Source organism: Paramisgurnus dabryanus, chromosome 20, assembly GCF_030506205.2.
Source record: "Paramisgurnus dabryanus chromosome 20, PD_genome_1.1, whole genome shotgun sequence".
Taxonomy (NCBI): Eukaryota; Metazoa; Chordata; class Actinopteri; order Cypriniformes; family Cobitidae; genus Paramisgurnus; species Paramisgurnus dabryanus.
In genome coordinates, this window is record NC_133356.1 from 15,470,303 (window position 1) to 15,542,391 (window position 72,089).

General features: G+C 37.0%; 1 protein-coding gene across 1 annotated transcript; it reads right to left on the reverse strand.

The window, feature by feature from the left end:
* Window positions 1-8,217: 8,217 nt before the first annotated feature.
* On the reverse strand, window positions 8,218-23,813 carry slc2a15a (solute carrier family 2 member 15a). The gene is made up of 12 exons (XM_065297535.1): window positions 23,655-23,813; window positions 21,590-21,688; window positions 19,370-19,530; window positions 18,267-18,391; window positions 18,032-18,177; window positions 17,775-17,907; window positions 16,507-16,694; window positions 13,770-13,880; window positions 11,889-11,990; window positions 11,694-11,769; window positions 9,511-9,638; window positions 8,218-9,211 (listed from the first exon to the last, which is right to left on the reverse strand). Exons 1-12 carry the CDS (start codon window positions 23,697-23,699, stop codon window positions 8,957-8,959), a joined length of 1,569 nt encoding a protein of 522 aa, XP_065153607.1. The 5' UTR covers window positions 23,700-23,813; the 3' UTR covers window positions 8,218-8,956.
* Between the last annotated feature and the right edge of the window lie 48,276 nt (window positions 23,814-72,089).

Genomic DNA, 72,089 nt, shown 5'->3' on the forward strand with positions numbered 1-72,089 from the left:
TACGTGCAGTTTAATTTAGTCGATAATTTTTTAACTTGCATTACTTTTTTTTAAAAAGTAACTCAAATATTAATGTGTACATTTAAAAAGTAATGCGTTACTTTAATTGTTATTTCAGAAAAGTAATATTATTACGTAATGCACGTTACTTGTAATGCTTTACCCCCAACACTGTTCTTAAATATATACATGCATGTGTGTGTATTTATACATACTTATTATACATAATACACCCACATATATTAAGTAAATAAAAACTTTTATTCTTCGGATGATTAGACGCATCCCTACTAATGATAGACAGACAGATGACCAGCATTTGCTCTCATTTACATTTATGCATTTGGCAGTCACTTTGAACCAGTGCATTTTAAGGAAGTATACATTTTTATCTGGGTTCAAACCCATGACCTTATACTGCTAATCAGGCACGTGCACAGATAGGGCTCAACCTGTGCAGAACACATGCCCTTTTTGTCCTTACACTCCGAAGTGCCCTTTTTTGGAGGTGTTTAATTATTTTTTTTATATATATAAATTAATGCTATTGTTAAACATTTACGTGTGTCTGTGTGTTTTACAAATATATTTATCAAATAAAATTATTAAAAAAATAAATATTTTTGGATCCGCTCAAACTGTCTGTCAAACCTCTTAACTCCGCCCCCTTAGTGCAGCGAGCTGAAGTTCCACAGCAGTCAGAGGCAGCTGAACGTCTTGCAACGGTAAATAAATATCTTGTTGTTTGAGTACAATGCTGTCTCATTACGAAAGAAACACTAGTATGTATATAACGGCGCATGTTTTATACATTTGAGCAGAGCCGAATTATCCATAGACGGGATTAGTCGAGTGGGCAATCAGGGGGCACTAAGGGCTCCAAACTGCGACCAAATTGAGTTTTTGACAGAGCACGAGCAGTTTTTAAACAAGTGTTCACCCATGTGAAGGGCACCCGTGACAACAATACGGAATGCACGGTCGGTTTTTACCGCTTTTTTTGCATGACGCGTCTCAATCGTTAAACTAAAGTCAACACATCTCACGCGAGAAGACGCGCACGCGCGGGTAAATGTCTAGCCTACATTAACACCAAAAACATATCAGATTAGAAAGGTCTTAGACATCAGATGCCCAGTTGGGAAAACTGGATAGAGACGAAAAACATGTAAAGGATACAAGTATGTACATTATATTGCCCTGTCACTCATTATAGTATGCAATCTGGATATAACTTATTGTATATGCATGTATCTTATGCATTGAATTAGTCAAGGGAGTTGTATGATTGTTGTATGATTATTTGGTTCATAACTTTTTATTCTGAAATCAACTGCATAGAGTTAAGTCTACTTAGTATTTAGTATATTTATTAGTAATGCAGTTATTTGCACCTTCAAAAGACCAAGGTTCCTGGTCAGCACAGTTTTTGCCAGGTAGGCAGATACATGTTGAATATGCTAATGGTATGGCTATAGTATAGTATAATCTCCTATTTTGATCTTTAATCTCCTATTTCCCACTCTTCTCAATCACATACATAAACATGTTAACCAAATAATAAAAATTAGCTTATAAAACCAAACAGAATACCTTTTTTTCTTCAAACATATTTTTATGTACAGCTAACTTTATGTAGGTAAGCAGAGAAAAAAATTAAAATTAATATATTCTACAATTAAATAAGAGCGAGTACACAAGAGGACTTCACAAACACATGACTACAAATAGGCCTAATACAGACAAACACCCAGGATGTAAATTGTTAAAGCCAACTTACAAGGGCAGATATCCTTTGCACTGTATAATGCCAAGCTATCATAAAATGTCATTTTTCATTCATTAATAGTGATTTTTTTCAATCATTAATAGCGAATAAATATAAAGCTATTAAGATGATTATTAAGTGATATTTATTTGGAGGGGGTGCCCTTTTTCAGTTTCAGCACATGCCCCTCAAAAGGTCTGTGCACGGCCCTGCTGCTAATGCAATGCTCTACCACTGAGTTATACAGGAGAACTATAGCTAATAAAGGAAATTTTGCATTTAATTGCATTATACTGGTCATCAGTCACTGAAAAAATGATACTACTAGAAACAATTCACAATCTTTTATTATATTAACAAAACAATATGTTCAATATAATTAAGTGACTTAAAGGAACAGTTTATTCTAAAATTATACTTGTCATCATTTAGTTACTATGTAACTAAGTACTTTAATAAATTGGACTAATTGAGTTGCTTATATGTATTCACTTTCATTGAAGGAATAAAAAACAGCAATAAAAATTCTTCTCTTTACTTCTCGAGTGACAGCAGTAGTGAGTAGCAATCTTGTTCTTCTCATCACGGTGAGTAAATAATGACACAAGTTTCATTTCTGGGTGAACTGCCCCTTTAAAGTAAAACAATGGTGGAAATATAGGTTTACTCCCTTTCATGTCAGTAAGATCTGAAGGTTCTGTCAAAATGACAAACCGGCTCCCCTCTGGCTGCACAGCTCAGACGAAAACTACAAGCTTGGCACAATAAAAGCTCTTATATCATTCAATGAATCCTCAGGACACAGAGGGGCCATGGACGATCCTCTGGAGAACGAACTGATGGACGGAGCTTTGATAGGCCAGACTGCAATTTTCCGATGCTTGTGCTCTGTACCTCCTTCAGGCTTTGTGAGGATCACATATTGTCACCAGCACGGACGTGACCTACTTACACCCGTTTAAATCAACAATAATCACACACTACTAAAGGAAACCGTTCTTCTGAGGTCGATCTGCTTACTGCTCTGACGTGTCAGGTCATGTGATGACAAATTGGCAAGGTGACACAAGAAGATCGTAAGCGTTTTAATAAAGAGCATAAAACTATTTAAGCACCGTCGTATCATTTACTATCTAATCTGCAAGTCCTTCAGGAACATAACAAGCATTCAGCAGTAATGAAATCAGTGGGCACACAGACATCCGTGAAGAATGACGTACTCGGAGCACACCACTGACACACAGTCAATCCTTATTTACTTAATTGCATGGCAAGCGGTTCACACGAAGCTATTTGTCTCTCTGTCTGTCCCACTGTTTGTCAGGACGTTTCATCATTGGCAGGGTTTGCGTCTTTGCTCCCATCTGTGCCCGTCTGGATGTGGGAGCTGGCAGTAAGACAGCGCTCCCCATCACCGCCAGCGCAGTCTGCATCCCCGTCTTGCAGCCATAAATCCTGAAATAACGGAATGCAGGAACATTCGCTCCAGACTGTGCCGCCCCGAGTAAGAGAGAACGTGCACTAAGCTTTCGAAAATAAAGGTTCTTTGCAGCGATAATAGAACCATTTTTGGTTCTACAAATAACCATTTCTACCTCTTCCCCTATTTATAATTTGAAGAACCATTTTACACCAAAAAGAACCAATATAAAGGGTTTTTTTATGTTTAAGTGTGATTTTGTGAGGAGGTAGGAGGCAGATGGATGAAAAAAAAGAGTAAAAGAGCGAGAAAGAGATAAAGAAAGAGAGAATGCCTTTGGCTTCTCAGATCCAATTAGTCGGCCTTGTGTAGTCGCATCTCTCTCTCCCTCTCCTCGCCATCTTAATTGGAAGCCGGAGAGACCAGTCGAAATCGCATTAACAGAGGTCCTGACAGAGAGAACCATCAATCTTTTTTTATTACGGTGTAATGGGGGTTCTTGGGAGCCGCAATTCGATTTGTCACTGGCCTCGTTCGCTGATAACAGGCATTTGTCATCACTTTCCCTCGCCTTAATGTTATCATCTCGGGCTTGACAGCTGCCTCCATCCAGGGAGTCCCAGCGACACAGCACATCCGTCAACATAATATTTCCACGGCCAAGGGGACTGCTACAGCAATAAGCCACATTAAAGCACTTATGAGGAGAAAATCTGTTGTCATTAATTAAAATGTTGGAGAGAGCAGCAGGTCTTCTTTGTGAGGGTACTGCGCGTGTTTGTTTCTTTATGAGGTGACAGTGGGAGTGGAAGCGCAAAAATATTCTCCAGCTTCTCGCCTTTGTCATTATGACAAAATGTCGTTCCTTGACTCAAAAGCACATCTATTCTGCAAGCACATCACGACACATTGTGATGGCAGCGTGTGTATATTTTGGAACGTGTGAATGTTTATTTCAAAGTAATAATGGATGCAATGTGATGTTTTAAATACAGATAAAGGTCATATGCTGCATCACAGAGGCTCTGTAAATACAAACAAAATACCTTCACACTCGGATATGAACTGCATGTGCACCTCGGTTCAGTTCCTCTTCAGGACACAAGGGGGCGGAGTTGAGCCTGTGGTGACAGGTGTTGGGGTGACAGTAGATTCCTCTGCTGCTAATTAGACCAGCATCCTCTCCTCCTGCTGACCTATAGGACACAGACACTCATTCCATCAGGGGAGTCAATTCGCAGTGAAATATGAGCTCCCGTATTTAGCGCTGTGCAAGGTGCGTGACAACTTAAGGGTGACTTTATTCTACAAAGCTAGATTTTGTGTGACTCATGTGGACTGAGCCATGCTCAATCTGCGCTCTCAGCCTCCAATGATATTGCGCTAAGATGCAATATAAGTGATATATGAGGCAACTTGCTTAATGCAAAATGTCAAGCAGATCTACAGCTAACGCTTTAGTCTAGGTTCTTCAAAGTCATTATATACGTAATACCAATGGTTCGTGATACAACGCAAGATATCTGGGTTTCCAAAAAAATACCAGTGCATGTAAGGTCACAAAAGAATACTCTGACCCAGTGTCCAAAATTGTGTATTGAGACACTATGTAACGAATTAAATAAAAAATATTTATTGACCTTAGTATGTGTGAGTGCAGTATGCATACATTATGGAGGAACAGGATTTGTGTGCCTTGCTACTGTTTCTTTTTATTGTTTAACAATCATGTGAGCCATTATGAATGTACATTTTTTATATGCAATAAAAAACATTATAGAGAATCTACATATGCCATGTTTGCATTGTCATGTGACCTGTGTATTCATTTACCATGTGCTTACAAAAAGCTACATTTCTTGGAACTATCATTTACATTTGAAAATAGATGTTCTGCTTTTGCAGATTTTAGTAGGCTATTTTAATTTATTAACTTTCTCACATACTCTTTTATACGTACTGGAGTTTCATACATACTATTTTTGTACACTATATAGACGCTTTCAGCAGTAACAACATAAACAAATGGCTTTTGTGGAACAAATGCAACTTCCAGTAAATTTCCACAAAGAATCAATAACAAGAGTAGAGTAGTTTATCTCTGATAAAAAGCAAAATAAACAACAAGTAGATTACCTTAGTTCAAATCATAGCTAAAGCGTATCAAAAACTTCACTAAGCTGACGTTACTGTGTACTACATAATGTATACAATCAATGTTAACTACAGATCGGCTGCCAAACCACCCTTCAGATAGCGATGAGATCCATGATCGACATCTCTCCTCAACTTTAGGAGGCCAAAACATAATTTTTTTCGAACAGAAGTTAGGTTAGTATATATATATATATATATATATATATATATATATATATATATATAGTGTTTCCCCTAGGTTAACAGCTTTGGGGGGATTAAGATAATCAATACCATTATCTTAATAACAATATAATAACTTAATAATATTTTATTAAGAGCTGGTTTCCCGGACAGGGATTAGCGTAAACCAGGACTAGGCCTTAGTTTAATAAGGAAATATAACTAGTTTTAACAAACATGCCTAACTAAACAAAAACATTACTTGTGTGCATTTTGAGGCGAAACAAAGGGCACTGATATTTTTGGAGCATACACCAACCCTATAATACAGCTAAGACCAGCATAAGCTGGTGAGCTGGTTTTAGCTGGTCTCCCGGCTTGGTTTTAGCTTGTATTGCTGGTGAAGCAAGCTGGTCTAGCTGTGTTATGGTCACTTTTTAAGCTGGTCTAGCTGTGTTTTGGTCACTTTTTAAGCTGGTCTAGCTGTGTTTTGGTCACTTTTTAAGCTGGTCTAGCTGGACTTAGCTGGTCAGGCTGGAAGACCAGCTGACCCACCAGCTTGACCAGCTTTGCCAGACTGGGAATACCATCTTAAACCAGCTACTGCCACCTTAAACCAGCTACCAACTTGCGCTGGTCTTAGCTGGATTTTTCAGTAGGGAAAGCCTTTCTGTGAATTTATCTCTTTAGTAAAAGATACATTTGGTGTATTAATTAGACAACGTTAACTTTTATATGCTTGCACACTGCATATAAAAGTAAACATGAACATCTGCAGTGCTCATATGAAAACTATTTTCAGATCAGTGACACAGACAAGAAGGAGTGAACCTCTTTACCTTTGCGTGTTGTGCGTCTCTCCTTCACCTTTGCGTGTTATGTGAACACTGTAAATCAAGAGCCCATCGACGGATTTTCTTCTTTCTCTTATTCAAACTGCAACAGATGTTTATATTTCTACCTGAGCGTATAACTGTGTTCAAGCCAAAAATATACCTCAGCCCTCAGCCGTCTGCATCCGCGCGCCTCCCGCATGACGTAATTTTCGTCATCAGGAGGTTCTGTGGCCATCCGCACAACTCGTCCGCGTGTTTATGTGAAGTAGAACATTTAATTAAATTACCAAGAGTAATTAATAACAAAAAAATTTTGTTTCTTTTTAAGAGATATGATGAGACCTTTCATGTAACTTATTGATTAATACTTTTTTGTGTGAAGCTTTTACACCTTTTTTCTTTGTTGTTACTTATCTTCCATTTGTTTAGAAGACTTTGGATGTATTGTTAATACATTTTATGTAATGTATGCAAAGTTGTATTTCATTAATGTCATTTTTGAATTTGCAATAAAAAATTATAATGCACAACCGGTCCGCGTGCAGCCTATTTGAGACCGATGCGCGTGCAACAGCGCATGCGCGAGAAAAGGCAATATAGTGGGTTTGCACCACGGTCTATGGTTTGCACACGTACCATCGTCTTTTTCTTTTATTTTCATAAGCGACAATCATGGCAGCAAACTGAATAATTTAAACTCAATAATTCAAAGTGATTTACGAATCCATTTCGTTGTATTAATCCGTTGGAAATATCCAATTTTAAAGAGTAAGTAACTCGAGTAAAAGTCTTCATCTTTAAATGTAAATATTAATTAATTACATAATGCATGAGTAACTCGGGTAAAAGTATTTCAATTTACTCTTAAAAGGCACATTTTTAAACGTTACTGCAATGTATAAGCAGTGGAGTACATAAAGCATGTTACTCCATTTCTGTTTAAGTTACTTTTTTCATTTATATTAATTCAGTAAAGCATCATTAAACTTAAGGTATTCTAATGTACTCATTTTAACATGCTATGACATGATTATCATATTCATAACATACTAGCAAGGGATATTAAATCCTAATGGCCAACTTTAATCTAAGATTTAAAACATTTTTTTTATTTCTTGGAAGGTATAAAGTCTGTTTTTTTAAAATACTTGTAGAAAATAGGAATGAAATATTGAGGGATTTTAAAGCAGTGCTGCCTCAGAAGCACAGTAATTTCTCTTAAAATAAACTGGGAGAGTACAGCTGTGTGCACAACACTCCATTGAGATCACATTTAACCAGTGACCTTGAGCTTGGTGTTTGAAGACTGACCGAACAGAAAGCCAGACACAATTCAGCTCACAATTTCTCTTCTTGGAGCGGGAGACGCAGGAGTATGATATCATTAGTCTATGTGGGTCTCTTCTGGGGAGATCTGGAGAGGCTCACACAGATGGAGAGCATTGCCCAGGGGCTTGATAGACCAGAAATCCATGTTCACACAGGCCTGAAATAAAAGTAGGAAATACAATCTTCTATATGCACTTAGCCCTTTATAGAGATGTATATCCATAATCGGAAACAAATCTGGGACGTACCTTAAATATACTAATGCAGCAAGGTCTGCCTTATGGAGGGCACTATATTAAAGATATGTCTCAGAGGTGTATCCCAATATAGACTGTCATACAGATGTTTGGTATCCATAGGGAAAGGAGAGAGACTCTTCTCTTTAATTAAACATTAAATCTGCCTCTTCAGTGAGTTAATGAAGCTCTTCTCTGACTGGCAATGGGGCTCTTTGGTGGAAACCAACAGTGTCTGTACCAAGATCCTGCTTTGTAAGCTTTATCACTCCACCCCCTGATGTTCTCCAAAAAATGGATTACCACAGACTCATTACAACACTTTTATTTGGTGTGTTATAAAGTTTTAAATACTTTTAGTACAACTGAGGTAAAATAAAGTATGTAAACGGTATATTATTATATAAGCTCTGAGTTTTGTTTGATCATATTTTCAACATTTACTATTGCAAAACTCAGATAAAATATGTAGACTAAGATTCATTACATATTTGACATCATAATCCAGCCACGAATTTAAACCTGTGGCAGTTTTATACAATATAAACCATAATAAAGCATATGTCAAGTACTTGCACTGGTAAGCACATTCAAAATAATCTTTAAAAGAATCAAAATACGGTATAAACTCTCAAAGACATCATCCTTTAAAAAGAATTATATAAGGCCTATATACAGTATATGAAATATTTGTTATAATATAATATAAACATACATGTTATTATATAAACATGATTAATAGCCTAAAAATGTAGTTTGCGATTTCACAATATTCTTGTCATAAAGTTCTCAAAAAACAAAACGTATATGACACAATGCTTTATACAATGCTCTCAATGTTCCTATCATCATACTACATCAAACTACTGACTAACCTGGACAACGACTGGAAGACAGTTTCTTTCAGTTTTTTAGGTCTAGTAAACCTACAAATAAGCCAACGATACGACCGTATCTGCTTAACCATGACATTCAAACATGACATTGATTCAGGTGTTGTGCTTACATCTCAGATTTCTTAAGGTCCGCTTTGCCTTTATTTTAGAGGTCAAGGGCAGGAGGATGAGCTGTCAAATTCAAGCGAACCATTTTCAAGTGATCCATATCCATTCATCTTTTTCAGTTTGAGTTGGTCTGGGTGACCAAGGGCCAGACTCTCCTCCACGGCCTCTTTAGTAGCAAACATTTGACTAATCTCTACAAATGTCTTATTTTTAGTCTCAGGAATAACAAAGTACACATAGACGGCCACAGTCAAACACACAGCACAAAACACCAGATAGCAGTATGACCCAGCAGACATCTGTAATACAGAAAAAGGACAGAACACAAATCAATTTTTGTTTTTGGAAAAACAGTTAAAGATTATTGGGTTTTACAACGCATGACTTGAACAAATGTTCAAAGCACACAGCAGTCAAAGTCTTTTGAGATCAAGGAACCAAAAAATATTTAGCTCTAAGAAACTCAAAACTTAATTCTAAATGTTGGCACAAAAAGCAACAGCATCTTAAACATTACAAAGGACCTCTGGGGAAAAATGTTTATGAGCGCTCTTAAAACAATTGGATCGGAAAAGACTGCGACAAATGGTTACAATACCTGCAGAAAAGGAAAGATGAAGCCGATAGTGAAGTTAGACATCCAGTTAAGAGACCCTCCAACAGTGTATGCAGCTGGACGATGAGATTGCTTAAAGAGCTCTGCTGTGATCAGGAATGGTACACCCGCTAAAATAAAAAAACATTCGTACAAACGTTATATTTCTTTATCCTGTGGACTATCGTAGCAAAGCAAGACTGTGACATGTATTTTTTCACAACAGTTTAATCCAATGCATAATTCTGAATACATAAGCACAGGCATTTTAAGCACATGCATGTATGCATTGCTGCGCTGTTGTGCAACAGTTCTTAGTGAGAGAGAGATAATAAACAAGCTTTATGAGGAGCTTGTTATCTCAATATGCAGCAGGCAGAGATTGTTTCACTGCTTAAGTTCTAATCCCTTTTGGTTACAAGTGAAAAATAAGGAGGCACAAGGTGTTATTTCAAATGTAATGAATTCAGGAACAAGCCAAGCGATGGCTTCATTATTTGTGCATGATAATTGCAGCAGGAGGCGTGCTGCAGTTAAATTGATAAGGAACTCTGCTTGTAATTCATTGTTCATGCAGGATTTTGTCTTAAAAAGCCATATTCATCATTGTTTATGAACAATGAGCCATAAAAAATCCTAATTAAAGACGTAATTACACCGATTGAGACTGGGGCCTGAGAATGAATTATAGATTTTGGAGTTGGGTTGGATAATGCATCAACTCAGTAAAGCACTTGCAGTCTCATTCATCACTGCAACAGAGCTGCTCCTCTCTGCTCTTTATTGTGTGCATAAACTATGAATCTTACGATTACAGAAAAGTAATACAACAAAGTACACACGTTAACTTTAAAACTTTGAAACTCTTTTAAACTTGTAAACCATATCTTTGCCTCCTCAACTATATTGCCAAGTTTATATAATATAGGTCAGATAAGAGGCATTTAATGTGTAGAATGCCTGTACCATTCACTGGTGCTAAATAGCAAAAAATACCGTAAGTGCTATATAGCATCTATGTAGCACCTATGTTAAACCATATGGTGCTATGTAAAACCATAGTCATGCTATTGCACCACATATGGTTCTGTTATCATAGGGAAACCACTTTAAGTGCAATACAGCATCTATGTAGAACCATAAGTTGTGCTATAGAGATGCTATATAGCACTTAAAGGGATAGTTTACCCATTTACTCAGCCTCATGTTGTTACAAACCTGTATAAATTTTGATGTTTTGATGAACACAAAGGAAGATATTTTGAGAAACGTTTGTAACCAAACCGTTCGTGGACCCCATTCACTTCTATAGTAGGAAAAAAGAATCCTATGGAAGTAAATGAGGTCCACGAACGGTTTGGTTACAAACATTTCTCAAAATATCTTCCTTTGTGTTCACCAAAACACCAAAATTTATACAGGTTTGTAACAAAATGAGAGTGAGTTAATGATGACATAATACTCATTTTTTGGTGAACTATCCCTTTAAAGTGGTTTCCCTATGATTACGAGCCAGTGAACCACTTTTAGAGCTATTAAGCCATTTAAAATGTGTGTATTGTATAAATGAATACTCATAAATCTATGTTGACTACATTGTGTGCATATAATTAAAAAAAATATTTAAAAAATATATTAATATTTAAGCCAGTACTGCTTTTATAATATTTGAAAAAAAAATGAAATATGAAAAAAAAAAAATTTGTTAAATAATGTAAAATACAGGTGTGTTTCCCAATTCTCTTAAAGAAATAATTAATGAATCACATAAATAGATACCTATTTTGCATGCTTATTTTGCATTATCATGCCTCAATCCTTCTGCAATTTTGTACAAATTTCCTCTGCACTACTCTGCAATTCTGAACAGATAAAATATACAACTGAATATCTATACATTAAACATAACCAAAATTGTAATGTATTTTTATTTATAAATACATGTAACATCCCAATACTTGATGGAACCGAGTAAACTGCAATTGCAGTTCAGAATTCTACCTCCAGGTGTCGCTATTTCACTATTTGAAGACATCATCTGGGAATTCAGGGTCAAAGAGCAGACAACTACTCATCCAATTGAAGCAGTTCTCTACTGATTGCATCTAAGCATGACTGAATGCGATGTAGCCATGAATATTAGATTATTAAACATATTAAGTGAGTAAGATGTATGAAGAGCTTACCTGGCCCTATACAGAATCCAGCGATTATTCCAACCACACACCCCACGCTTATATACTTCATAAACGACACATGTGTCTGCGTAAAAAAAGTATTAAAAACACCATCACTCATACTTACACAACTAATTTTGCCAACAGTGATTTCAACAAGCATTGTAATTACTGCAGTGTACAGGTGAGCTTCATCCCACTTACTTGAAGAATGAGAGACAGTGTTATCCCAGCACAACACATTCCCATGAAGCCAAATCCCCCAATAATCAATGGCCTTCGACCCAGACGTTCAATGGTGAAACACTGCAAGAAAAACAGAGATGTTACACAGACTGATCAGATTAATTAGTAACCGCTGAACTGAAAGGATGGCTTTTGGTGTTTTTCTGACGCAAATGGTGTGGAAGCATAAAGTGGAACCTTGTTTTTTCATTAAGTGCTGCTAAAATTGAGAGCTAAAGCTCTGTGCTGTTGACTTTAAGGCGGGTGCGGCTGACATAAGAATGAATAGCTGTAATTTTATAACCAATCTCCAGCCTTCCTCCCGTGTGCCATTCGCCTCCCAAGTGAGGACCAATTGACACTGACAGCAATGAGTTCTTCTGACTAACAGCATGCTTCTTCTTCTCCGGCTGCTGCTGGTGCATCACTAAATCCTGGCTAAGCAACGCAAGTGGGAGAGAGAGAGACGGTGTCTGGCCTTCATTACAGCTCTGAGATGTGACCCAAAGATGGAGCCGGTAAAAACAAGACACATCATTCTCTCTAATGCTCATCTTATCCAGTGTTTTTTTATGAGTGTCACTGCAGAGAAAATACATAACGCGAGCCGGGGAAGATTGAGGGGAAAGCAAAATGAAAACGATTGAGAAGTGGAAAGACGTTCTTCCTTTCCGCTGCTGTTCTCGGCTCTAGTGAACACACACCGCGTGATCTCTAATAAACAATTTCACGTCACTATAACCCCCTGTCAAATATGGTGAATTAGAATCATTTGGGACATCATGTGGGACGGGCGGGCTGCACAGGTTTTCACAAGCAGGTCTGTGTTAACATATTCTAGATTGGATGGCATGTGAAAAATTCGATCTGTCATAAAGAAACAATATTATAAACTTGTATCTATTTAATGATGGTATCTAATGTATTTATTCGATTAAATTTTAATTTAAAGACAATTTTTTGTTGTTAACAAATGTAAATTACAGGATGGTAATCTACTACTGTATTATTTACATATATACAGTACTGTGCAAAAGTCTTAAGCCACCATGCCAGCATTAAATTTGTTGTTTTTGCAATGTTATATGATCATATATAATTGTTTCTCGGTCTCTTGAATAGAATACATCCAGAAAATACAGGAAATGTGTATATAGTATTAAAAACTGTATAAAAATGTAAACTGATGTGTCAAGTTTTTAGGGTAAACTCCCCTTTCACTTGAGCCATAGCAGGAAACTGCAGCATCTCTTAAACCTAAATAAAACTCAATTTCGAATTTTAAAGAAATTAGTTTTTTTTTACTTCATTTTGCTTAAAAAAAAGATGTGTTTAGTGCCAAGAGAGGTCACACTAAATTTTTAATATTAATTAAATATTTCCTGTATTTTCTGTTTGTATCTTAATAAAATAGTTTGAAAAATAAATATGGATAGACATTAAAACTGCTAAAACAACAAGACGTTTGCACAGTATTGTTTATATTTACTTTTTATAGTTATTTATTGTTTAAAAATATTTAATGAAGATTATTTTTATATTATATTTACCATACAATTGTATTGTTTAGACATTAAAATGACAGCAGGAACTGTGTTATGGTGGCCTTGGTAATACAAGTCACATAATAAAGTAATCTGTCATTTTATCACAAGGCAAATTTATCAAAGTCTTTGATTATCAAAAATGTATTTTTAAAACAAGGCAAATTAGTCTAGCATAAATTAGAAAAGATAACCATTTTATAGATTCATCCATATTTATCACTAACAAAAATCTCCAAATTCCCCTGTAAACCCTACCTGATGTGAAACTGTGATATAAAGCATTTGATTTTGTAAAAGCATAATAAGAACTCACCCCAACAAGGCCTGCAATAATCTCTATAGCCCCAGTTCCTACAGTGGTATACTGGATCTCAGGGGCTGGAATCCCAGCATTCTCAAAGATGTCGTTGGTGTAAAACCAAATCTGGAATAAGAGGAGAGCGATACAAGGATGAGAAGGTAGAGGCACATGAAGTAATTTTGGCTTGTACAGGTGGCATATCATGACTGTGAGCAGTAACGGTGTACAACACTTCAGATTCAATTTGAGAGCTGGAGGGCTGCGTGTGAGGTTAGGCAGGGGGGTAATCAGAGACAACACAGACGGTTTGAGAGCTGCTGGGAGTGTAGAGGACACACAAGGCCTGCTGCTCATGCTGAAGTCAGCCAAGACTCACCACCTGTCAGCCCCATTTACATTGACTGCACACATACACAAACACACACAAACACACAGGGTCACCTGCCTCCTAAGAGCCCTACAGTCAATGTCATTTAATATTTAAATTTGATCTCAAAACCCCATACGGTAAACCAAGCTATAGTCCTACTTTGATTTGACATCAACTGCTTATGTGCCTTGACAGAATACAATGATGATAAGAAGAACTGATGCTGTAATGAATTCGTGAATTTTTCAAGGTGTTAAAAAGAAGATTACTGATCTTTCAACTTTGCAAACAAATAAATTCATCAACTTAACATATAAAACGAAGACTGTCAGCTTATTTTATACTAGCATCTGTAAAAAAACAGGCTTAAATTGCATATTTGCATATTGTCATTTCGTAAATCGTCTGGGTAGGACACAAAGAGGTACATCCTCATGAAGGAAATCTGCAGTGCTACGTTGAGAAGACTTTCATAGTCTAACAAAGAATACACAGAGGATAAAATTGCTGACTGCTACTGCTTTCAAGAGCAGACCAATGCTGCACCCACAATTATCATAGAAACAAATGTGATACTGCATTTTTCTTTTTTTTTTTTCATTTTGGAAAGAATTATGATATATGAGTAATTTTCATTTAACAGTGTCAGGAAATAGCCGATTTACCACCATTTAATATTTGTGACCGCGTGGACCAAAAAAATCAATCATCAGTAGCATGGGTAAATTTGTAGCAATAGACAAGAATGCATTGTATGGGTCAAAATTATAAATTTTTACGCCAAAAATCATTAGGATATTAAGGATCATGTTTCATAAAGATAGTTTGGGAATTTCCTACAGTAAATATATACACATTTTTTTATACGATTTTTTGCACCCTTAGATTCCAGATGTTCAAATAGTTGTATCTCGGCTAAATATTGTCCTATCCCAACAATCCATTATATATCAATGGAAAGTTTATTTATTTAGATGATGATGTATAAATCTCAATTTCAAATAATTGACCCATGTTACTTGTGGAGTTTTTTTGGTCCATGATCACATTTTGCCTTTGTGAGGCAGAATTAATATGCCACCAAACAACACATATCAAAATTACTATATACTTGCAAGAACATTTGTGAAAAAAAAAACATTTACATATGCAAGGTTTATACTACAGATTCTAGGTTTTTAAATGATGGTTGTAAGAAATCTATACCGCTTTTTTCGAGATGAATCAGAAATCTTATTTATAGCCCAGATATCATTGACACATACATGCCATATATTATCAGCTGACACTGCCACATACTGGAAAAACTACATGCATGCATTTACAATCCATGGAAAACAGCTAAAAGTAAAACAACAAGCTCTGACTTAAAATGAATTTATAGATTAATCAAAATTATAGCTGTCAAATCACAATAATCATCTTCATCACAATTAATAAAAAGCATCTCATTTGCTTGAGTAATTGCTTGTATTTATTGCTTTAGCAGGGCAGTGCAAATTATATTCCATAAACACATTCCTGAAAAAAGATTGTAATTTGCTAAGGTCTGTTGGGTAAAGAATGAGGTTCTGTCAGCTCTCTGCTCCTAATCATCTGAATAAATAATCTGCAGTAAAACTACTTTAGGAAAGTAACACCTTCCCAAAAAAATAATAAATAAGAGCCGTTTAGCCTTTTTCAAGTCAGGTCTACATTGACTGGTCAGCAGCTGGACTCTTGGATTCTTGATTTACTACAACTTAAATGTCACACACTTCACTGCTTGATTTTTTCATCAAGCACTCTTCTGTTAAAAAGGCCGGCATTGCATACAACATCACAGTTTGGTGGTGCTTCTACTGTACCAGTCTCATCAACTAGCAAGCTTACCTTGGTCACAAGGATGACTATTTTACATCGATCTACATGGTAAACCAAACCTCTTCTAACCAGCATAAAAACGTTAGACTGTAAGCATCACAATTTTAAAGATCTTACATTTATTTATTCATTTTATTTTAATATGTACCGCATATACTTTTTAAATTATCTTAAAAGCTTTCATAAAATGAACAGTAGCAAGACTGTCATGGTTCTTAGATTGCCCCCATATGTAAATATAACACAATTATATAATTTATTACCAATATTAGAACTAAGCATTGAGGACCACCAGGGGTCCCCGGATCCCTCTTCGAGAACCCCGGCTTTAGAAGAACATTACATTACTGATGTGCCACAAAACAATGGCACTGATATATTTTATGAAGATATTTCAGTTAAAGTTGATTTTAGTTAAGACACCTCATACATGCATTTTCATTTAAAATAAGATTTAAGCCTTGTTTGTGAAACCGGCCCAAATGTAGTCAGTTTTATATCTTAACCAGGTCTTACCGCATCAATACCAGAAAGCTGCATGCCGATGTTGATAACCACCACAGAAAGGACCTGCCAGCGAACAGTGTGGTCCAGTAGCAGCTGCCAGACAGATATAGTCTCCATTGATGACAGAGAGCGTTGCTCCTCCTGCATCTCCTCTATCTCTTCCTGGATGTTACATTTGGCCCTGTACCATTTAAGCGCTGCACCAAACAGAACACAAGCTAATGGTTTCATGCACATCTGTATCAGGGATTTTCACATGAAAAGCCCATTAGTTTAGCTATGATTACTAGTTTTCATGATTTATGTTTCCCATAAAGCTAATAATTAAATAAAACTTTGTGACTACAACGAAGGATCACTGTAAAAGAAACAGACGCTAGGGATTTCTGCATTTCTAAAATAAACTACTAAACATATCAGCTAAATTAAACACACATCCTACATTTATATCATACGCATTTGTGGCAGAAGCAAACAACATACATCTTAGTATCATTTAGGCCAGCAAGATATTAAAGGGACACTCCACTTTTTTTGAAAATATGCTAATTTTCCAGCTCCCCTAGAGTTAAACATTAGATTTTTACTGTTTTGGAATCCATTCAGCTGATCTCCGGGTCTGGCGGTACCACTTTTAGCTTAGCATAATCTATTGAATCTGATTAGACCATTAGCATCGCTAATTAAAAGGACTATTTTCGTGTGCTGCATTATATCATTGTGCCTGCTGCAGCCATAGTACTGTAGCAAAGTCCTTGATTATTACACCAGAATGGGAGTATAGTTCCTAGCCAAACTGTATCTGCCTAGAAAATCGCAACTTAAAATTTTCTGTCTTAGTACACAATGTAACTACAGAAGAGTCAAGTTTTAAATAGGAAAAATATCGAAACCTTTGGTCATATTTTAGCGTGATGCTAATGGTCTAATCAGATTCAATGAATTATGCTAAGCTATGCTAAAAGTGGTACTGCCAGACCTGGAGATCAGCTGAATGGATTCCAAAACAGTAAAAATCTAATGTTTAACTCTAGGGGAGCTGAAAATGAGCCTATTTTTTTTTTTAAAGTGGAGTGTCCCTTTAAGACATTGTTTAGGACCACACTGATTTTTTTTCTTCCTTTACACATAAACCTTTCTAAAATTAATGCTTAAAACCTTAAAAACTTCTGATGTATATCATATACTGATATAATTTGACAAATGCAGGATGGGTATGTTGTTAGGATGCGATTATTATTCTATTAAGTGCAAAGTTTTATCTTCAGAAACCTCACCAGTGATCGTGGCATGAACATTGTGCTTCTCAATCAACAGGTAACGTGGACTTTCTGGAAACCATGGCAACAGCATCAGCTGGATAAAGGTGGGGACAACCACAAGGGAGAGAAACAGGGGCCAGTGCTCCTCCTGCCAATCAAAGCAGCACAAATAAACTATTACACAGAGCTCTACCATAACTCAATACTGTACAGTACATTTATATTAACCAAATGTATGATGTTAAATAGATTATTGTATTACTCAGTTTCACCTTTCCTAAAAGTTCATGCAGGCCCAGGACTTGAGCTGAAAAAACTCCAATGCAAATGAATATGCTGGGCACGAGCCCCAGAAAGCCTCTTAGGTTTTTAGGAGCAATTTCTCCAAGGTACATGGGCACCACACTGAGAGAGATACCTGAGAGGAGACACATTAGAGATCATTTAGGTTTTAAAAAAAGCCACGTTTTGTAACTCATGTGTGTTTTCTTTTCAGCTGGGGCATACCTGAATGTATCCCCGTTACAAAACGACCAAAGATGACCATTTCAGGTGAGCCACAGATCCTGCTGAATCCCATGAGCGTTCCCGCTAGGAACACCAGTACAGTGGAGTTCACCAGTGTTCCTTTCCTGCAAAAGCAAACACCATGGAGTCCTGTTCTGGCACTGTTCATTAACCTGGGACAGTCATGCTCAATAGCCAGCCACCTGGGAGTTTAACTATCAAAACCAGATAACTGATGTTCCATGACAGTGCTGCTGGGTGAAATAGCGGCCTTCCTTGATTAGTTCTATCAAGTTGTAAACTTTCCCCCTGATTTACAGATGGCTGCATCGTGTTCTGCGTTATGATCACTTCACTGCTATAAAACATTTTGCAGGACTGAAATTGATTAGAACAATAAATAGGATCATGAATCATCGTCTTTCATTTGCATTTAAATGTCTGCAGTCAAATCTTGTGGCGCCACTCATAGACACTCACATCATATAGAAGTTCCAGAGTCCTTGAAAAGCAGAAAATAAAAGTGTAAGCTATGGCTAACAGATTGGATATGGTCAAGACTGGATTATGGATCAGGACAGAGCCCCGGGGCCTCAGATTATCAGGGGCCTCTACAGCCTCACAACCAGAGATTTCCAAAGGAAGCTTGACAGGCTTAATGCATGGACTCTCCCTACAATAGTTTACAGTGCAAGCTAGAGGCCCTGGCTACTACTTGCCAAGTGTATTTCCAAATTCCTTTTGACAATTCACCCTTGTCGCTTAAAGTAGGATATAGAAGGATATAGTATTAATGCTTCAAAGAGACATCTATCAGGAAGCTTGGTATCTAAACAATAGGATCATTTAAAAGTTATTTAAATACTAACTGTAGTTGTGCTCACTTGAGAACCTTAGGAGATACGAGAACAAAGAAGCTTAGCCTTTTCCAAAGAGCAAACAAGGCCATTTACAAGGCAACGGCAAGGTTGTTTAGTGAGGCCAAAGAGGTCACGTGGGGTGACAGATGAGAAACAATCCACCTCAGTGGCCTTGACACTCTGAGGAATTCCTGGCAGAGTGACCACACCACGGCAGATGTTATGGGTCTTCTCCTGACTTACCTTCCAAATTTGGTGACCAGCGTGCCAACCATCAAGGAACCGATGAGGCCTCCAATTGCAAACACTGAAACAGTAAGTGAATACATGAGGGTAAGGGCCTCCTCGGTCAGTCCGGTTCCATTTCGACTTATCACCGTTTGGTTATAGAAGTCTTTAATGTACTGTCAGTGACAAAGAGAGAGCGACATATTAGATATGGGCTGAATTGTGGTGAGTGCCTTAGATCATGCCTTACCAATGCCATAAGTTAAAAAAAAAACAATGGCACACACAAGTGACAAAATATTAGATCTTTATATATGTAAATGCCCTGTTAACTCTACATAAAAAGGTGGAAAAAGGGGTTTTCATATGGATGTCATCAGTTATGATTCTCCAAAGAACCCGTTTATTAAAGGTTCTTCGAAGAACAATTTCTTTACTATATTTTTAGTCTTTAGGAACTATATTTATATATATATTTACTATATTTTAAGCTGTAGTTATCCACTACAAACCTTTCTCTGTTCAAGTTCAAGTTGAGCTTTGATGTTAAAGGGACACTCCACTTTTTTAAATATGCTATTTTTCCAGCTTCACTAGAGTTTTGGAATCCATTCAGCTGATCTCCGGGTCCGCCGGTACCACTTTTAGCATAGCTTAGCATAATCCATTGAATCTGATTAGACCATTAGCATCACGCTAAAAAATAACCAAAGAGTTTTTTCGATATTTATCCTATATAAAACTTGACTCTTCTGTAGTTACATCGTGTACTAAGACCAACGGCAAATTAAAAGTTGCAATTTTCTAGGCGATATGGCTAGGGACTATACGCACATTCTGGCGTAATAATCAAGGACTTTGCTGCTGTAACATGGCTGCAGCAGGAGTAGTGATATTATGCAGTGCCCGAAAATAGACCCCTTGGTTACTTTCAATAGCAGGGGACTATTTTTAGGTGCTGAGTGTCCCTTTACAGGTTCTTTATTGAACCATACAGTACAGCCCAATAAAGTACCCTAAAGAAAGAGTGCAAGTTAAGACCCCATGTCTGGCATGTATGCCAAGTTGACAATTTTGAATGAAATGTCTATTTAATCACATTTTTTTCTAATTTAACACATAAGGAATTGTAAAAAGTGATTTATGTAGGCAGTTTGTGTAGACCTATGTAGTGATTCTTTAAAAATGATCCACTTCAATAGTCACTTTTCTTAATAAAGTTTATGATTTAAGTTTCAAAGCTTCTATTTAGTATGTCACGCTTTTATTGACTTACATGCCTCTGTCTTATGACAAGCACTCCTTACACTAATCCTATGTCACTTTAAGGTCACACCTAATTAAATTTGAGTGTATCCAGATTTTCCATTCCAAATTAATTTAAACCGAAACACTTATATAAAAAAGGAAAGTGTGTGTGACACTCTGATCAGTAAATGACACCTATATAATAATACTGAACTAAACTATTGGTGACACTTTTGATTGTGCTTCTGCTTTGAAATATATACGATTTCTAATCTATGTTTGGATTTTTGTTTTTGAATCATCTTCATTAGTACATGAAAAACAACACAAAACAAAGCCACTTAAGTAGGGTATATAACAGCCAGTCAGGAGACAGGAAAATTTAAATATTTTCATCATTAACAGGCTAATGGGGCAGGGCAAATAGGTCCCTACTTATATACATGAAGAGCTGCTAGAGGCAACCACTGCAGCACAGAATGCCTGACAAGCCAAGATGAACAAATAACATCTGAGTCATCTATAAAAAAACATGAAAGTAAGGCTTCAACTCTTTGTTTCTAAGTTTCTGGGGGGAAAAATATGCCCTGTTCATTTTGCTGTGCAAAACTTCTCTCTAGTTACAATTATGTTAATTATTTAATACCATATATTATAAAGTATATAACCATTTTTTTTAAATATGAGTTTATATTAGTATCCCAGAAATAAGAATTCCCAGTCTACAACAAGAATGTATAGAATGTACATAGCCATGTTAAGTAGGATAAATTCCCTGAAATCCTGCCTCAGTAATGCTTCTGTTCAGGTCACTGTGTTTGTTCTCTCAACCTACTGTGAGGCAATGCCATAAACTTGCACCTCTCTGCTGAAAGCCAATGCAAAGTTACATTTGAAAAACTAAATAGAATTGATTTAATTAGGTATTTTGGACAATTAAGGTAGTGTACTAAATCATTTCACTACAGTATATCAAAAAGCCCTTACCAGAGCAGGAGAGTTGACTACAGCTAGATTGTATCCATATAGCATAGAGCTACCAAAGGAGGTGAGGAAAGCCACTGCCAGCAGGGATGAGGTAAGGTGCTATTAAAGGGAAAAATTGGTGACAAAAGTGTCGTCTATTAAGCTTAGTTGTGGGATGCAGCATACAAAACAACATACATGCAGTTACAATACAGTAAATTATCTAACTTTTTTTAATTTATCACCAAATCTACTGATGTATAAACAGAGAACATTAAAAAGTCCTTCAGGACGTTTAATTAATTACTAAATGAATGTTTTTAGTGAAAGCATATATTTAGAATAAAAATATATAAAACACAGAAAAAATTAATTTAAAGCGAAACTTCAGCCAAATACCATAATTACCCCATGATGTACTCACCCTCAGGCAATTCGGGATACATATATCCATCATCTTTCAGATAAAGATATCTGGAGTTATTTTAGTAAATGTCCTTGCTTTCCAAGCTTATAACAGGAGAAAACATGCAGGGAACATCTTCTGACTTTGAGCCCAAAAAGTGCACCTATCCTTAACAGAAGTAATCCACATGGCTCTAAGCGATAAATAAAGGTATTTTGTGGGTAATCGGTGAGATAATGTAGGTATTACAGCTAGATATCGACTATTGATATTTTTTATTATACAATCACATCGATTACTCGCAGAAGATCTTTATTAAAGGGACAGTTTACCCAAAAATGAAAATTCTGTCATCATTTAATCACTCTCATGTTGTTACAAACCCCTATAAATTTCTTTGTTCTGATGAACACCATTGACTTCAATAGTAGGATAAAATAATACTATGTAAGTAAATAGGGCCCTCGAACAATTTGGTAACAAACATTTTTCAAAATATCTTCCTTTGTTTTCATCAGAACACTTATACAGGACATTTATACAGGTTTGTAACAACATGAGAGTGAGTAAATGCTGACAGAATTTTCATTTTTGGGTGATTTATCCCTTTAACCCATTAGAGCCATGAATGCACTTTTTAAAATCAAAAGTTGTTCCCTGATCCATGTTTTCTACCATTATAAAGCTTGGAAAAACATGGACATTTACTAAAATAACTCTAAATGTGCTCGTCTGAAAGATGATGGACATATGTATCTTGAGGGTGGGTACATCATGGTGTAATTTTGATATTTGACTGGAGTATCCCTTTAATCACAGGAATATCGATTGGGGTGGATTTACATTTATATGCTCTTTTTTGTTTTTGCTTGGGACTGGGATAGTAAATATTACTGTATGTGCCACACCAAGAAATACTCCAAAATGTTCAATTTTATTCTGTTCTGTTCTGTTCTATTCTATTCTATTCTATTCTATTCTATTCTATTCTATTCTATTCTATTCTATTCTATTCTTAATGTCAAGTCAGAAGAAAAGAGAATAGTTTTTTCTCATGTGAAACATCAGTAGTCATTTCATTTCAGATCATGAGTGGAAAACTTAATTTGTTCTTATTCTGATCACTTAATAGGCCTGCACGTGAGGAAAGATCTTGACAAATGTCTTGTGACATCAAATTATTTATTTTCTTTCCTACTCACAATTTAGTAAAGGACATCACTATATTAAATAATACAGATATTACTTAACTTTTCGGAACCCCTTACAAACCTTTATTCACCAAAATGTAATTGTCTTCTAATATGTAACTGTAATATAGTATTAACACATGGTTTAGATTAGTCCAGGACTTGGAATTTTGACATTTATGTAGTTTTTACAAACGTTACCTTACAAAAACAAACATTTTGAGACAAAAAAATTGACACTGATATATTTTAAGATAAGTCAGCGCAAGCAGCCAAAACATACATTTCAGTCTGGGACTAACAATAAGCCCTGTCTGGGAAACCGACCCAACACCCAAGATGCCATATTTTAACTACAAAACCCATTTTAAAGCACTGCAGAGCATATGCACAGTATATTAAGTACACAACTAGATACGCAAATAATAACAACACAGAGCTTTTACAAAACGACAGTTCAGTGAATGGTAAGTGAAAATACTACACTTACCGATGATTTTGTGACTGTCGTTGTAATTAAAACTTCTTCAGCCATTTTCTATTTATTTATACAACGGATCTTGATTTAAAGAGTACATGTAAAGTTTAGTTTGAACTTGCCGTCTTTTGTGGCCACCGGTTGAGCACCTACTTCATCTTGACACGAGGGCGTGGTCATATTGGATCGACGACAAACGGTTGATATGATTGGCAGTACGGTCCGCCTCTCATCCTCACTACAGTCCCGAGCTCGCGCTTACCGCGTTTGACTTCCGACTGTGAGGCCGCTCACGAGACAAGCCCAGGCCCAGTACCATCACATGATAACAACAACGTGATTCCTGCTGAAATCAATTTGCTAAGTGAATTTACAAAGACTGTGGGCACCAGACGGAGGGGGTCGTGGAGAAGCTTGTAGTGAGTAATTCAAAAAGACAGCACATACATGTAACACAAAAATGCGACATTAAAGGGTCACAGAAAATGCGATATTTAAGGGTATGGTGAATAAAAAAATCGCTGTTAAAAAGCATTATTAACTGGCATTAGTGTCAGTTCATCAAACTCATTCACAACATAGAGGAAACCCCAGATGTTTCCATTTTGTTTTATTTTTTTTAAGTTACCTGTGGTAGCAGAAAAATTTCAACAAATTAACGATAAATGAATTCAGATGTCAGTACTAATCTGTTGACGAGTGGGTTTCCAATGTCCCTCCTGAAAAAAAAACAGCATAGACCAGAATAATTCCCATGCTGGTTTAGCTGGGAGTCACCAGCATACTAGCACCAAAACACAACATTATGCCGGTGTTGTGTCGAAGTCTGTTCCCCCTATGTTCCCCCTATGTTCCCCTTCAGTATAGTGTTTTTTATAGCGTTTTTATCACGTTATAGGTTTTTATATATTTAAAGTTTTAATGGCTACTGAGATGTATATGTGTGCATTTCTGTAATGTATCTGTATTGTTCTTAATGGTAAGTCAATCATTTTTACAGTATGAATCATATTATATGTATAATATATATTTATTATGTATGCAAACATTACATTTTTAAACCAACCAGTAAAGGAAAAAAAGAGAAAAAGACAGGCTATATTTTAAAAGAAATACCCTAATAGAAAACTGTCAAATGAAATATTTAATAAATTGTATTATAAAATACATTATATTATTGCCTTTTAGTACAACCAATTTAAATCTTTAATCTTTCTAAATGTAACGTGATGAAAACGCTATAAAAACACTACACTAAAGGGAAACATAGGGGGAACTGAGTTCGACACAACACCTGTCTTGCTGGTATGCCGTTTTTTTCAGCAGGAGTAGCTGGTAAAAGTCTAAAGCTGGTTTTCATGTTGTTTAAATGACAGAGTATTATTTTGTGTAGTTTAAAGCTTCCTTTACCTTGTGAAGACAGGATGTTTTGTATATAAAAAAATCACCAACAGTTCGGAGTACAACCTACAGTAGCTTTTTTTAAATGTGTATGATACGAACCACTGTTTGTTTAACATCCTTCCAACATAGACGTGTTTATCTGGTTGATTTTTGAAGGGACATAGATGGACCAATGCTGCCAACATCTTTACACAACCTTTTGCATGATGTTTGCCCATTTTTAAAGGTAAGAAACATTATATTTTGCTGCTTATAATTTATACAACATGCATTTTATGTTTTAACACTCTATTTAAAACTATGTGAAATAGTTTTTTATAACGATGATATACTATATATATAGTATACTATATAATGTTCAGCCACTGTATACTATGATGTGACTTTTATGTAAAGTTTCATAATGTATATTTGAGCTGACACTGATATCATTATGACCATACAGACTACGAGTTATGTTTGCAACTAAATGAAAGTTCCAGAGAGTTTACTTTTTTGCTGTAGGGGCTCTTATGTGATTGATCTGTCATAGGACTTGGGACAACGTCATACTTTTGTGAAAATCAATTATGTTTACAAGTTACAATTGATGCTCTATCCACAGATTAAAGAAAGGACATGTGTCTAAGCAGTCCAAATCACTTTTTATGCCTTTTAAACACGTGAATTGTGAACTAATTCAAAATAAAGATGTTTTGATGTTTATAATGATGACACAGAAAAATACAAATCCAGTACAGGCAGGATTCATAAAGACTTTTTGTGTGTACAGTTTCTGTAATGTGTATTGCATGTCCCTATTTTAAAACCTGAATAATCAGAATTTATTTTTTTACAAATTAAATAATTGCTGTAGTATTATGTGTAAAGTCTTATAAAGGTTTGTGTGGTTTCACAGCTTTTCTGAAACTTTATGCAGTATGTTGGTAGAATCTCCAAGCATCTCCTATAAAGGGACCATCTGGGAATTTTCTTCCCTCATTCTAGCCACTTTTCAGTGTTGTTTAATAATTTTTTTATTATTCATTTTTGTAATGATATCATATAATAATGTAGTAGATGAAAGAAGCCTCACTGCCCATGTCACATTGCGTATTTAGCTAACACAGCACTTTAATTATTTCTCAAAGCAAATTGGAAACTGCTCAGTGCTCATTATGGACGTAAGAAAGTCTTAGGTTTTTTGATGACAGTGTATGCTTCAAGTACACATTAGCTTGGAACTCTGGAAATATGTTTTTTTATGTGTTCATGGTTCCCAGATTCCCTTCTCATTCACCTAACTCGTGCTAGCATGTGACTGTGGATTATACAGTAGATTGAGTTGGTTAAGTTGATTCTTCTAATGTTGGATTGGAGAGTGTTGTGTTGTTGATCAAGTTAAGAATGACTTAGATTGATGGCTGCCCAGAAACCTAATATCCCTTCCCTCTATGCCTGTGTTTTGTGATGAATATAATCAGGGACAGGAACTCACACGATAACAGCAGGTTAGATTTGTCCAGATCAATGGTGATTTCCTTTGACTCTTGTAGTCTTTGTTTGTTGCTCATTGATATTAAAATCACATCCAGTGTTACCAACTCACAAGACTAATGTGCAAACTCAGCTTAAAAAACAAGCCCAATATTATTATATTATATTTAGTCTGAAACATATTAAACTGAGACTACACAGGTTGTCCATGGTGCACTATACTTATTGCAGAGATGTTTAAAATATTTTTGTAATGTATGTGAGCAAAACAGTGTTGAGGGACTTTCATAAAGTTAAATTAGCCGCCTCCTGCTGGAAAACTAGTCCCTGATCGACTCTGAACAGCAACAGAATGTTTCACATATGTTTACATTGCTATAGGGTGCTGCACAGTGATGCACAGAATTGTTGGGTACAGTGGTCATACTTGTGTTTTATCGTAAATAAAACACAGCTATTGGCAAATCAATCAAGGACTGTTGCTAACTGTTTTATAATAATCATTACAGACAATAATAAAAACAAGTGTAATAGCCTAATACTATCAATAGATACTGTATGGTTATTTATAAATATCAATGTACTACTTATTTTTATTATATCCTTTAATGATAAATATGAAAATTGGTCTACATTCCAACATTTGAAGCAGTCCACCATCTCCTAGCTTGGGACAAAGTCCTTGCAGCAAAACCCTAGTCCTCTTAGGCCTTAGCAAATGCACAATATGCAGTACTTTGTTGTATTTTTGTCATAGTTTCACCATTTTGTTGGCTAAAGTGTTTGTGGAAATTGATATAATAGTATAATAGTTATATAATACATCTGCAATGCTATCATACACCCATTTCTAATGGATGTAGCCTTGGCCTGGAGAAAAGGTCGTCAGGTGGTCCCCAACCTTCACTGAGTGTTTTGACCCTTAACCACTACACCCTCCAGTCCAACCTTTATCAATAGACTCCACACAGATTGAGCGATGTCTTCTCGACGTCCACCGTCATCAGCCAACATGTCCACCCCTTGTCCTGGCAGTCTTGGACAAGTTGCTGGTATTTGGCTCTTTTCCTCTCTGCAAATTCCTCACAGCCCTCCCATGGCATCATCAACTGCACCAGGATGATCTTCCTTCCCTCTGGAAACCACATGAAAATATCGGCCTTAAAGTTGTAGACAGTACCGCCTCTGGGAAGCGGAGTTTCCTCCCAAGGTCAACCTCCATTTCATATCCCTGAGCTGACTGCAGAAGGTTCTGCTTGGCTTGACTGTGGACGTTAGGTCTTTGGCTCCCTTTCACAATGGCAGTTGTGCTCAGCAACGGTCTTACTTTGGCTGGTTGTTTCTTGCTCCTTTCTTACTCCAGGATGTCTGTGAGCACTGCCAACATCTTGTCATGGTAAATTCCCTGTGTAAATGTGGTCTTAGAACCTGACAGAATGTGTTCCGTTGTTCCTCTCCCGCCACATAACCTACACAGTAAATGGACTGCTCGGAATAGAAAGGATATACGGAAGGGCTTGAGCCGTCACAGTTCACTCAATATGATTGTTCTCTTGGGGAGGTTCCACCTTGTTCAGGCACCTTGAGTTGCAATTAGCTCTTCTCCCTTCTTCCTGGAGATCATCCATGAATGTCCTAATTGCTGGCTGTTGACATCCAGCTCTGGTCTTTGCCCCCAATGACTTTGTAATCGCTAAAGAGATGATCAGGTTCATTCCCATGATGAACAAGATGGGAAAGATGCATCCTGTCACTATCCCCTTCTCCACTGGTTGCCACTTTGTTGTAAACCTGGCAGACTGGAATTGCAACTTGATATCTCTCTGGTAACTGATGATTATACCCTGGATGTTATGTGGGATGTGGTAGTAGTCCAAAGCTACATGGATCAAGTTATTTACTTGTTATTATAGTTAATATACACCATATAGACAAAAAGTATTGGGATGCCCTTTTTTATAAAGAATAAAAGTGTTACAGTGGCCACCCCAAACTGTGTACTGTTGTTTTACAGTCAGAGGGGTCCTTGGTTCAGGCCCTGGCTGGGTCAGGAGGTATTTTGGTGTGGAGTTTACATCTTCTTCCTGTGTCAGCACAGCATGGGTTCACTCTGGGTACTATATGATTCCCTTCCACAGAGCAAAATCTATACATTGAGGGAATGGTAATTTGACAACTTTGTTTTACCTAACCTGTATTTTCAACCCGGTGATTAACCAGTTCTCATCATAAATATAGCTATACATGCTGAAATGGCATTGAAAAAACATGTTTAACTATTCCAGTTTTTTTACAATCAAAATACAATACAAATTTAACGAATTAGGTTTCCATCTTTGTTGGAACAAATTTGGAAAGGACTTTTTCCGTCTTTGCCCCTGTGTGTACAAATCATTGATAGGTGATGAGGGTTTGGCCTGCAAGTCAAAGATTATCAGGTCAGGTCTGGGTATTATGCAGACCAGTCAAGTTCTTCCATACCAGAATATAACAATCATCTATTTTTGATCCTTGCTTTGTACATAGGGGCATTGTCATGTTGGAATACAAAAGGTGCTCTGCCCAAACTGTTGCTGTAAAATTAGAATATTATTATATGCTATAGCATAAAGATTTGAGCTTACTGAAGTGAGTAAAGTAGTCAAGCCTGTTTATTAGAAGTGGGCGTCTCAAAACCTTTGTCCATGGTGTATCTATATATGTCTATTATATAGATTCTTTGCAATGACGAGAAAGGAAGAAAGGGGATGGGGTGTTTGAGGATAAATCATACTTCAACCCGTATATTATAACTGATTGGCTATTAGCTTTGAGCAGACTGTGTTTGTCCAAGCATTTTAAAACAGCATCTATATGTGATTATCCTAACAAGCAACCATATTTCTTTAAATAAGCCCAAATACCTGCAACCCTGTGATTTAGTGAAAATGTATACCTTAATTCACTGTAAGTCACTTTGGATAAAAGTGTCGAATAATGAGTTTAAATGATCAAAGTTTCATTTAAATCATTGATTTCAACAAATGTTAGACTGTAAATGGTGTGTTTGACCATTTAGACTTGGTATTTTAGAGAGTATACTTAAAATATACAAACTGCATGTATAACTCTAAATATCTAGTAGGTTCTGTCTTTGCTGTTAACTTAACAGTATGGTCCATTAACCATGCTGCTTTGGTCAACAGTAACATCCTTATGTGTATGACCTGTTAATAAAACCTCTGAAGCCCTCTTGTGGCCACCGCATTACCATTAAGCTCCCAAAAAGGAATGTTGCGTTTTGGAAGAATTGGGATAGCTGTCGAGTAATCCAATGTAATGCTTTTTTGAGTGCTTCCTGCAAGAACTGCTGTTTAGCGAATATTTAGCAAGGGGAATCGCACAAGCTCACGTGAGTGTATCAAAGCGCAGAGGATACATACCGGGGCTTTAAAAGGCTCAAAGCTCAAGCTGCCGCATCTGTGAGCCTACATACATCACTCTGTTTATCGCCGCCACTGCTAATTGAACATAGGCTCACAGAATGGTGCCCCCATGTGTTCCATAGCGCCGCACTGCCATTGGCTGTTGTCGCGGCGACGCAGCCATTAATGAGACAGGGCCAGGAAGATGGATTACCCGGTGCCATATTGCCCATCATCCCCAATCAAGAACCACCCATGGAAATTGATTGTTCTAATTTGCTCTCATTATTATTATAATACCCGGACAAAATAACACACACGGCTCGCTGTCAAAGCCGTGAAAACCAGCCATTAGTTATGGGGGAGACAGCAAATGCGTTTTATGAGTTTCGCAGTTAGTTGAGACGTTGGATGCAAACACATCTTAATCAGATTTCCCCTCCCTTCATCATGGTGATATAGCATCTCATTATCTCCACCTCAGAGTGTGGTGGAAGAGAAAGAGTACACATCCATTTATACTTTAATGTCAGTGTCACAGTTTTACTTTGTGAGTAATGCCTTGAACTTTCCGTGAACAGGAACGGTGGCAAATGCTGATTCAAATGCCAGAACAAAGGTAGCAAGCAGAAAATAGAAAAATGACAGAAGTAGAAAGCAAAACAACATTGCACGGCTCAGCCAGGTTTAACTCGTTCGCCCTGGAAAATGAGTTTTGTTGTTTAATTTGTCGACTTAGTTGTAGTCAGTAACTTCATATGCTCTCAGCTCTCATAAGGGTTCTTGTTTTTTTTAGAACACTCATCAGCTTTTTCTCGGACAGTTGAGAGCTCCTCTTCTGGTGCTTAATACCCCATCTAACCAAAAAGAACAAATGGTCAATACTTCAGGATGTGTCATGCGGGATGACTATAATTAGTCCTTCCTCCAGTTCAGCCAATGATGTACATCATAAATGCTTTGTCTCCAGAGCCAGATTAAGACTGCAGCCCAGTCTTGCTCCCAAACCTTCTCTGCTTACACTGCACTCCGTCCGTCTCATGAGTCCTTCTCATTATATATGCAAGAAGTTATAAGGCATGGAAACGATCAAAGCAGGCTACGATTATGCATCCCTAATCACAAACTAGCCCCACGAAACCACGGCGGTCTCGCCCTTTTTATTAGTCGATGGTGAGGAAACCGTAGGTAAATCAGTTGAAGATTACACCTCAGATAGTTTTATGACAGAGCCAGGAGTCCCATCAGGGAGAAATTTCTAGCATGGTCAGCAGCATATGAATGGTGGGGGACATCGTCTGGAATTAGGGCTGTAATTTAAAGCAGTCTAATTACAACAATCATTTACATCTAGGCTTTTACTTGTGTCGCAGCATAATAGGATTAGCAATGTGAGAGTTTCGTGTTTTTTTTTAAATTAGGTCAAATATGGTGTTGTTTTATGTAAAAATTTTAAGAACGTTAGATACAAATAGAGTGTAAGAGAGGAAGTAAGAGTGTAGAGTTCACCCCCCAAAAAATCTGTCATCATTTACTCTTTATCTGCGTTTTGAAACCATATGACAGACTTTCTTTCTGGGGCTCACACTTCCAGAAAAAATATGTCAAAAATAAGATGGTCAAAATATGTACCCCACCTGTCACTTTGGCGGTACCCTTTCAAAAAAGTATAACTTTGGACCAAAGGGCTTGCATTAGTACCCCAGAGGCAGGCCCGGATTAACACAGTGAAGTGCCCCAGGGTGACCAAATTTCAAGTGCCCCCCCCCCAAAAAAAAATATACATTATATTATATATATTAAATGGCTCCAGACTAACTTTTTTGTTATTAGGAGCACTGTAGCCCCTGACTGAAAATTTTAGGAGTGCTAGCAGAACATTTAGGGCACACCTTAAATCAGCCTGCAATGCATTTATTCAAATTTTTTCCAAAATAACTGCATTACTGAAAAATACTAAATAGACTTACTTACCGCTATGCAGTTGCTGCACATGTCATATGCACAATTGATGAAACTTTTAGAATAGGCAGTTATGAAACAAAGAATCATACAACCCCCATAACTAATTCTAGGCATAAGATATATACAATATATACATATACAATAAGTTATATATACAAACATAAACAATAAGTCATATCCAGATAGCATACTGTAATGAGGTGAGTGGCAGGGCAATCTACATACTTGTATCCTTTACACGTTTCACATTTTTTTATCCGTTTTTTCTTAACTTGGCACTGATGTCTGAAACCTTTATTCTCATCTGTAATGTTGTTGGTGTAAATGTAGGCTAAAAGTTCTCCCACTCTCTTTGTCTCTCATTTCTGCAATGTTTAATTTTAAATCCGGGCTGGCGCGTATCCTCGCGGTTCTGAGTGAGATGTGCTGACTTTACCCGGGCTGCGTAGACCCATCGGTACAATCAACTGAGCACATGGTGACATAAAACTATATACGCGTCATGCAAAGAGCGTTTAAAACCCGATCGCGCATCCGTAGTTTTGTCACGGGTGCCCGCGACAAAAACATTTTGGCCGCAGTCTGGAGCTTTTGGTGCCCCCCATTGCCTGGTGCCCCAGTCTATGGATAATCCGGCCCTGCTCAGAGGTACATATTTATACCAAATGTGTACATATTTATACCAAATGTATAGATATTTATACCAAACATATACATATTTGTACCTAATGGTAGAAGGACTTTTTCAAATGGTACAGTTCCAGTGACAGGTGGGGTTAATATGAAGAGTTCAGATGCAAAATCCTGTAAGTGTGTCTAATTGTTTTCTTGCAAATGAGCATTTGCTTTATCAGACCCTAAATGGAGTCAAAGGTGGCGTTTAGCGGCTTTTGCATATGATCATATTTTGACCATTTTTTCTGACAGTGCAGAAAGGCACATTTTTTTATTGAATAATATTCTAGCTAGTCTTCATTTAATAATAGTGAGTGAGAATTGGTGCTGTCAGGCTCCAAAATGACACAAAAGCACTTTAAAATCATTTTTTAGTGGTGTGCTGTCTTAAGCGTTGTGAATTGGGTAAAATAATTTTGCGATAAGACTTGTTAATCATTTATTCACAAATTGGACATTTTGCTGTGTTGCTTACATGCTTTGGTTTTGGGTGAGCTATTGCTTTAAAGAGATAGTTCACCCAAAAATGAAAATTTTTTGAAATTAATGACTCGCCCTCATGTCGTTCCAAGCTCGTAAGACCTCCGTTCATCTTCTGGAACATAGTTTAAGATGTTTTAGAATTAGTCCGAGAGCTTGTTGACCCCTCATTGAAAATCTATCTACGGTATACTGTCCATCTCCAGAAAGGTAATAATAACATCATCAAAGTAGTCCATATGACATCAGTGGGTCAGTTAAAATGTGTTGAAGCATAGAAAATACATTTTGGTCCAAAAATAATAAAAATGACGACTTTATTCAGCATTGTCTTCTATTCCGCGTCTGTTGTGAAGAGCATGCGCGAGACTTAAGTCACGTGACTGCAGTGCCGTAGATGTCGTACGATGCAGCTGAAGTGTTATCTGGTGCACCACAGCTGTTTTTTTTGTGCGCCCGGACTTCATTTACAGTCTGAGGGAGACGCACACTGTAAGTTTAAAGAAAAAAAAATCCGCAAACATGTCTAAGGATAACACGTCATCCATGTCACTGCAGTCACGTGACTTTGGTCTGGCGCATGTGCTTTACAACAGATGCGGAAGAGAAGACAATGCTAAATAAAATCTTAATATTTGTTATTTTTGGACCAAAATGTATTTCCGATGCTTCAACTAACCCACTGATGTCACATGGACTACTTTGTTGATGTTTTTTATTACCTGGGCAGAATACCATACATAGATTTTCAATGAAGGGCCAACATGCTCTCTGACTAAATCTAAAACATCTTAAACTGTGTTATGAAGATCAACGGAGGTCTTACGAATTTGGAACAACATGGATGATGAGTCATTAATGACATTATTTTCATTTTTGGGTGAACTATCTCTTTAAGAAGCCCTAACTAATTCTAACTAATAAACACCCAGATCCATCACTAAAGTACTCAAATCAAAGTTTCTTTACTTAATATCTGATGTAAGTTTGATGCTATGTTTGATCGATGCGTTCACAGGCGACCATTGTGTGTCAGCCCGTGGGGTGTGAAGTATGGTGTAGATCCATCGCATTGTCCCGTTCTCCTGCTTTTCCCGACAGGGCCCAGTGTAACCTTCAGCCCTACAGGGGAGAGGCTTGTAAATTACCACTGGAGTTTTCCCCCTTACCCCTGCTGTCATCATTTCATTAACCCCATCCTGATCTCCGACCTTGACTGCTTGCTTTCACTCACAGGGGAATGGCCTCTCTCTCTACCATGCTTTCTCTCTTACTTTCTGCCAAACTGTGTAGAGCTGCAGCCAGTACATATGTCACCCAAAAACATGAGCTTTTATCTAATGTCTCTGTGATGTACACATCATTTTTACAGGGAAATGTGTGAATGTACTGTATATCAAGCGTTTAGACGTGGCTATGCATTATGGACATTTAGTCTTATTTTTATTTATAGGCATAACATTTTTATGAAAATATATTAAAAGTAAAACTGAACAAATGTAAGGGTGAATGCATACAGTACGTAACTTACTCTTTAATGTTAGTGTAATATACTGTAGAACATTGATTATGGTTAGATTTCTTTCAGTTCCCTTTTTTTTTTAGCAATTTCTTTTGGTGGTAATACACACTGGTCTTTAGAGGTATGCATGAAGACACTGAGGTTGGTTTAAATGTATGTCAGTGTACCATGCTTGCAGGGAGTTATCCGTTTCCAGAGAGGCGTTCCAATTCATGTGGTTCCTGTTGTATGTAGTGCTCACTGCTCCCTACAGACCGAGAATGGAATTGGCAGATGCTTCTGTCCATGGCAATATTATCCTCAGTTGGGGTGTTTCCTGGGTGTTTAACCAATGACCCTGCTTAATAGCTATTATGCTGTTTGTTGAGTGACGCAACATTAAAACATATCTTTAAATAAACATGTTGAACACAACATTTAGTCATTAGAAATGTCCTGCGATTAGGAAAAGCATTTTAAGAATGAAAGAAACCAACAACACCTAAGTTGCACAGAATGTAGTTATTTAAGCTTCGAACATTTTCAAATTATAAATTTGATTTATTTTACAAACATACATATACACACAGATGCAAATATATGTTTAGGAAATATGTGTATATAAATTTTTATATTTGTATATAATTTATATTATATATAATTATATATACTTATATATAAATACATTTTTTTCTTAAAATCATACATGTTGCACACACACCTATATGATGTAAACAAAAACTTAAATTCTGCAAAGGATTAGCTGCAATAATTCATTTTGCAGCCCCCATATAAAGCATACATACATACATGCATACATATAAGTGTGAGGTGATAAACTTTGTTCTGATGCATTAATTGTTGACACATTAAAGCGTGTAGTATCAATCATTTTGCTCCATTGATTCTGCAGTCTGTGTCTTGCATTTGGTGACAACAGACACAAGTCCGCATGAATGATTTTTTGTTGTAAAGCATGGATGTGTTAAAACAATCAAATGTTAACGAAATTCAACATTCTGTATTTTTGCCTCATATTTATATTGCAAATTTCTTGTTTTGACAATAGCCTATATATTTAAATCAGACAATTTTTATACTATATATTACTAATGATAGTGATAGTTGAATATTTAGCAATAAATACATTTGATTTGTTTAGTTATAATAGATAACTTAATAATGCTTTACTGTTATGATCTTTATCTGTCATGGTCTTAATCTTTATGAATGCCATTGTAATGCTTATGTATTTTGTTGGCTTTATCCACCTTATTTTCAAACATGGAAGTAAGTGATGTGACGTATTTCCTTTCTTTGTGTGAGACGTCCGTTTTTAATAGCCAGCCTGTAGAAAACAGTGTGGTGGGAGCACGCATAAAACATTAAACGGTTATTATTATTAAAAATTATTAAAATTATTTTGTGTTGTTGCTGGGGGATGACGGGTCTTCAATGCGCAAATATAAAATCACAGAGACATACCAGTATCTTTACAATGGGAAAGTCAGTCGAGTGTTTGTACATGGAATATACAAAGACTTTGTGTTTTTAACCTTTTCAAGTGATTGTTTAAAATGTCACAACTGTCCCTATGGTGTGAGGTTTTTTTAAACGGCAATTTTTAAGCGACTTGTTTGAGGTTTTTATCGCGACACAAGCTTCACGTGGTCCGACAGTCAGCAGCATCTTTCTCATTCAACACATTGTACGTTTTTTGAACAAGCCATAATAAACATATTGGGCCATGGCAGGAAAATCTGACTTTTTACCATGTTTAAGTGCTATAATTGGGTTCCCAGTGCTTCTATCAACTTAGACAATGTGAAAAACATCAACCTAGTAACTTATGTTTGGTAAACCATTCTCTGCAAGCACGTGAAAAATTAGGTCATTGAAATTTTGCTCTCCTTATGATGTCATAAGGAGATCTTATTACAAAATACCGCCCCTTAATCTGCACTATCCAACCATGGCACAGCCATTTAGTGCAAATAGAGAGAGAAAAAATAATTCACAGCACAATTGAGTTTCAATTGCAACAAACCACCATCATTGTGATCAATGTTTGAATTTCATCAGCTCATTTGCATTTTAAAGGACACACCCAAAATGGCACCTTTTTGCTCACACCTACAAAGTGGCAATTTTAACATGCTATAATAAATTATCTATATGGTATTTTGAGCTAAAACTTCACATGTGTACTCTAGGGACACCAAAGATTTATTTGACATCTTAAAAAAGTCTTGTGACATGTCCCCTTTAAAATACTATTACATGTATTCAGTATTGTTTTCATTTATGAAAATATTATTATGCAGTAGATAAGAAATTAGCTTATGAAATTATTTGCTTATTTTAAAGCAATGTTTTAAACGCTAATAAGCTAACTAACAAATAAGCAGTTTATGTCTAATATATTCTGTACTGTAATCATATTTTTGTAATAATATATAGCTAAATAAATAAACTAGCTAAATCAGCATATTTTATCAGCATAATATTAGTTGTTTTTGAACAATTATTGTATTTATTGTTCACTGGCAGTGTCTATGAAAGGTTTTACTGGATGGATGTGTGGTTACCCAGATAACGGGTGCACGTGCGCCACATACACATTTGGCTCCTGTGCGTGTATTATGCTAAAACAAATGTTTTGTAGAGATTTACTAAGTTTGTACCAGCTATTATGGCAACCCCTAACTGCACAAATTATGCCGGTCTTCTTGGATTTCATAATAAACATTAAAAAGACAGTCAAAACGGCACACTCGTGTCCCTCGCAATACGGCTACCATTAGCTATAGTGGCTCACCAGAAGTTTTACACAAAGGAGCTCAAAGACGGCGCCGCCCACATTTGTCAAAAATAAGGTGGATACCTGCCCACATTTTGCAGGCAACAACTACTGAGCGGAATTAAAATGAGGGATTGCCATTTATAGTTTCTTTTCCATGTTAACTTCATCATAGTATGTTTATCAAAGTCAACTTCGTATAGTATGAGGTGATGCCCAAAAACTGTTGGGGAGAATTCACTGTATACCTTATGCAAGCCCTTTAGACTGAGCACATATGCTTCCTACAATCTGGAATCTTGTTTGAGGCATATACTGTTGGGTGATTAAAAAAAGTGTGTGTTAATAATGTACCCTGGTACATACAGTTGAATAAACTATAATGCACAACCCTTTGAAAACACTGGTTATCTTTTTCCTTTTATGACCAGGCAGCTGAAAAACCGAGGATGCATGCCCTTAATGCTCCTGTTTACCCCATCGTCACATCTTATCCTGTCATCACAAAGGCTGGAAGCAGGTCGGAGTGTAAGTGTGAGCGATATTGCTGATGTTGCTAACTCTCTGCCCGCAGCTGCTGCTGGATTCAAACCTCTTTCGTTCCTTTAGAATTTATGCACTCACTCAGCAATGTTATTACAAGTCAGAGTTTATTGGGAAATTGTTACATTATGTGAAGTGTCTAACAAATTGCTTATGCTCCTGTAATTGGGTTACAACAGGCGTGCTCTCCCATTGGTGAGATTAGCCAGCCTGGGCTCCCACCGATCTCACAACCCAAGCAGTAATTTTATTTGTCTTGCCTTGCTCTCCCTCTCCTAACAACATGGCATTCTCTGCCTCCTTGCCAGATGTCTGTTTGGAGGAGCAGGCTTGTTTTTTGGCCCCTGACAACGCAATTACAGCCTCGCCGATTGTCGTGTGTGCATTAAGTACCTCCCCCAGAACGAGGCCGATTAATGAAGGGGCTCCTCGGGGCCGAAGAAGAAGCCCCAGGCACCTACACGCAGAGGAGAAGAACTGATGTTTAGGGTCAGTCCACTACACATGCTCTGTGTTAATGCAGGTGTATATATTTGGAAATAGATCGGATGCACCACTTTATAAATGCAAGTTATACTATGCTGTGAGTACTGAGGCACATGCAGAGATGTGTCCTTTATAATATTGATAGGCTATGCTATACGTACGCAATAAAATGTCTTACTGTAATCTGGAGACTAACATTGTGTTCAAACCTGACAAGACACCATAAACTGACAAGCAGTAAAAGCAGTCTCTTTTATGTCCTTACCCGCTACAAATGCACAGAAGCTACATTTTCTATACTGCACTGTATAGTCATATTGGTCCAAAAACATGCTTAACATAATACATTAAACATCACATATGTTCTGATAGGCTATCAATTGTTGTGTCACATGACATTTCGTGTTCAGTTTTTGGGGACATGTCACAATAATTTTTTAAGATGTCAAATAAATCTTTCGTGTCCCCAGGGTAAGGGGTGGTATTATTATAATAAGAGCTCCTTATGACATCATAAGGAGAGCCAGATTTCAATTACCTATTTTTTCAGGTGCTTGTAGAGAATGGTTTACCAAAAGTAAAAGTTGCTGGGTTGATCTATTTCACATTTTCTAGGTTGATATAAGCACTGGGATCCCAATTATAGCACTTAAACATGGAAAAAGTCAGATTTTCATGCCATGGCCCCTTCAAGACATTTACTTATTTTTCCAGATCACAGACAAAAAATGGTAAACTGCAAAGGACATTTTTATTAGTATAAGTCCATGTTGCATTCAACTCAAACTTCATGCCGAAAGAAGAATGAAGCTTTACGGTACGTATGGTAGGCTATATACAGCGGATGAATGTGATTTATTCAAATCCTACTAAGCAGGTCACATTCTCATAAGAAGAAAAATAACAAAAAAATAAAACACCAAGAAAATCGACCCTGTCTGTAAGGTATATGAAGACTGAAAATGGCTTAATTTTTATAATGTTCCCTTGACAAGAGATTATCCAACAAAGTAATGGCAAATCAATAGGGACTTAAGTTGTCAGGAGAAACAGATAACATACTAAAAGGGATTGATTAGATGAATTTTCTCATTTTATGAGAAAGTCTATACCAAAGGTAGCTGCAAAGCTTGTTAAATAGGGGACATACTTATCCTTGCAGGAGATAACATATTAAAGAGGTGAAGGCAGATTGTTGAAGGGAAGAGACAGACTGAGGGGAAGAAACTGCTGACCTGAGCTTTTTCGTCTGATGTTAAGCTGATTTATAACAATGGATAAGCTTTGTCTAAAGGGGAAGTGAACGATGACTCCATGGAAATGATCTTAAATGAGATATCACAGGCTGTTGTCACAGTGGGAGACCTTGCAGTGAAGAAACCGAGAAAGCTCTTTTTTTATTTTGTCCATTATGGAATAACGTTAACTCCAAAAACGTGAGGCTGCTCTAGTTTACACGACTATCTAAGACCATCTTGTTTTACATTTATAGCTAATTAAGCATGAGAATTAAGCAATTGTTTTTCATTCAATTCAGGATATGGTAAACAATAAAAAGTGCTATTACTAAGGTAGGTAATAGTTTACTAAAGGTAAATTAAACCTTAAGTCATTCTCAAAATAATTTAAAATCAGATACTAATACATTATACAAATTCACATACAATGTACAGTAACACAACAAAGAGTGCTTTTAAGCATATCCTGTTATGATTAAAGTTAAACAGCTGTGTTTCCGTAGTGTTTCATGTAATTGTCTTGAGAATACGATGTCAACAACTGTCGCCAAAACACGCCACCACTGATTGTATTTAGATGCACAGATGTTTTTGGTCTTTATGTGATGGGGCTTATTTCAGTAACTGCAGATTTTCAATCGGAGGACTGTTAGTGCTATCAGGGTGCTTAAGCAAATAAAAACTCATTTCTAGAGCAAAGTTAGAAAGTAAAGACTAATGCATGTCTGCTTAATTTAAGGTTAATATTTTTTGCATGGTGCACCTTTATAAGTATCCGTTCAATCATATATAATGATTCCATATCTTCCTTTTTTTGTTTTTGCCCGGTATAGTGAATATATTGTGGAATTTTGGGTGACATCTGGTCGCTGACTGTTCAAAGTGTAACAGCTGTTGCTCCCCATGATGACGTTCATCTTCCTCACAGCCGTGTGACACTTGAAATGTTCTTGTCTCTTCTCTTGCTACTCAGAAACTCATTGAGTTGTCACTAACAAAGTCTGTTTCGAAGAAAGTGCTTTGACCTTTCCTTACGTGTGTCTGTAGGGTCAGGAACCAAGTCGAGTGGCTTTTGTTTAGACTTTGGAAAAGTTGCTTTTAGAAGTTAGTATTTGGAAACAGCACACTCTCTGTAAATATAGTCAAGTTGTGTTAATCTTTTCAATTAATTGTGTGGTGGTGTGCTAATGCCATAATTTAATTTTGTACCAAACTAATCAAAATGATTAACCAAGTAGCATTTATAAAAAAAAAACAAGTTAGGAATGTTTTCATTAAAGTGAAAAATGTATTTATCGTTGCATTTTTAGGAGTCTAAATACATGTTTGGGGCTACTGTGTCTGTGTTAATAATTGTTTAAATTGTTCTTTGTTGTTCCTTTGTTAACCTAGCTGGAAATCAAGTCTTTTTCATGAAGCGTTCCTTTAAAGGTCTTGATAAATAGTCTCCATATTGTGAAAACCCGGTGCTGATTTCTCACTATTGTGTTGCGTCCCTCCTCCACCAGATCTGTTCTCTCTTTATGAACTCTGCGATGAGACGACACACGCTGCTCACTTCATTTCAACAGGGCTCACTGTCAACCTCAACAAAAGAGTCTGACCCCCGCGCCACCTCCTTTCCAAAGATTAGGGCAATTCCCCATGCAAATGTCTTGCGCTCAGCCCAGTGCGTCTCCCAAGTGCCTTTAACAAATCCAGCTTTGACTGATTATGCCCTGACAGCTCCAATGTTGGCTCACTTACACAGATTGACATAATCATTAGGGGGTGGGCTGACCCAGACCCACAGCTCCCAGTTTTATCTGTTTGAAAGTGGCCCCTCCCATTTCTTCACCATTATTTACCGAAGCAGCTGAGACTCTCGCACAAAAAGAGGCAGAACCCCTCGGTCCTCTCCTGCCCACCCCTAGCATTCATCATCCTGAAGTTAATTGGTGTGGGCTTTAAGCAAATTTCCTACACTCAAACCATCAGCTCGCTGCCTGAAGACGCAGTGCAGAACGTGACTGCTGACCCGCCGCCATACGTTGCCTATTGATTTAACTGACGAAGCAGACCGCTCCGATAGAATTCCGGGCTGGAGAATGCATTATCTCTATGAAAGACAAGAGGGAGGGAAGGGAGGGAATGTGGCCATCAATATGCAAGATGAATGGGGGTTAAACTCAGCCTTGATTTAGGGTTTCTGCTTGAACTTTCCCAGAGCTAATCTATCCCTGCGTTCAAATCACAAACGCGTTGCTGGTGCCTGACTAAATGTCGGCTTTATCGAAATGCCAGGCGAGAAATAGATCAACGCTGAAGGAACAATCATGGTTTTAATTGATTATAATTCAGTAGATCTAATGGAATACGGAACCGATGATCGCTGTAATTTTTTGCTAAATGAAAGCGAGGACAGGCCGGGGCTTTATTTACGGTTTAAAATATACCTTGATAAAGACGTCACATATTAATGTGTCACATATTAATCTACGAACTACTCTCAGTCCATAGGAAGGAGGCATTAGTCTTACAACTGAATGTCTTCACGTCCCTGTAATGAATGCAGATCACTGACCCATAAAATGGAATAAAAAAGCAATCTTGTGCTGCGGATCCACATTATTGCTATTTTCCCCTCCTCCTCCTCTTCATCCCTGCCTTTCCTTTAGATCTGCTGAGGTCTCAGTCAGGAAGAAATGGGCGTTTGTGACAAGCCACTCGCCGTAGGGTTAATTAAACAGCTCGCTTTAGCACCGGCGCTGTCATTCGCCCAAACACAGATCCATCAGTCATGCGCACACTTCATCCCCGTGCACACGCACTATTCACGTCAAAGTGTCAGAGGTTCCAAATCCCGCGGTGACGGCCGGGAACATTAAATCTTATCTGGTTTATCAATTATTCCTGTGATTGCTTGCACGGATTACACTATCGTATTCAAGGCATTGCTGAAATTTATTACCCTTCTGCCATCCTTGCATTTTCTGTACGGGGAATGAGCCCCTTTCCAGGGTGAATGCTGCTGAGTGGAATGTCGGTGATGTATCTTTCTTATTTTATGCCCAGCTGGAGAAATGGCCTTCATTATGCCACTCATACCACTGTCCGTACAATCTTTCAGGAAATCACAGCTTGGCATTTTATTTTATTATGTTCATTAATATCGCAGGCTTTCACGTAACGTGATTCGCAAACATCTAAATGACGGAGTTTGCTCTGTATGTTCTGAGCCTTAAAGCGGTACGGCATATCATAAACTCCTTAATGCTTCCCCATCTGTGTCCGAACGAAACGAAAAACCGTACTGTTTTTAAGACAGGGAATTTTGCATCGAGAGCGATCGTTACTCCATTTCAGTCTAGCGCGCCAACACATCCTCTGGTCTGAGCCGCTCACTTTAGGACAGTAAAAACTAGATCTAACATGGTGAACAAATTGTCACCCCCAGGGATAAACACAGTCCCCCATTGGACAAATCAAGGTTTCGATGGGTTTAATGCAGTATAAGCATAACATATCAGAGCCATTACTGCTTCTTTCCCAGCATATGTGGCCTGACATTTAACAGGAAGACACGGAGCAGGAAAGCACTTTTCCAGCCCTTTAATATGGCACAGCAATATGAGCATCCAGAGTCCCGCTCTCCCTCACAGATTCATACAGGCTTAATGTACCTCTCCCAAATCCCATTAGCTGACAGGCTGTTGAAACAGCTTGAATATGTGAGGCTCATGCTTGAGGGATCGGGCCAAACTGGAAGGCCTGGCACCTATTCAACTCGACAGAAGCGGCTGCCTTCCCTCTTTAGAAAGGCACAGGCGACAAAGAGCTCATCAGCGCTCGCCACTCAAGAACCAGCAGGGAGGCAAACCGTACAGTAGTTAACTCGCTAATATGGGCAGCGTGTGAGCACTCGTTGTAAGGTTTCCAAAGCTCCGTAAATGTTTTAGCACGGCAAACTTATCGGCCGTTTAGTGGAAGACTCCCACGGTTTGTGTGACACGAAGATGTTTTGTTTATTTTTGTGCGCTCTGATTTTTATTTTTTTTTTAAATTTATAGTTACACTTTTGCCCGGGTAACTCTTTCGAGCGTGAGCTTTATGTTAACCTTCCCGGAGAGGGAAATGACATACCCTGAGGGTGTTTCTGTATTTTGCTTGGGCAGAAAAGAAAGCCAATCTTTTACGACATATTGCGGTCCTCCTCTCCTGAAAGAGCACAAGTAGGCTTATAGCCATTTCCTCAAAATAGGTCATTTCATTTAAAGGTGACAAACATATGTCATTTATGGTCACATAGGGTACCCCTCCCAGTTCTCTCCATGTGTAAAAAATGGGAACATAACATTTGGACTTGCGATCAAACCTCATATCCAATTTGTGTTCCTATCTGAGGGAGAGGGGGCTCCATTGAGACCCCGGGGCAGTGCTGCCCCTCTCAGCGCTGACATTTCATCTACTCTCTGTACCACTGAGCTATCAATTAAAACAACAAAAACACACACACACACACACCTCACAGTGCCCACTGCCTGCTGGGATAGCACTCAAAAGCACTAAGCTCAACTACCTTTGATAGTCAAAGTTGTGTAGGTCATCGCACTTTTTTATACTCATCATGTGTTGTAATAGGCATTATGTTACATATGTCAGATCATATTAGCTTAATTAATTTATTTTTGTTATATTTTTGCCTTTATTTAAACAGCAAATGACCACGAGCCGGGAATCGAACTCGGTCCCCGAAAGTGTCGGAGCGCTGCCCACTACACCATGGGCTCTGACCATAGTAGCTTAAATCTTGTTTGGAGACCATTGTAAGGGTGTACTCCGTGATTTTCTATATTGGCATGCAAATTATCTTGGTTTTAAACCAGCATCATGCAAAATCAATTTTTTGCTTACTTTTTTGCAGTCTTTAACGTTTTATCCCAGTAACCCTTTTTAAACTTTTGCTTACAGAATAAACCTAACACTTTTCACGTGATCAGATTTTATGTCTGTAGTTTTCTTCTCATGCGAGTGTATCTGATTTTAAACACATTTTTCAAAAGTGCTATTCTTATTTGTGTGTGAAACTTTTTTTAACGAGGAAAAAATTACAGAGTGCACCTTTAATATCAGTTTTTCTAATGAGATAAGATGTGGCTTGTCCAAAGCGAATACGAGCGCTATTTTTCATCATATTCATCAACCACTCCATGCTGATGGGTTCATTACCATCAAATTAGAGATAAAAATCGTGCTAGTGCCCTGAAATGATGTGGAAAGCCAGCGCTGATAAGATTAATGATGAATACATTAGCGTCGAGCTAGCCATAAGACGCATCTCAGATCTTGCCACGAGCACACACTGAACAAATACCACTTATAATCGAGTCGCACGGCGCCAACATCACACGCACACAGGTGATTGGGCCCGGATCTGTGAACAGGATCCGGAAAAAGTGCTGAATTGGAGCTTGTTTATAGTGCGCTCTGCAGTGCTGTTTGTCTCATTGGCAGCGCTGTGTGTAGCTATAGAGATGACGGTGAGAATAGCGGCTTGGCACTGGTCGTCGGCTGTGGCAGACACTGCAGAAGTCAGGGGACACCCAGCCAAGGCGCTGTGACAGATCGCCACAGCTGACAGCCTTTAACGTCCCATCTAATTTATGTCGTGTAGGGAATGGGAATGAAATGTTAATAAAGAATCTCTGCATCACATATTCTTAACTGCAGCCTCAGGCCTCGCTCTGCATCTGTCATGGAGATGAGAAAAGAAAGGAGGGAGAATAGAAAGACTATAGGAGAGAAGCAGAGGGATGGCAAGTTATCTTTACACATGTAGCTAAAGCCAAAGTCATTTTCCACTTTAAAATGAGAGGAGCTTAACAAGCTTAGCAAAATGAGTACCGTGTTTACAAAATAAACCACTATATTCTGGCTATTAGTTCCGATTCGTAGATTATATCCAGATTGAGTGTTTAGGCACTTTGAATTGACTGAGTGAGTGGCTAACATTTATCTCATGTCTCAAGGCTGTCATTAAATGGATTCTCTTGTCTGATTAGTTAAACATGATATTGAGCTGTTTGGATTTCCTCCAGCCAGGATGACGAATGAGCCGGGTCATCTTACACAGCCAGGCCTGAAGAGGGCAATGTGTGCTCGTGTCAGGATTGGGGTTCTTTCTCACCTTTGGAAATGCATTTTAGTTCTGACCTTTCAATTGTATACCTTTCTAACATCTAAACGATTGCCGGTGCGTCTTATGCTTTTAAATTAAAAGTTGTTTTTGTGCTAAGTCTTGGTATTCTTTTCACTGCAGACATTTTGAAATGGAGAGTGTTTCTTCATATAGGTAATTTTGGCCATGTGGACTTTGTGGAAAATTTTATCAAACTGCTTTTTTTAATGCATGCATTAAGAAATAATTGCCTTTTTTTTGAAAATCTAGAAATTCTATTCCACTTGTGCTGTATCCTAAATGCATACAATTAATTTGTTCACTTTTTTGCTAAATTTCACAACTGGAAAAATTATGGTAAACCTCACTTTACATTGGCGCCTTAACACATCACATCTCCTTTTTTATATCAATCATGTGCTTATTTCTTTGTAGATTAGTATAGTTTTTAATATGCTTAATTTTTTTAATAAGACTTAAAAATGTCACCCTGATTTTGATTTAATAAATATGTCACCCACTCTTTGAAATCCCAGCTAAACTCTTTTTCTTGTGATTTACCACTTATTCATTAAATCATCATTAAGAACATTCAGTGGAAATATAAACTTGATATCTTTAATATTGACTGAGTAAGGTCATGTCAAACACTGAAACCAATATGGTTAAATTTTGTTAGTGTTTTGTTGTACTTTTATAATTTTTTTTTATAGTTTTAATGGTCTGAGCTAGGGTTTAACAAGTTAATTACAAGGTTTTTAAAAAGTAGCCAAGCAAGCTATGCTTAAAAGCTTGTGGTCTTTTAAAGGGATAGTTCACCCAAAAATGAAAATTGTATCATCATTTACACACTCTCATGTTGTTACAAACCCGTATAAATTTTTCTTTGTTCTGATAAAAACGAAGGAAGATATTTTGAGGAATGTTTTTAACCAAACCGTTTGTGGACCCCAATGACTTCCATACACTGCAAAAAATTATTTTCAAGAAAACATTTTCTTGTTTTCAGTAAAAATATCTAAAAATCCTTAAATTAAGATGCTTTTTCTTGATGAGCAAAACGACCCAAGAAAATAAGTCTAGTTTTTGGACCAAAAATATCAAATTTAAGTGATTTTGTGCATAAAACAAGCAAAAAAAATCTGCTAATGGGGTAAGCAAATTTTTTTTAATTTGGTGTTTAAGAAAAAATTTCAGGTTTTTTGCTCGTTTTATGCACAAAATCACTTAAATTAGATAATGATTTTTGGTCAAAAAACTAGACTAATTTTCTTTGGTCGTCTTGCTCATCAAGAAAAAGCATCCTAATTTAAGGATTTTTAGATATTTTTATTGAAAACAAGACAAAACTAAGATTTTTTTTTGAATATCATTTTTTGCAGTGTAGTAGGGAAAAGAATGTTATGGAAGTAAATGGGGTCCACGAACGGTTTGGTTACAAACATTTTTCAATATATCTTTCTTTATGTTCATCAGATAAAAGAAATGTATACAGGTTTGTATCAACATGAGAATGGGTCAATCATATTTGGGTGAACTATCCTTTGAATTGTAAGCTTTAATTAAAAATAAAGTTTCTAAAACATCCACCAGAAACAGTGGTTCACTCCGCACAGTTGATGGTACACATTAACCTCCATAGTATTTGTTTTTCCTATATAGAAGTCAATGGGTACTTCAAAGTCAACTGTGTGATTACCATTGTTTTTCAAAATATCTTAATTTGTGTTTAACTGAATGAAGAAACTCGTACAGCTTTAGAACAACATGAGAGTGATTAAATGATGACAGAACTTTCATTTTAGGGTGAGCTATCCCCATAAGTTTTTTTTGTGCATCTTAAGTGACCGCCTGCATGTCCATGTAATGTACCTGTGTGAGTGAATCTTTGTGAGTTCCTGAATCTGTCAGTTTGTAGTCCTTTAAAATGTGGGCAGTTGTCACAAGTAACTTAGCTGAAAGTAGCCTACAGTAAATGGAAAAGTTGGTTTTAAATAGTTTTTGGTAATTACCACGAGGTTAAAGTTAATATATCTCACGCAGCAGGAGGGTTTTATAGCCTTTTGCTTTGTATTGCCTACCCAGTTACCCCAGCACTCAGAGCGCAGGCAGACATGCGAGAAATTAAAAGTGAGGCCGAAACAGATTACTGCTAAGTGCTGTGATGTTCAGGCAAGAGAGGAAAGGTGGACACAAAAGGACTTTCGGAGAATCGGAGGACATCCATAGCCGAATAATAGATAAGGACAAAATGGCCCGAAAAGAAAGAATCTCATATCTGTAATGGTCAGTCGTTCAGGTGCTGTGCCTGGACCATTGGGTTTTGTGGTCAGATTCAATTTCCGATATTTTATTGTGGCACTGCCACTCCATTAAGACTCATTTCCTTCTCACCAGTAGTGACTTTGGGGGACCCGAGGAATTTGAAGGCCAATTGACTTTTAATATGAATCACGCTGTGATCGCCCCATTCTCGTCCCCCGCCTACAAATTAGAAATGGCAAACAGAGTGTCCCCATCAAAATGCTCTTTTCATGTTCTCCGTTCATGCTCCACAAGTCACCCAGCTCCACCCCCACTGCAATAGCGTGTGTATGTGTCCTGGTTTCTCTGTGGGTGAACGTACGTACCTGTCCTGTGTGTGAGTGTATGGGTTTGCTCAGGTGACCACATGGTCACGTCTTAAGATGTCACTGGGGCAGTACCCGTTAAAAACATCCTAATATGTACCACGTAGGTATTTGGTACCAATAGAGGTACCTTAGGGGTACTAATATATACCTCTGAGGTACTAATATGGGTGCAGATGTATACGTTTTGAAATAGTACCTCCCCAGTGACAGCTAGGGACAATTTTTTGACAATTTTTTTCTGACAGTGCAGGTGGCAAATATCATTGTGATTTCTTTGAGAATGTTGTCTCAGTTCTGAAATATATTATAGAAAGATTTGAAGTTTGAGGCTTAAAATAGGTTGGTAGAGTAAATGGGGTTTTAAATGGGGTCTTTCTGTTGTGATGTCCATATTTACTGTATCAACTATTTTTATGCTTCTGAAAATGCAAATTTTTAGTAGTTCATGTATTAGTAATCTAGTAATAGTAGAAAGTTATCTAAAAATTTGTAAATGTAAAATTATTCCATATAAAGCAACATGTCTTACATTTGTACACTGTAAAATATATCCTACCGCTGTATGAAACCTTGTGCAGCATGAAGCACACTATGTCGGGACTATATTGCGCCCCCTACAGAAAGCACCTGCGCAGTGCAGAGCTGCCAGTCTCAAGGCCCTGAAGCACAAATTCATTAGTATGCACAGACTCTCTCTCAGTGTGTGTGGCGGGAGCGAGAGCAGGCCGGCGTGGAGCAGAGGGGAGACAGTATTTTATCCACGCTTGCCAGTATTATGAGGCTGAGCGAGAGATTCACATTATCGTAATGGGAAAGTCAGCGCAGCGAGATGATGCCCCGGAGCCACGCCACTGATTGGCTGCAAAGCTGTATTTATATATAGCAGAGTGAGTTCACTTTTAGTTCAGCGCTGAAGAAGAGAAAGAGGCCTGCCTGACTGCCACTTTATCTGCTGCAAAGAACACTATAAACTTAGCCTGGAGTTTAGGATTATGTACTTGGCCATGTGTGGTGTGCGGCCAAAACAATCTAGGCCCATTTCATTCCATGAGGTGTATGTAAGTAACTCCAATGACCCCAGTCGAATTTAATACTCGCTACTTAAGATACTAACAAATTGATCCATTCTTCACCTTTGAATTAAGGGGTTATATCACGCATAAATGGAAATTGTGTACCTTCTTGTCGTTCCAAACTTTTTCTTTTTCAAAAGGAAAAGCATATTTTTGCTGCTATACATTATACAACAAAAAATAATTCATAAGGATGGATCATTTTGTGTTTCATAAATTAGAAAAGACACAAATGAACAGTTAAAGCAAATTGTATGACTTGTGCGCTTCATTCCAACTTTTCTGAAGCCAAAATCTTACCAATTGTTTAAATATTATTCGTTACATCATGAGACATCCATGACTAAATAGCAGTTGTTTCTCAGGGGTCTTGTAACCAGTTGTGTTTTGCCAAGTTATGCATAAATGAGTGAGATATTTTCAGCCAATAGCAGCTTTCAGTCCCAAAAAATAACAGCATTTATTTATAAAATAGCACCATTTCCTCCCAAAAATCATATGGGTTAATTATTTGACTTTATGGGGCATGAGTCTGCTTTGCGTTTTTAATTTTTTTTTAGGATCTGCCTTCATTTTTTTGGTAACTCTCTACACTTTACAAGGTTATTAGTTAACTTTAATAAATGCATTAACTAACATGAACTAACAATTACAAAGTAGTTTTCAGTATTTATTCATTTTGTTAACTTTGGTTAATGTCAATACCATTACTCATGTTAGGACATAAATTATGTTAACAGTTTCAATGTTTGATTTTAACAATGTATTAGCAAATGCTAAAATTAACACGAACTAAGATTAATAAATAGGGCTGTCACAATGATGAAATAATCATCTCATCGCGATTGTTCGACCTCATCGCAATGACTTAAGATCACCGCAATGATTGCACATCTCTTTAAAAAACACAAGGGGGAGCTGCAGTACCCATATAAGCAAGACCGTATCAGATGGCGCTCCTTAACTGACAGTGTACATTGCAAAGCCATTTAATAAAGTGGAAAAACAGCTTTAAAAAAAAACTTTGATAAGCAGTATGAACTGCCAGGTAAAACATACATTTCCAAAACATCAATTCCAAATTTAGGAAACTGAATGATGCTATTCTTAAGGATCTGTAAGGAATTTATTTTTTTACAGACATTTGGTCCATATGACCTTAGGATTATTTACTATTTAAGGCCTGTTCTGGTATATTCAGATTTTTCAGACACTTTATTGTGTTTAAATAATTTAAATAAATAACAATGTGTGAAAATTTTTTCATAATAATAAAAGCAATAAAACAGTCAATTAAAGGGATAGTTTGGCCAAAAATTATATTAAACCCATGATTTACTCACCCCCAAGCTGTCCGAGTTGCATATGTCCATCGTTTTTCAGACAAACACATTTTCGGATATTTTAGAAAATGTTTTAGATCTTTCAGTTGATTAAATGTGAAGTTACGGGGTCCACGACCTTCAAGTCCAAAAAAGTGCATTTTTGATTTATTTTGTGAAGGATGGATGCACTTTTTTTGGACTTGACGGTCATGGACCCCGTGACTTCATATTTAATCAACTGAAAGATCTAAAACATTTTCTAAAATATCCGAAAATGTGTTTGTCTGAAAAACAATGGACATATGCAACTCGGACAGCTTGGGGGTGAGTAAATCATGGGTTTAATTTCATTTTTGGCAGAACTATCCCTTTAATCGCCATAATCGTCAAAGCCATAAACAGGAAATTAATCGTCATAACCTTCACAATTTATTAGACAATTAACCGTCAGCCAAATTTCATAATTGTTACAGCCCTATTAAAAAATGCTTTAAAAGTATTGTTCATGTTTGCATTAATTAATTGTTACCAAATACAACCTTATTGTTTAGTAGTGAGACCATTGTTAGTCAAAAATGTTAGCAATGAATAAAAGATGACATATTTTTCATTTTCAGGCAAACAAATCCTTTGATTACACCCAAAACAGTTATACCTCTCTTTTTGCTGTGTGACCTCCTATATTTGCACAATACTAGGATAATGCTACAAAAATAAAGATGAGACAGTAAATAGTGTGACACTGTCCCGAACCGTTTCCCTCTAATCAGCTGAAACCACAGTGCCAAGTCAGAGCTTCTGCTAGCTAAGGAGAGCACTGCATCATTTAAAGAGGAACTCCCCTGGACATGCCTCAAAATTACTGTACAAGAAAAATGCTGACTCCGATGAGGCTTTTCATATTTATGACTAAATTAGTCTCTGGAAGAGGAAAAGGAAAAAGAGGAGAGAAGACAAGAAGGCAGGCAGGCACGGAGAAATAAATCATAAGGTGGAAATGGCTCATTATGTTGGTGATGAGACTGGGTGTAATGCCTGCTTGACCAATCCAGCTCCTGTCAGATGAAGCCTCATTGATTAACCCTTATCCATTAGCCTTCAGCCACAGAGAGTGAACGGCAGACAAATAGATATCAGCGTAGCACGTTCATGTTGAATTTAAGCCTTCTGCACGTTTATGGCCAGATGCACTGCGTTTATTCCAGATAATGTCGATTTTATGGTGGTGAAATTTAAACAACAAAATACATAAGTAATACATACCTAAGACGACATTTAACTGTGCACCTGGAATTAGGAACATCAAATAGTGTTTTAAATAAAGCCCATCAGAACATCCTGGGGTGTTGTAATTAGAGCTGTATGGTGTCTCATTGCGGGCCGAATTATACACTATTCACCATCCTTGGGAACACAGTCAGCAGTTTGTGTCACCTGTTTACCCTCGGTTCTGCATTCTCATTGGATTCTAATAGCTAATGAGGGGTGTAGATGTGTATGCGTCTGGTTTATAGAGCACATTTTTTGGGTTGTGTGTTTCTTTGTACTTTGTTGGCACGTCTCTTCTTTGCAGTGCATACTTCAACAAGACAGAAGAGTAAATGATAGTAGGGGTCTTGATCGTGTAATGAGGGGAATTTTCTATTGGATATTAAAATGCCCTGTGTTTGAGGTGTCTCCCTCTCACAGGCAAGCACACAAACTGTGGCATACATTTAGAGAGTAATTCAATATAAATACCATAGTTTTAATTAAATGCATCCTTATGTGTCCTAAAAGTATAGTAAAGAGAGTTGAGTCCTCCTTTTTTGTAGTATGTTATCAGTGTTTACTTTATCAAACGGTTTTGACTCGGAAAGTGTTTTAAAATTTTAAAAATACTATCCAATGATCAAGCAAATATGTGTTTACTTCAACACAGCAAATAAAAAAACTTCAAATGAAAAAAAATTCAGAAACTCCCCTGTCACTGAGAAGCGAGGTGGCAATTGAACATGATATGGTAGGACGTGTACCGCATTCAAAACCCGTCATGCTCAGCATGTCTAAAAGATGACCGCATAATTCTGAAACAAAATTCGGTTCCTGTTGATGTGTTAAATATGTGGTCTGTTCTTTTAGGGGTTAGCACGAACAGCGAGACATTTTACACCAGAGAAAGCGTTCTTTAGGAGGATGAAATCCATGTGCGTGTGAGAGTAAGCGCGTTTGTGTGGTGCAGTGTGAGCACGCTTTGAGGGATTGTGCCCTAGAAAGTTAGTCTCAGTTGGAGAAAACGCTGAGGCCAGCGGTTCCCACCTGCTGGAGCAAAACAGATGAGCTTACTTTTCCATGGCTGATCCCAGAACGAAAACGTTTATGTGCATATACATACTGATGCTTCTGCAGGCTGGTCGTAGTTTATCCGCATTATTGTTGTTTGTTACACTTTATGTTTAACCCACAAATAACTGGGAGTACACAGTAGCCATATCAGACTATTGCAAATATCAGTCATTTAAAGATTTGTGATTATTACGATAGACTTCATGAGCTGATGCTGCAGCATGGAGTTCCTAATAATCTGGTAATTTGTAACAATAAATCAAAAGGAGCAGACACTGAGCTCCCATTAAACAGTTTGCTTTCTAACAGCTTGAACAACTTTTGTGTGTGTGTTTGTAAGTGTTTTAAAAAATGTCACACTGTATGGTTTCACAAAGGATCCTGCTATTCAACGTAATGTAAACTATAAAACAATAATAAAAAATAATTCATAAAAATCGGTTGCGTACAATTGATAAAAATAAAAGTATAGGGAGTCTTGATAGAATGCTGACATTTTATTTGATATCATTTAACATGTGATATAAAATGAACCAAATTTTTTAATTTCACAGTCATTTTAATACGCCGTTATTTGTCCATTAAGTTGTCCAATTAATATGTACAACTTTACATTAATGTGTAACTAGACTAATTTTACGATCTTTCCTTGGCTGTTCTCGCATATATTGAGCATTAAGACTTAAAACATTAATGTAGTAATTTTAAACAAACAGTTAACAGTTTTTTATCCTTATGTATGCAGATTCAATTTCTTTTTCTTTCTGTATATCTATAAAATTAGCAAATATGTCTAAAACTAATTTTAATGTTTGTGTTTATGCAGTGTTTTCAGCTGTTTGGTTATAGTCTGTCATTATAAGCTAGATTAATAATCGGCTTAGCCAACAGCTATGGCAAAATATAATGGCATTTAAATCTTTCATTTTATAGAGCGTTGGTTATAGACCCTTTTACAGCCCACGTGATCAAATAGCCTGCGCGCGCAGTTTGGCAACGGAAGTGGTGTTGTTCCCCAGTGCATCTAACGTGTTAGCAACTCAGAAAGTTTATCAAAACGGTTTCCCTGCATCAAAACGTCTGGTTGCACTAATATAATATACTAATATACGTATATATGTATGTGGCCACTTTATATTTGGCCATCTGCTAACGTCTTCTATTCACTCCACTTTAAAACACGAATGTGGTAGCTGTGTTGAAAAAGTTGATAAAGTTAACTTTTAAAAATAACTTTCTCTGTGTTGCTTCACTGCTGATTCTTGCCGTACTTCCGTTGCCAATATGCGCGTGCATACGCTGCCACGTCATCATTGTGTACAAACAGTAAAAGGGTCTATAGGTGTCTTTTTTGATATACCATATGTGTTTTTACTTAGTGATATGTGTTTCATCACAACATCCAGTTAGTAGAAATCTAATTAATAGAATGACAATGCCAATATTCGTTTTTGCGGTGTGTAAAGCTTTAGTAGCTAAATAAGGACCAGTTCACAGAATAACTTGAAAATCATGAGATGTACGACTGAGGCGTTTTTATGATGTACTTTTATGCAAATAAATAAAATAACAAATAGTAGAACTCAAAGTGACTTTTTTGCAATTGGGAAAAACAATTACCATGGCCATAGCATTTGCATTTTTCTGTCTAGCAAGTTAAATAGAAAAACAAAAAAAAAACATACACTGGATTGTGTTTTTTCACAGTTTTGGGTGTAATGTCATACTTCCGAGAAGGCACAACTCATACAGCCGTTTATTTATGTCATTTGAGATCTTGTTATATTAATTTGTGCTCATGTGTCCTGACTATCTCATGTAAATACTTGCCCCTGTTTTGTAGCATCTGATAAATTACTTAATTTACTGGATGTTAATGACACATTCATTGATTTAGAAAACAGTTTTGCCTGTTTCCATCTCACAATTGTTTCTTTGATGAGCTTTCGTACAAAATAATTGAGCCTGCTAATTAGCTTCATTATGAGTGCCTAATAACCCTAAAGCTTTCAGGAAATAGACTTGTGTCTAAAGGCTGAAGTTCTTGACATTGTTTATCCCGGGTGGCTGCTCTTTTACAAAGACTTCTGTAATTTAGAGAAATGACTGAGAAGAGGGACCTTCTTGTTGAAACAGATTTTTTTTTGCACTCTTTTTTTGTGTATGTAGTGTTTGTGCAGTCTTGCGCTTAGGTGCTGGGTTTAGTAGTCAGTTGTGTTATATTTTATTGCAGAAAAGCACACAATATTAAAAGGTTACAGAGCAGGATTCTCAAAAGTGGTGGAAGAAGCTTTTTGCAGGTTTCATTTTCTGTGCAGCATTGTGCAGTAAGATTAATGTGCCATTTATCATTTCTGGTTTTATGGAGGATTTCATCTTAGCATGAACCACACAGATATGATAGATTTGTATGTGTATATACTGTATATGTTTATAGGTGGAAGATCAGGTTTAGTTGTCACATTTTTTTTACCGTAGTGTATATTTGTCAGCCTAAATAATTTCTGTATAAATACCTTAAAGCTTGAGTTTTTATACACTACTAATGCTCAAGATAAAAAGATAAAGTTTAATAAACATACTTTCACCTACCCTGAAGAAGGCTATCTGTGCCACTAGGCGAGGGTTGCTGCCCAGTTTAATGTTTTATAGCTTTTTATAATATTTTTTGAAATACGAAGAGTGCCTTGGATCACTTTTTGTATACCCTTCTAACAATGAATAATACATCTACATTGTTTATCAATATCAGTTGCTGTTGAATTCCACAAATACATTTTTTAATGAAAAATTATTATGTATTCGTTATTGCCAATACAATTGTTTATTGTTAGTTTATTGTGCGTTGGCAAATATTAATGCTAATGCACAATGAACTAACATGAGCAAACAATAAACAATTTCATCGGCATTAACTAATAAAAACAACAATTAATACATGTTAGCTGATTTTAGGTAATGCATTAACAAATGGTAAAGTGCACAAGAATTTTGAAAGTAAAACAAAAATATCAAATCCTTGTCTTGGCCTTCGATTAGTCAGTGTACATTTATAACATTCAAATACATATAACAGCTTTCCACAATTAAACCCCTAAAAAGTGCTGCGTTATTTTCAACCCAGCATTGGGTAGAAATAGGGTCAAGCCCAGCCGTTGGGTTAAATTAACCCATAACATTTTTATAGTTGACCAAAGAATTGGTTTAAATAACGCAGCATTTTGGGTTGAAACAACCCAGCATATGTTAAGTTTCAACCCATTTGGCTTGGTTTGTCCCATTTTGACCCAACACTGGGTTGAAAAAAATCCCACATTTTTTTGTGGTATAGTGCTGATGTGGGGTTTATTGTGTTTGCTTGTTTGTCCAACAGCTGTAAATCTGATATATGAATAAATGTTAAAGTTGTTTGAATTTGAAATATATACTAGGGCTGTAACGATTAATCGTGCAAATGCACGTTTTCTCAATGAATGAATTTTAATGAATTACAGTGAAATCCCGGCACATCCCAAAGCCAGGGGGCGCTCTCGTGCAGAAACTCCCTTTGTGCCACAGAAGAAGTTGCATTACAAACGCTATTCCAGGGAAAAAAGAAAGCCTTGCGATTCAGAATCGATTTCAGACTGACATTTTTAATGGGACACACTATTAATCATTACAGCCCTAATATACATATATATATATATATATATATAACGTTTTGAGTGAGATGTCTTAAATACTGTATAGCCCTTGTGACAACTTTCCTGTGTGAGAATTAACCCCCGGTCTCCTCTTATGTTTTTGTTTTATGTGGGTATTAGGATCTCTTCTTCCAATCTGAGTCCGAGTGAAGCGCCGGCTGCCGTACCCTGACAGAAGCGACTGTGTGATTGAAGATGCTGGGGTTGGAAAGGGTGTTGGCAGCTATATTTCACCGCCGAGATGGATGGACTTCATGATGTGAGTTTTGCGTCAGGGTGAGCTCCGCGCCTAACTAGGCCTGAATAATTCAAAACGATCGTTATTGCAGAAGGGCTGATCAGCAACGACGAAAGAGACGAGATAATAACATGGCTCATGGTATGAGCGCCTGTGCGTCAAGCTGATCTGAATAGTTAATGCAGAGAGAGAGAGAGAGAGAGAGAGAGAGAGCCAAAGTGTTGATTCTGGAATAGAGCAGCAGTGGCCCTTTGCTAAGTCTGTGTAATGGATGGAGAATGCCAACGACAGTTATGCTAGAGTGCAGGGCTGATCGCTGGTTTGGGGCAATGAGCTTATCTCCTTGTCTCTAGTTTGTGTTATAAAGGCGGAAAAATACCCACAAGGTTCCCTCATAAATATGCTAAGGAGGAGGAATAAGGATGTAAATAGGATTTTTATGAGTGACAGAAAAAGAGAGAGGGTACACATCCATGGCAGGGTACTTGGCAAACAAAGAAAGGGCAATATTTCAGTACATTTGGCATTACATTTGCTGTCATCGTTGTAGTGTTCGAGGTGTGAGGCTGCAATAACAACACTGAATTCAGATCTTCATCTGCTGTTCAAGCCGCCATTAAAAAATGTTATGCTCTGTTATGTTAACAATGTGGGCAACAGAATTGGAAAGCAGGCAGGAAATAACTCTGCATTATTTAGGAGAAAATGCAAATAATTCTGCCCGGGGTGTGATGTAAACCTTCCCATTTTTTTGCTCTGCTCCGTGACAGAAATCATTAATATTGCACATATAAATTGCATGGGATTTATAATGCATTCCATATAAATCCTCTGCCACAAATGATCGTAAAAGAATGTGAGCGAATGGCACGGGGTGAAGTCGTCATTTGCTATCCGCTTACATGTTATTTCAGTTTTGCGTCTTTGCTAGCCTTCTCCACAAATCCAGCGTTTGTGCTTGTAACAAGTGTCCAGAATGTGACGCTGGTGTCAGAATCTCGCACCCGTGACCCTTGACCCCTGCTAATCTTCTGACACTTCGAATGGGTCAAGTCATAAAACTGAGTGACAGGATTTTTAAGAAGAAAAATGCGAGGCTTCCTCTCAGATGTATGGGAAGCATACAGTATCCATTTCATGATGAGAATTTATGGCGATCAAAATGAAATTGTAGCCATTGTCACTTTAGAGTTTGTGACTTGGAATTATATGTGGCATATTTAATTGAATACAAATTGACCCACAACCATACAAATAAGCATTTGTTTATCATCAAAGTAATGTTTATTGTTGTATTATTCAGAAAAAAAGGTACAAGACTGTACAAAAGTTGTCACTGGTGCAGTACCTTTTCATAAAATGACACTTTTATACATAAATGATGCATATTCACTGTAAAAAAAAATATATATATCAACATACATTTTTTACTCCAACATAACAAATTAAGTTAAATAATTTCAACCTGTTTTTAAACTATGCCAGCTATATACTAGTCAAAAACTTTAAATAGCAGTTCAATTGACTTGCATAACCAATTTGATTAAACATGCACGCCACACTAAAATTTTTTTAACATGTACATATCTGTACCAAAATAGTACATATTAGGACCTTTTTAAAAGAAAATCTATTGTATCCCATGATCAATTAAGAAACCCAAATGTATTAAACTGGTTTGTAAGTGTTTCTTCTCAGTAGCTTTGATGGAAATGTCCATTGCGTGCCAGTAGACTTCCTTTTTACGTTGTTCAGTTTAGCCCTCTTGTTTGTCTCAGTTTATGGCTGATGGCAAAATCCAGCACCTGTTGTGTGACACACATGTAGAACAACCTCCTCATGGCCTCGACATGTGTTGATCAGCATTGAAGCTGGATATCTGTAGCAGTTTTTACGTGACAGTATTAGGGCGATTGATTCAAAGGCAGAACAGCAGGGTTGTCACATGATAACATTTGACATGTGGAAGTACATGGCAGATATAACAGGCCCATATGTGTGCAAGACGAAAGACAGTAACCTATATAAGCCGTAAAAATTTCAACCTGCTAAAATTGTATACGTGTTCCTACAGTTCAGCAATGCAAAGGTCATAAGTTGATGTCCAAGAACATGCATACTAAAAAAATAGATTTAAAGCCCTGTTAGTTGCTTTGGATAAATGCAAAATGCATAGATGTTAATGATAATATAAGCTGTAAAAAGTTCAACCTGCTTAAATTAAAAACCATATTTTCCGGACTATATATATATACCTAGATAACTTTTTAGTTCTCATTACCGAAACATGAGTTTGTAAATGCATATATTTAATGTAATATCATGTTGCGGTAATAATAATTTTTGATAATGATAATCTAAAAAATGTAAATAATTCTATAGGAAATATTTGTAAATCCTCTAAAAATAATGGTTATACTGTAGTTAGTTCAGAACTTAATCTTATATGTGCAAAAAAAATTGGCTTCAGTGGCTTTTTAAAAAAATCTGATGCTGGACACCTTCTAAGTCTTGATTTCGTGAGAATCTCCCATATATGTTTTTTACTCTTCAAAATGCATTTTGACTGATGCGACTTATACTCTGGAGCGACTTATAGTCCGGAAAATACAGTATGTACGTTTAATTGCCGCCCAAGTCAAATCAAAGTGCTGCCAAGGTTACAACCTGTTCTGGATGCTTCGTTTTTTTCTAAATGGATATTAATTTAAAAAACTATTTGTACCTTCATGTGATTCTGGGTGTAGGAGCAGCACTTTAGCAGAGCAGCTGTTTATTAAGTGGTAGAATGTGGGTCAAAACTTTGGCACCACGAAAGATCTCCCAGCCCGATCTCCCTTTCTGAGTGAGAAAGGTCCGTTCTGTGTCCAGAGGTTAATAGGGGTCAGTTGAACAAAATCACAGAAGTTGCGACTCCCGTTTGAACAAACAGATCAGCGGAGATCTGTTTCAATGACTGAGTCTAGACTGTGGCAGTTTGCCTTTCTCTTTTAGCCCATCTGGATGTTTGATCTGGTGTAAGCCGTCGACCTTGCAGCGCTCAGAAGCCCCCAGACCCAACAGCAAGGTCAATATGGCACAGTTCCTGCACCCACATTATCAGTCAGGACTAACCCTAAGGCCTCAGCACAGCAGCTGATCCAACACGAAGAGACGTTGCTTAAACACAATCTTGGTTGAAACTAACGCCTTTATTATTCTTGCATTTTCCACAATCCCAAGAAAATTATTTAGGTTATAGGGCACAATACTAGACACAATTCACCATTAAAAATAATGCTGTTCAAACCAAAGACAAATTGTTTCGGTGATCCTTACCTTCGGTGTTGTGTAGTTTGATGAGTAATATCTGTACTCCATCAGTGTAAGGGTTTGACCTCAAACTAGACGTGCGACTCTCTGGTCTTAATGCTGAAGTAAATGAAAGTAATGGAGGAAATATTGTACCCAGGGAAAGGGTTTATGACAGGCTGAATAACATATGTTAGGAGAAGTACATTTGGTGCTAAACCATTTAAAGTGTTAAAGTTCAGGAGCTGTGTAATTATTTTGACAAATTTGGTTTGGTGCTATAAATACTCAATTGAGACGTTAAATATTGGACAAAAAGTATATTTGTGTGTGTGTGTGTGTGTGTGTGTGTGTGTACCTGGTAATTATCACGTTGTGGGGACCAATTGTCCCCACAAAGATAGGAATACCAGTATTTTTTGTGACCTTGTGGGGACATTTTAAGGTCCCCATGAGGAAACAAGCTTATAAATCAAACAGAATGATGTTTATTGAAAATGTGAAGTAGGAGGAAGGTTTCTGTGATGATTGGGGTTAGGGTTTGGGTTAGGGGCAGGGAATTAAATATATAGTTTGTACAATATAACCCTAACCGTTACGTCTATGGAATGTCCCCACAAAACATGGAAACCAGGATGTGTGTGTGTATATATATGTATTTATGTGTACGTGTATAGGGCCGAATAGTAATTTACGGTGCAAAAGTCTTAGGCCACCATTAGATTTATTGTTTTTTGCAATGGTATAGTGATCATATATAATTATTTCTTAGTCTTTAAATACAAGCTAAAGTGTTGAGTATTTAGGGTAAACTCCCCTTCCACTTGAGCAATAGCAGGCAGCTGCAGGATCTCTTAAACCTAAATTAAATTAAATCCACATTTTTTAATTCTAATCGAATGACCAATCCCAATTCTATTTTATACTCTTCCGCCTAGCCCTTACCCCTACGCCTACCCCTTCCCCTTGCCCCTTGAAACAGAGTGTCAAGGGGTAGGGCTGAAAATATTCACCTAAAAAGTGGGACACCACTACTAGACCGTTACACGTCATCATAAGTCGTTGCTACCTCTTACGTCATAGATGCTCCTATTAAATAATACAATAAAATTGTATATTTAATTAAATTATTAAAAAAATATATGTTGTGGAACTATCACAAGGTCAGTCACATTAGCAAAATTTTTTCATGGCGATTTTTACAAATCTTTTTTCTGAGAACATAACCGTATACATAAAACAAGTGATTATTTGTTATTAAAATACTTTTTAATGTCCAAAAATACTTAGTACACATTCACAGATAAATTATTGACTATTAGTGTAAGTAAAACAAAATTCAATTTAGTTTGATCCCAAAAAATGCACATATCACAACGCTGAATTTATATGTAAAAATTTCCATAACTTTAAAGTAAGATTCTCTCTCTCTACAGTATTCTGCCAACGTCTTAGACCACCAGCAAAGTTTTAATCCTCTTTTTATTCAGATATAAACAGAAAATACAGGAAATATGTACACAAAATTAAAAACTAAATTTTCACAACTAAGGCCCAATCCCAATTCTACCCCTTACCCCTTCCCCATTAGGGGTAAGGGCCAGATAGCCCTTCAAATGAAGATTTTTCAGGACCACACTTCAGACGAAGGGGTATGATAAATTTCCAATATGGCCCATAAATGTAAGTATTTTTGGACATTAAAAAGTATTTTAATAACAAATAATCACTTGTTTTATGTATACGGTTATGTTCTCAGAAAAAAGATTTGTAAAAATCGCCATGAAAAAATTTTGCTAATGTGACTGACCTTGTGATAGTTCCACAACATATAATTTTTTAATAATTTCATTAAATATAAAATTTTATTGTATTATTTAATAGAAGCATCTATGACGTAGGAGCTAAGCAATGACTTATGATGACGTGTAACGGTCTAGTAGTGGTGTCCCACTTTTTAGGTGAATATTTTCAGCCCTACCCCTTGACACTCTGTTTCAAGGGGGAAGGGGTAGGCGTAGGGGTAAGGGCAAGGCGGAAGGGTATAAAATAGAATTGGGATTGAGCCTTAATGTCCAAAAATACTTAAATTTATGGGCCATATTGGAAATTTATCATACACCTTCACCTGAAGTGTGGTCCTGAAAAATCTTCGTTTGTAGGGCTATCTGGCCCTTACCCCTACTCCTTCCCCTTCAGCCAAAAGAGAATTGAGACACCCCTTCACGTGAACGCGCAAAACAAAGGGGAAGGGGTAAGGGGTGGAATTGGGATTGGGCCTTAGTTGTGAAATTTTAGTTTTAAATTTTGTGTACATATTTCCTGTATTTTCTGTTTATAAAAAGAGGAATAAAACTTTGCTGGTGGTGGTGGTCTATAGACGTTGGCAGAATACTGTAGAGAGAGAGAATCTTACTTTAAAGTTATGGACATTTTTACATATAAATTCAGTGTTATGATATGTGCAATTTTTTTGGCATCAAACTAAATTGAATTTTGTTTTACTTACACTAATAGTCAATAATTTGTCTGTGAATGTGGACTAAATAAGATGTCGTCTGTGCCTTTGAAGTGAAATGCACAGTATTTTAGACAACATCCGCTCATTAATTGTATTAATGTGAAATGTCAGCCATCGCCCCGTGGAAATTCTATAGACAAACAGAGGAAAAGGGAGTTCAATAAATTTGAGTTATCTGTGAAGTAGGTATGAGAGAGATGCAGTCATGCCTATTAGAGGTATACCAGAGCTCTGTTGCGCCCAGTGTTGGGTTAGGGTGTCAGCCCTGAGCCTCTGATTGAATTACAACAAAGGCAGCTAAAGGTCAAGACACTGTGGCCACGCACTGGCCAGCCTGATGGAAACCTGAGGTTGTTTGAAAGTTGCACGACCGGAATCTGTCCCGGTGGCTTTTTGCATGGAAGTTGTCCTAAATATATAAGCATTTAATTACATGTAAGCTTATGAACTGAATGTTTTTAACTTCTGATTTTAATGATAGTTATCTGCAGTTTTTTGGAAATCATCTTAATCTCATAAGTTTATCTGCATGAATATATGCAAAATAGTAATGAGCAATATAATTTAGTGATAAGCAGCAAAATTTTCGACTTATAAGTTTCTTTGCATAAATGTTGTGATTGCATTGAATGTCAGTCTATTAAATCAGTACATGGATTTTTATCTTCTTTGTAGTTTATCAGTTATCATATTGCATATTATGTCCCATGCATAAAGTGGGCATTATTAGCACTGGGTTTCACATGCAGTAGGGTTTTCCCGAAACTCGTTGCTCATGGGTTTGTCATGGTGAAGTTCTAAGACCCCATACTGGGAAGCTCCTCCAAAATTTTTCATGGGTTGATACAGAACACGACTTCAAGCATGTTGAATGCCTTTTAGCAAATTTGAAAGGATTTCTATAACGGGAAACTGAAGTGTGCATATCTGACCCACAAGGCTTTTGTGTGTGCTGACCAACTGTTCTAAAGTTCCTAAAACGTCTGCCGCTGACTATTATAATTCTGCACCGATTTAGTATATCTAATGAGAAATGCTAGGCATAGCAGCTCTCAAATGATCAACCAGGGTGTCTGTTTAGGGTTGACATGAGCCTTGAGCTGTGCCCAGGCTAAATTATAGTCCGCACTTCTCCTCTCTCGGCTGAGCGAATGCTGATTTCAGCAAAAATTCATGCTCACCTCACCATCTTTTGCCCATCCTCTGTTCTCCGCTCCTCTTTTAAACCGGGCCAGAGGGAGAAATACCGTCTTCCACTCTTCCCTTACTGTCTTTTCTTTTATTCCCTCGTTCTTTTTCTTTGCTACACGCTTAAGCACACAGATGTGTGCGCTGTCTAATTTTGAAATTAACCACCAAACCTCAAATGCAAACTCTTTGTTTTTAGTAGAGTTACAAAGACATACAAACCATCAACTAAGGAAAACATGTTTTCTAATGACTTTTACCTCAGTGGAAATCAAAAGTTTATCTAATGGGCCAAAGGTTTTTATTTTTACATTTACCAAAACAATATCATAATGAACAAAATCATGATGTGTCCTCAGAGTTGAATTGTCATGAGGATAAAAATACAGTATAGGGAGACTGGGGTAAAATGATAGTTTACCCAAATATAAAAATTCTGTCATCATTTATAGTAGAACATTTCTAAAATATTAATGTGATAGTTCACCCAAAAATGAAAATTCTGTCATCTGTAACTCAGCATCATGTTGTTCTAAACCTATATGAGTTTCTTTCTTTTGTTGAACACAAAAAATCTTTTTGATAAATGATGGTAAGCACACAGTTGATGGTACCCATTGACTTTCATAGTAGGATAAACAAATAGTATAGAAGTCAATAGATACCTTCAACTGTGTGCTTACCATCATTTCTCAAAATATCATCTTTTGTGTTCAGCAGAAAAAAAGAAAATCATACAGGTTTAAAACAACATAATGGTGAGTAAATGATGACAGAATATTTATTTTTGGGTGAACTATCCCGTTAATATTTTAGAAATTTTCTGTAAATGCACGTACTTTGAAACTCTTTAAAGGGGACTTTCACAAGACTTTTTTTAGATGTAAAATAAATCTTTCAGTCCTTTAAGAAAAACGTTTGTTGCGGGCAAAAATCCTTGATCTTGCGGCACGTTTTCTTAAAAAATGCGATGGAATATGCGGGATATTTAAGCAATTTATATGCTATGAAATTGCGGGAACTTGCAAAAACTGTTTGAACTTGCAAAAAAGTTTGCAGCTTTTCATTGATGTTCACATCGCGTAATTACAACTTCCTAACATTCCCATGACAACAGGGGACATGGCTGCGCATGTGTGAAGTAAATGCAGCATTTTTCAACTTTCTGCTATAAGATATATATGACATTTTGATACGAAAATGCGGGGATAATGAAATCATGCAAGCCCCGCATATTTTGTGAGCAGAAATCTGCAGTTTATGCTGCGAAAGTGCTGCGTATTTAAAAAATGCGGCCCCGCATAAATATGCAGACTTTGGCTGATAATGCATTGAATCATGCGCTCGCATAATCGCGTTTTTCTGGAGGGACTGATCTTTGGTGTCCCCAGAGTACCGTATGTGAAGTTCTAGTTTGAAAAATCATATAGATCATTTATTATAGCTTGTTAAAATTGCCAATTTGTAGGTGTGAGCAAAAATGTGCTGTTTTTGGGTTTGTCCTATAAAATGCAAATGAGCTGATGGTTGGATAGTGCAGATAAAGGGGGCAGTATTATTATAATAAGATCCCCTTCTGACATCACAAGGAGGGCAAAATTTTAATGACCCATTTTTTCACATGCTTGCAGAGAATGGTTTACCAAAACTAAGTTACTGGGTTGATCTTTTTGACATTTTCTAGGTTGATAGAAGCACTGGGGATCCAATTATAGCACTTAAACACGGAAAAAGTCAGAATTTCATGATATGTCCCCTTTAAGAAACCTATTGAACATTTTTCCCTTTTGCTCAGGAAAATATATGATTTATGGGATATACATTCATCTTTTTGAAAAAAACATTCACTAATAACAGGGCAAGTGGTCACAACAGATGTTGATGTTGAACAGTATTTTATAAACATTAGTGATGCACCGATGTATCGGCCGCCGATATTTATCGGCCGATTTTTTATGAATTTGAAACCATCTGCATATCGGCAACAGCACGAGAAAGGCTGATACCGATTGTTTATTAATTAACCGCATAAAGGCAATGAGTTGCATGTCTGTTGCATAAACCATTTTAACAATAATTACCAAAATAATTAAATACTTCCCAAAACAAAATAAGTTGTATAAATTATAGTTTGTCAGATGTGCGATGAGGAAAAAATAATAAATCACGTAGTTAATCATGCAAGATTACTCATTCACGTGATCCATGCGGTCTAGAGTATTTCGGGAAAATGTCTGCGGTCTGGGCTTTCTTCAAAATCTCGGATAAAGACCAAAAAAAATCACCATTTGCAACGAGTGTTCTGCAGAAATATCAAGAGGAGGTAGTATTGTATACAAGTGCTTAATATCGGTATCGGCATTGGTATCGGCCAGAAGTTGTCTGTTTAAATCAGTATCGGCCCAAAAAAATCCTATCGGTGCATCCCTAATAAACATATAATACAAACGTATAAAACGCAAAAGTGGACTATATAATAAATAATTAAATAAAATGATAACCTTTTAAAACATATATCAGCAAGAATGCTTAGCAATAACACTATCCTCAAAAACTAAGTTAAACATTTCAGTCATAATGTATAGTACGTTACATGTTTTTCTGTTCAGTCACCACTGCCAAAAAGTTCATTTTGTCCCCCGCTTTAAAGCAATCAGGATTAGGCAACATCAAAGGCCCACATTGTACATCACCCATGTAATCTGCGTCGCCTTATAGCACAGGCGAGAAAAGAGTGCACATTCTGTCGCCTTTTTTTTGCCTGGAAAGGTTATGGTTAGATCTGAGCCTATTTATCTGCTGTCTCTTCCTGTCTGCCCCCGCCTTCACGCCTCGCTCCGGGCCCAGCAGTTCGCCCTGCTCTTCTGGGGAAGGAATGATATACTGGCTAAATGAGCTTCTTTATCAATCCGCAGGAGCAGAGGGGAGGATGTCTGCCTCCTCAGCTTATGTCATCAATATCCTCTTATATAAATGTCAGCTGTACCATTTTACTCATCGCCATTTCCCACACTGATGATTACATTATCCTGTAATGGAGGGGAGCCCGTCTCGCTCTCTCACTCGCTCTTGTTTTTGCCGTCTTTCTCTCTTTTTTTCTTGCTTTTCTTTTCTTTTTCACACATACGGACACATACGTACTCACACACACCCTCTCTCTCTCTCTTTCCATCCCTCTCTAACTCTCCCAACGGTAGTGTGTCAATAGCCTGCCTCCATGAAACAAGTCAATTTTCTGCTGGCTTGGCAGCAGAATAAATCTCAGAGCTATCCAGAGCGCTAGAGATATTTATATTGAGAGCGTGCCTGTGTGTGTGTGTTTGTGTCCTTGGCTGAATGGGAGTGATTTCTTGCCTGGTCTCCACTGCAACGAGAGAGAGGGAGAGAGAGAGGGAGATTGAAATAGAGAGATGCCCACCGGCTGAGGGTGGGAGGGACACGCAGTCGTTTCTCGTCAGGCCCTTAAAGCGCGACTGGCAGTGATGACCAACCACATTTGTTTTACTTGCTGCAGTTGAGGTGGCAGGAGGAGACTTATGTGCAGATGGATGCTGCTTTAAAGCTCAAGGGGCTCGCTCGTTCTTTCAGGGGAGTGGATGTTGTGTTGGCCAGTGATTCATTACAAGCAGTTGAGCTGAGGAGAGGAAGAGGCCCGACCGTAAGCCCGGTCGGCATCCTCTCATCCCCTCAGCCATGCGGAGGAAAGACTCCCACTAAAAGTCACTCGACTGACATTTAAGTACATCAGCTCAACGTCACTTTTCAGATGAATTTCATTCATCAAGTTCCCATCTGCGTGATGCGTGTGTCTAAAAGCTAAATGACTGTCTCGTATTAATGTTCTCTGTTCTCCCATCTGCCGTTCTCCTATGCAGCTTTCTGGTTCATCTGCCCTCAGCATACCTTTAGCAGTTTTCTGGAAACTTTTAATTTTTTACAGAAAGTCATTGTGGGCATTTACTAAATAGTGCTGAAGAAAGTTTTAAGCTAATGCCGTTGTTCTCATTGAGGGGTTTATTTTGTGTTTGAGAGGGGGGGTGTAGTTCTCTGTACTGTTCACTAGAGGGCAGTAGAGTCGGCTGTGATTTTAACCCGTGGATCTTGTGATTGAGTGATTAATTTAATATGTCAGTGCTTATTCTTACCTACAGTGTATTTGAGCTATACACAAGGTTCTTCAAAAAGGTTTAAACGTTCTCAGATTTGGATGATATTACTGTCAGGCACTTTATTTTCTTAACACCCAAATACAATGTCTGCTCGCATTGGTTCTTTCACTGCATATTGTATGAATACTCACAAATGCCATTAACTTAATCTTAATCTCTCAGACAATGAGAAATCATTGCAGCATTTATTATGCATTATGGTGCTGGTAAGTTTGACCTTTTCTTTCAATTATACCAGGATCAAAGGTTGCAACCTCCCCTGCTTATATTCGCCTCTGGTTTTCTTTTATTTTCAAATTGATTCAAGAAGAAAAGGTGGACTGAGCAACTAACATGAAATCAATGAGAGACTGATGTGATATTAAGGCAGGTCGTTTTTGCCTCTGCTCTCGTGGTGTGGAGCAGCTAAACAGCTCTAAGCCAGTGGGAGCACGACAGGCCAGAAATGTGACATTTTGAAATGTGCTCCAAGTAGCTGCAGACATCCAGTGTTTTATTTAAAATCAATGTTTAGCCTGGAACAGCCTGCTTAAGAGTTTTCCCTGTTATGTGGCTATTTGTTTTCTTTATGTTTCCATCTCTCACCTTCGGTGCTTTTTGCAGTTTCGGTGCCTGTCAGATTGTTGAAAGTGGAAACATATTGCTTTGTTGTTGTGCAGAGGCATTTTTTTTAAACTTGTGGCATTCATATTTTTTAATTTATCATATGTGACCCTGGACACAAAACTAGTCATAAGCAGCACGGGTATATTTGTAGCAGTAGCCAACAATACATTGGGTCTCATTCACTAAGCACAAATTTGTTCATAAAATATGCATACGGACGTTTTAACTTACAAATCATGATTCAACAAAAACTTTCGTACTAAAATTTATTTTAAATGTATGCAAAAACTTAAGAACAATTTGGACGTGAGCAATAATCATGAACAAGGAAAAACAACCCTATAATATATATCTGTGTTATATTTATATATTTTTCCTTGTTCATGAATATTGCATATGTGTGGTCTAAGTTGTTTATATATGTTTATATAAATGAAAATTTTAGTAAAATAAAAATAAAAATGCTTGTAAAATCAATAAATTTTATTACGACAGGTTTTGTTGAATCATGATTTGTAAGTTAAAATGTCGGTACGTACATTTTACGAAGAAATTTGTGCATATGCATGCTTAGTGAATGAGACCCATTGTTTCTCTATTTTTCTTGTATGGCAAAAGTCATTAGCATATTATGTAAAAATTTTGTTTCTATAAAGATATTTTGTAATTTGCCAATCGTAAATATATAAAAATATTTTTTTTTTGTGAATGGATGTTGTGCTGAGAACTTAATTTGGACAACTTTTAAAGCTAATTTCTCAATATTTAGATTTTTTTACACCCTTAGATTCCAGATTGTCAAATAGTTGTATCTGCCAAATAATGTCGTAACAAAACCAAATGGTAATGGACAGCTTGTTTATTCAGACGATGTATACGTTTCAATTTTAAAAAATGGACCCTTATGGCTGGTTTTGTGTTTCAGGCCGGTGGTAAAAATAAATAATTTTTTAAAAAGAATCAAGTTAGCTGCAGTATTAAACAAAAAGCCCTAAATAGATTTAACCCAACTTGTAATAGAACTCTAATTTTATCATATTTAGCCATTATTTTGACAAGAAAAATATTATAAAGTTTTTTTCTTTTATATCTGTGTGTATATCTAAGAGTCAGGTATAACTTGTAATTGTACATTTTTCCACCTTACAGTTTGTATCAGGATTATTTATTTTTACAAAATTTGTTTAATTTCATATTTATTTCTTTTTTTATTAAAACTGAACTAAACTATTTATTTAACTAAAAGAAATAGATTTTAAATTAATTTAAATAAATAAGTAGGTTTTTATCATTTCTTTAGTGAAACTGAATGTGTCCTTATACTTATATTTTCTTTTTGTGTCATTGGTATGGTGTAAAATAACAAATACAGTAGATACACTGCTAAAAACTATAGTAGTTTTGGTCACCATTACTTTGGTTAAGTGAAAAGCCAAAAAATCTGATGTGCATTCAGGCAATGTTTTTATGCTATGGTTAATAGTCAGTGGTATTAAGTGTAAATCATATGAGTGTTTGACAGCTGATAAAAACAGTTCACCGGGTTTAGTTTTGTTAACCAAAGCGACTACATCCTTGGCCCCGTGGGCATGTTAAAATTCATGACTCTCTTGATTTTTATTCATAAGCCCCAACCTTGATGAAGCTGTCAGGACTGGAAGACACACGAGGGGTCAGAACATACTCTTTTAAACACTCGTGACCTCGCGCTGATGAGCCTAATTCACACATCCTCAAGGCCTTTCCCCTGAGCCCACCAATCACAATAGCCTCCCACTTGACCCGCGACCCTCCACGGGGGTCTCCCATTGGCCGCGTACTGAAAAGAAGGAGGGAGACATCACTGCTCATGCTCATCTCCATCACAATGGCAACATATGTTTGTGTTCATTTGAACGCATGGAGCTGGCAGAGTCCATATTAGCCTGACGACAGGGACCAGGTGCCCGAACCCCACACGCTCACAACCGACACCCACGGTCGCAGGCAAAAGGGAAAGTCAACACTGATCGAAACACTTCTTCTCTGATTTATAACTCCCTCCCAAGCTAAATCACTGAAGCTAGTATATCCATTTAGCACAGAGAAAGAGCGCTCTGTATGTTTGCGTATTGGGTATGCTGTTGTAAACATTGATGGGATCATATGCACTTTGGCATTGTGTACTATGGAGTTGTTGATTGATTATAAACTCTTGAAATAGTATATCAGAGTGTGCCTGGGTTACAGGATTTCACTTCGTGCCCTGTGCAAACAGCTTACCGCTGATTAAACATTGATTTTCTTCTGCACCCTCTCACCCTGATAAATAGAGCATTAAAAAGGTCTCCACAAATAATACCATTGTGGAATAATAAAATTTGTTATATCTTGGGAACCACAATGCTATGAGTAATATCTTGGATTATTGCGTTTTGATCATCTTGCATAGTGCAAGTGAAAGTTATTATTACCTACAGTCCACAGACATATCCTTACCATATATTAATGAGAAAAGGTGCTTCCACCCTTAAAAACGTTTGCCATTTTTTTCAGGGATGATGAGCAACTGTGAAAGTGAGAGGGAGCAAGGAGGAGAGAAGGAGAACGACATGGTAAAGGAGAGTTTAGATTGCATAGCAGACTTCTCCTCTATCATGGTAAGTGAGCTCCTCCTAATTACTATTCAATAAACTTCCGTTAAATTAACAGCTCAATAGGCAACAACATCTGCTGTATGTGGCAGGCCAGTGAGTCGTATATCTTCCCCAAGCCTTTCACTTTCTCTCTTTTTCCCCCATGTCTTACGTCCCACCAACAGATTGTTTTCTGTATGGCTGTCATCTTCCACTTCTCGCTCTCTTTCACTACATCTGTATGAATTTGTGTATAGGTTTTACCATTTACTTTTTCATTAATAAAAAGATAAAATTGTGATTTTTTTTTCGTAATCAAATCATAATATCATTGTACTTTACCATGGTACTTACTGATTAGTTTATATTTGGTCATTTTGATTTTATCGGCATTGGATTATAATTGTGACCCTGCCTTTAAAATCCAGACTAAAGTCTCATAATCTAATTCATAGATTGATTTCCTTTTCATTTTAACCTTAGACATGACCTTACTATTAAATATATCAAGATTATATTTTCACAGAATGTTCTTTAGAAACATTTTATCTAAAAGTAGGGGGGACAATAAGCATAACATTTCTCCAGAAGGTAATACAAATAATACTTGTAGGCGTCTTTTTTATTTTACATTTTTTACAATCATAA

What these genes read in the sequence shown, in the direction of transcription:
- slc2a15a (XM_065297535.1), bottom strand. Translation starts at nt 23,699, where the DNA reads ATGGCTGAAGAAGTTTTAATTACAACGACAGTCACAAAATCATCG. An exon ending in TTATTGCAGGCCTTGTTGGG is followed by an intron (nt 11,991 to 13,769) that starts GTGAGTTCTTAT and finishes TTTTTCTTGCAG; the next exon opens with TGTTTCACCATTGAACGTCT. An exon ending in TCATCTTTCCTTTTCTGCAG is followed by an intron (nt 9,212 to 9,510) that starts GTATTGTAACCA and finishes TCTGTATTACAG; the next exon opens with ATGTCTGCTGGGTCATACTG.